Source organism: Onychostruthus taczanowskii, unplaced genomic scaffold, assembly GCF_017590055.1.
Source record: "Onychostruthus taczanowskii isolate IOZ18803 unplaced genomic scaffold, ASM1759005v1 scaffold14, whole genome shotgun sequence".
Lineage (NCBI taxonomy): Eukaryota > Metazoa > Chordata > Aves > Passeriformes > Passeridae > Onychostruthus > Onychostruthus taczanowskii.
Genome location: NW_024498573.1, coordinates 1,817,929 through 1,888,043, shown reverse-complemented (window position 1 = coordinate 1,888,043; position 70,115 = coordinate 1,817,929). Strand labels below are relative to the sequence as shown.

The 70,115-nt window shown below is 50.9% G+C and overlaps 1 protein-coding gene across 2 annotated transcripts; it reads left to right on the top strand.

The window, feature by feature from the left end:
* The first annotated feature begins 36,634 nt into the window (after positions 1-36,634).
* On the top strand, positions 36,635-60,611 carry ADRB2 (adrenoceptor beta 2). 2 transcript variants are annotated; one of them, XM_041397528.1, is made up of 2 exons: positions 36,635-37,987; positions 57,529-60,611. In XM_041397528.1, exons 1-2 carry the CDS (start codon positions 36,814-36,816, stop codon positions 57,561-57,563), a joined length of 1,209 nt encoding a protein of 402 aa, XP_041253462.1. In that variant the 5' UTR covers positions 36,635-36,813; the 3' UTR covers positions 57,564-60,611. The 2 variants fall into 2 exon arrangements, with proteins under 2 accessions (XP_041253462.1, XP_041253461.1); XM_041397527.1 differs by lacking the exon at positions 57,529-60,611 and adding an exon at positions 38,333-38,962.
* Positions 60,612-70,115: the final 9,504 nt, after the last annotated feature.

The following is a 70,115-nucleotide window of genomic DNA, read 5'->3' as shown; positions in this document are numbered from 1 at the left end:
AGGTTCCAGAACATGGAAGCCCTATCCTGGAGCAGTTTCCAGCAGGGACACCATGAACAAGTCAGCTTTAATCTTATTATCTCAATGATGCTCTTTATTAGCCTAAATCAGCCTGGCATCCTTTTGATGTCTGTCCAGGATGGGTTGGATCTCTCCCTGCTGGAAAGGCCATGGAGAACTCTGTTCCTGGGCTGCAAATAAGGAGGAAAAAAAAAATCCTCCTTATTGATGAAGTGTTTTAGAGCACAAGGGAGGGAGAAAATGGAATGATCAGGGAGAGGTCTGACCTCCTGAAAACAGGGTGACTTTTGGGGAACAAAGCCCCTGCACTCCAGGAGGAAATCCCAGGCACCAGCACAGGCTGGGATGGCCCTGCTGGAGCAGGGAGGTGACACCAGTGACCCACTGTGGTCCCCTCCAACCTGACCCATCCTGGGATTCTGGGATGTTCCCAGGAGCCCATACCTTCACACCTGATGATAACAGGAAGCAGCTTTTCTCTTCCTCGAGCCAAAAAGAGTTGAATGGAAGCCCTGTGTAATTCCAGGGCGTGGTGGGTGACAGCACCATGATATCACTGCCTGGCAGTGCCAGCACCCTGCTCCCATGGCACAGCCCAGTGCCTTTCCAGGTGTGGCAGCAGGAGATGGGATCTCACCTGCCTGAACATCCCAGCGTGGCACCGACTCCTCAGCCAGGGAGGAGAGGAGAATTCTTGGCTTCAGCCCCATGCTCCAGATTGATCTCAGCAGGGTGGTTGTATAAGCATTTTTAATTCTTTAAAAGCATTATCTCATAGGGTTATTTAATCAGCATTTTCACTGTTGGATTTGTTGTCCTCACAAAGCTTGAGCCAAAAATGGGATGGGCCAGAAATGAGGGTGAACCTGCCCAGTCTCCCTTCTCAGGCCACAGAACTGAAATTCAGCAGAGAAAAGAAACCCAGGAAGATCAATCCATGCCATGAGCATTGTTATTAGTGGACGCTGATAAGGGAAATAATCTGTTTTTAATAATCTGGATTGCTCTCTCAAGCACATCTCTCCAAAGTTCATTTTGTTATCCCCCTGCTCATCCTCTGGCTGAGGAAGACCCTTTGAGAAGGACTCAGTTCCCACGGGTTCCCAGCTCCCCAGCCCTAAACAGGGATTCAGAGAGTTGGGGCTGCACAGAGAGTTGGGGCTGCTCACATTCCTGGATCTGTTTCCATCCAGGAGAGTTCAGGGTGAGGAGAGGAGCCTGGCAGGAATGAAAAATATGCAGAGCAACCCAAGCTGCAGTGGGTAGAAAGTCCAGTTGGAATAAGCAAGGGAGATAAATTCCCAGGAATTTTAGGCTTTAGGGCAAGAGGATAATTCCTTGGTTTTCTCTAGACCTGTAGTTCTGAGCATCCTCTCTTTTCCAGTGCTGGCCTCTGCTCAGAGCTGTGCCTTTAGTTGTTGTAATTCACTCATAGAGAATGAGTTAATTACAACATATCATTGCTTCAGAGTCCACAGAGGGAAAAGGGACCCTGGGCACAGCCCATCCCACAGGACCAGATCCCTTTGTCCTCCATTATCAGCTTTCCCAGGGCACTGATTTGCCAGAAATTCCCCTCTGGACTCTGGGGTGAGAAAACTCCTTGGCCCCAGGGAATTTTTATAGCTCAAGTGTGAAATTGCAGCACAGGGGAAGTGGAGAAGGGATATTAATTCATGGGATGGCTTTAATGTGGGCAAATATTTCATATTTCCCTCATGCAAATGCTCCAGGAATATGAATGACCTCCAGCAGGAACTGCTCTCAGAGTTATGTTCTGTTGTTGGCATAAAAATTAGGGAATTAATTGACTCTGGACACAAGGTGGTGGGCAGCAACGGGATTGCCAGGAGCAGGAATTTGTCTCTGTTGTGACAAGAATCTTCTGAATATGACATTTCTCATCATTAATAAAAACCAATCATTTTAATTAAAAATATAAAAATTTTTAACAGCTGGAGATGATCACTTGCAATGCAGATTCACTCCAGTGCTTTTATTTGGGAAGAAAAGGGAAAATGAGCTGGTTCCAAAGGATTTTTTTCTTTTTTAACTTTCATAGAATCATGGAATCATACCATGATTTGGGTTGTAAATATTCGAGGCAAGGTTGGACAGCCTTGGGACAACCTGGCCTAGTGGAAGATGTTCCTGCCCATGGCAAAAGGTTGGAACAGGAAAACCTTTAAGGTCCTTTCCAGCCCAACCCAGTCTGGGATTCTGTGATTCCAAGAAGGAGAATGCACCATGGATATTTGTCCTCATAGCTCTGGATGTTTATTAAAGATAAAGGCTGGAAAGAAAAATTTTTTCAAAGCCAACTCAACCCCAACAGGTCTGGCAGAAAGGCAAAAACCTTCAGGGACCTGAAAAATGGTTGAGTAACATTAAATTGGTGATTTTTAGATGTGAGCAGTGAGTAGAATGAATAGATATCATATATTATAATACAGATATGTATGGCCTGAGTTATTTAAGGTCTTAGATTATACATGAGTTATTTTATATTTTATATATAGCGCGTGGCATTAAATAAACCCCTCAGCATCTGCCAAGAGAGCCCAAAAATTGTCTCTGGAAATAGCCCAGGTCTTTTCCAGTGCCTCTATAAAGAGCACCTGCATTCAGTGGTCAGCAAATGTTGCCCAACTGATGGCAACTGTTGTCAACATCAACAAAAATAGATGGAATAATAAAAGATTTCTGCTGATTCTGTATCTGTATTCTCAGATATAACGTGTGCAGCTGACCACAGATCCCTGACAAATTCCATTGGCTACAAGCTGAACAGATTTTTTAGGGAAAAATCCTCTGGGAGCTGCCAAAACTCACATTACTCTCTTGGTGACTTCATTATTGCATTGCTGGTATTGTTCAGGCTGCTTTTTAAAATGTTATCATGTTAATATGCTATTTAATAATATCATATTTTGTTCTAAAATATAAAAATAGATTTCAAAAGCTTCAGGGGCCAATACCACTTCTTCCACTGTAAATGTTCCCAAGCCTTAAAGAAATCCCAAGAGTCCCATCATAAATATATGACATTAAAAAGGGCTGGTCCTGGTGCATCTGAACTGAACTCAAAGCCCTGTGGAAGGAAGAGCCTCTTCCCTAAAATACTGATCCAAGTGCTGATGGAAAGGAAAGGAGACAGGTAATAAATCCTGGTTTTTCCAACAGTTTTACTCAATTTGCCTTTCTCCCATGGTGTTATTACCAGAGGTGTTTGATTTGAGCTGGATGAAATATTCCAAGATGCCAGGATTTCTCTCTTTATTCACCATGGGAATTTGATCTCTGTTGACAAGTTGGGAATCATCAGGATAAACAATCTCCTTAGGAAACCAACCCATCCTGGCCCTACATAATTGTTATGTAAGTTCTTGGTGTCCTGAAAAACAAATTAATTAAATAAATAAAGGGGGAGAAAAAGTCATTAAAATAATTGGCTTCCTAATTTGCTTGATCAGAAGCAGCAGCATGGATTTGATTCCCTAGGACAACGTGTCCTGCTTTGGAAAAGGAGGAAAAACTCCTTGTCCTGCTCCACTGGGAGCTCCAAGCAGCAGAACGGGCTCAGTTTGACTCCCATCCCACCCCAAAAGTGCTGGTTTTTGCCCAGAACAAATTCCAAGGCTTGAGGAACACGTGGATAATGTCAACAGCCATGGAGAACACTCATGGAGAAGCCTCTTGGCCTCATGGGTTTGAGAGGGAACTAAAGCTGGGCGTTTATTCTGGCTTTGGGATCCCCATTGGGAGCCCACGGTGTGGGAAGAGGGAAGAATATCTCCCTGTGTGCTGCACAAGGAGCTGCTCCACTTCATTTCCAGGGATGAGCCCTGAATGCTGCTCCACACTCAGCTCCCACCCTTGCCTGAGCTGCTTTTGCATCAGAAGCCTCAAATTCCCCATTCCCAACTCTCTTTTCCAGAGGTTTTTTTTGCCCAGGCTGGGTAAGCCTTGCTGCAGGGGAGGATACACACAATAAACAGCTTTTTGAGGTTGATTTAATGCCTCACCAGCTCTCCAGTTATTAATCTATCCACAGAGGAGGTTTATTGCTGTGTCTACCACAAACTGATAAAGATTATCACGGAATTAATTCCCAACAAGTGTGTTGTTAGGCTTGGAGCCAAATGCTCCGAGTTATCAGTGTGAATAAATACTTGAGCATAATTTCTCAATGAGCCTGTCTTAAATGGGCTTGTAAGGCCAAACCTCTGCAAATAAACTCCGGGGAAAGTGAAAAGAACAAACGTCACCGTGTTCTTGCATCACATCCCACAGACCTGACGCATTTGGTGCAGGGCTCTGGGTGTCTGTGATCCAGAAATACCTCCCAGATTCCCTGGAATGTGGCTGAGCTTCTCCTCTGCCCTCATCATCTTCATCCTCCTTGAAGAAGGAGCATGCAGGGAATGCTCATCCTTCTTGGTTCTTGACCTTCTGTCTTCCCACTTTCTGTCCTGCATTTCCCAGCAGAGCCCTGAGACTTTTATTTTCAGTGAAATTCTCCTGCACTTTCATTTTCAGTGAAATTCTCCTGCACTTTCATTTTCAGTGAAATTCTCCTGCACTTTCATTTTTATGAAATTCCCTCCTTTCCTGCTGCCTCTTTTGAAGGAGTCACCAGCTCAAAGAGACACCGAAGCTCCAGGGGCTGCTGATGAGCACAGAGTTCAAAAGCAGCCAGAAACGTTGGGCATTGGCCAGAATAATTTTCTGTTTGTGCAAGTGACAGAAGAGTTTCCATCATCTGTTGAAAAATGATCCTAAAAATAACTTTCCCTCGAGTGCTGCACAGCCAGAGACCTGTGCAGTGGACACGGGTGCTGGCAGCTCGGGGACCTTCACCTGGGGGAGGAAGGGGAAGGGATTCAAAAATAGGGAAAGGCCAGGACCTTTCAAATACTTCTTGGAATACTTCCAGCACTTCTTCTTTCCAGCTCATCTCTTCCCCGGGTTGCATCTCACAGTGTCAGGACCATATTCGTGCTGTCCTTATGGAATAATCTTGCATTTCCTTTGCTCTGGGTTCTGCATGAGTTTATCCAACGCTCCTCCTTCCAGGAAAAGTTAAACTGCTGTTGCTACAGGGGAGGTGTCCCAGGATGCGGCAGTGAGGCTGGAAGAAAACCTCTGGGAGCATTTTGGAGACTTGGAAGCACCTCCAGCTTCTGTCTGAGCTAAAGGCTTCATCTTCAAGGTGCTGGAGCAGCAGAGTGGGTGCTGTCCTGCCTGGGTGCAACAGGATCCCAAAAAACCATCTGCAGGTTCCTGGAGTGGCCGTGGCTTCAAAGAGGAGGGTGGAGGTGGTGGGAGAGAGAAAAGTCCCTGGGCTGATGGTTTTTTGCAGCAGGGTTTCACCAGCACTCTCACAAGTCAGCCTGTGATTTTGGAGGAGATGGGAACGGGGCCAGGCTGGGCCCAGTCCCACTGTGGAACTGGTTCCTACATCTTAAACGAACCAGTCAGAGAAAAGCATCTCATCTTTGTGTTGGAAGATATCCCAGGGCAAGGTCTGTTTGCCTGGCTGTGGAAGCTGTGCCTGAGGAGGACGTTGGGCAGGGGAGTGGCAAAAAAGTCAATGTTTTGGGGCAGGAGGGAGCCAGCTGACAGCTCCATCTGAGCAGCAGGGCAGGCCGTGGTGCCTTGGCCACTGTGTTGCTTCAGGGCTGGGGGGAAGTGGTGCTTGTCCCCAAAAAGGACACAAAGGGATGCTGGAGACACTCAGACACACATAAAGGGTGGGATGTGGTTCAAACCCTGGAGCTGGCAGCAGAGGGTGGATTTGGCCAGTCCTGGTGATCCCAGAGGGCAAATGTTGATGTTCCTCTGCTTCGAGGGGCAGAATTGTTTGTGGAGCCCACCGAGGCTCCCAGTGCAGCTTCCTTGGGGTTTGAAAGAGGATGAAGCTGTGACAGCACTGCCATTAACTGCAGGAGAAAAATTATTGTTCAGGTAATTAGGAAACACAGCAAAACCATAGCAAAATCCTGGTGGCATTGCCAAGGTAAGAAAGGAGCAAGGACAATGTAAAACTGGGCAAGAAGAAGGCTCTTCCCTGTGGGAATTCTGTGGGCAAGGAAAATGTAAAACTGGGCAAGCAGAGGGCTCTTCCCTGTGGGAATCTTGAGTCACATCAAGCAATTCACAGTGTGCTCTCAACAGGATTTTCTCACCAAGATTATCTCTCTTCTTCACTCATAAAATTGTAATTTAAAATAATTTTTAATACTTCAAAAAGTCCCTGACTGCCACAGAGGGTGGGGAGCATCCACACCTCGTTCCTCCTCCTGCCTCTGCCTGGAATGACCTCGGCATCCCTGGAAGCACCTCCCGCCCCAGGAGGAGCAGGGAACTTTTATGGCCTGTTTCAGGCAGCAATAAAATGTTTCACACCTGGTTTTGGGATGCCTGACTGCTGGAAAATGCTTGGGAAAGCCGCTGGTGAAGCCTTTAATGATGGCTATTTTGAGGCATCACTGAGTGCTCTCCAACAAACCTCAAAATAAAATAAAGCAGCAAAATATTTGTGATGTCATTACTGCCTTGAAGGGAGAACTCTCCAAGCTTTGCTGTGCAGAGAAGCTGAATTTTCTATATATATATATTTTTTTTTTTTTTCCTCTACAGCTTTGGTTATAATGTGAAATATAAACAAACTGAGTTACAGAAAAATCTTGATTAGTTTGAAGGGTATAAATCCTGGTATCAATTGTATTCCAAAAGGAGTCTAAAGGATAGTGTGTGTGTGTGTTAACATCTGGAAACTGGGAATTAATCCATTTTATAAATTTTTTCAGCTTAATTTTTGAAAGACTACCTTCAGAAAAAGTTGTTAGAAGATGGCATTTCTAGGATTAGTAAATATAAATCTCGCTCCTTCTGGGATGGTTTTAATGCACTAAGTGTCATCCCCACACTGCCGAGGGCACCTTGCAGAGGTTTCCAGGGGCTGAAGGTGGCTCCAGAGGTTTTCCAGGAGAGGAAGGTAGGCAGGTTTGGAGCTGAGCTCCGGCACAGCCCAGGTGGGGTTTGCCATCTCTGCCTGCGGCTCCTGCCAGCCTGCCTTTGTCCCCATCCTGCCATTCCCGGGCTGTCCCCGGCAGGAGCAGGGGGTAAATCACTAATTAATTGTAATCACCGCCTCCATCCCAGCTCATTTGAGCAGCTCAGAGATCCCGGAGAGGGATTCCCTAATCTGCCCCTAATCATCGAGGCTTCAAAACCCTTTAAAAGCTGTGCCTGGGACTCGTCCCTGAGCAAACATCAATCCTGTGATGCCTCAGCCCGGAATTCTGCAGCCTTTGGAGCACTGGTCCAGCATCCCTGACATCCAGCTGGTTTTCCTGGCAGTGCTGATGGTGTTTTAGGAATTCGCTGCCGTTTGGAGGGGATTTCAGGAGAAAACAGGGCACCAAGAGCAGCAGTTTTGGGTATTCAGTCAGGTTTAATGCTGCAAACACTCTGGATGTGAGTTAAGAGGTTTGGGAGAGCACAGCTGGGACCAGGGAGTTCAGCATCAATCAAAAATAGAAAAGGTGAAGTAAGAAACTCACTAAAGTTTTTTTAAGCCAACAAATTGATTCCCAAATAAACTCAAACCCCTCCCTGGTCAAACCCAAGGTGTTACAGCAGCCTTGAGACATTTCAAACTTTAATCTTAATATAAAAATTTACCATAAGCACTTATGGAAGTTGAGGCAGCAGCAAATTTCATTCCGGTTTAAACTCAACTTGGTGACACATTGCCATGGCACGGGACACATCCCACTGAGGATGAGCTGGGAGAAAATCACATTTTTAATTCCTCTTGGCATTGCAATGCTGCTGGATGCCAATGGAAAACCTGCTGGAAAATGGCATCACCAGTGGCCAGAGCACAATCCCAGTCTGTCAAACCAGTTTGCCAGCCTGTTACTGGGAGGAGGTTTCTATCTGTAAATTTATCTGTCTTTTCACCCTGAAATTTTTGGAACCACAACAAAAAATAATAATAAGTAGGCTCTAATTTGATGCCTGCAATCAGCTAGGAGCATAAATTTTCCCCAGCAGCATTTAAATTTCCATACACCCTGTATTTTACTGGCTAATTGAGAATAAAAATTTCTTCTCCAAAAGGGTTTTGATGAAGGCAGCCTGGCTGATTTCTTTAATTAGTGGCAATCATGCAGCATTGTATTTAAAATATACAAACAGCAAAGGCTGGGGGACTCATCTTCAGCCAGGGGCACCTTTGATGATTCCAAATGGGGAAGTTTCTTTGCTCACAGGTGAAATGGGGTTCTGGCTCAGTTCTGGGGACCAAATCCAGCCCTTTTTGAAAGGCTTGAAGGGCCCTGCCCAGGGCACCTCACTCCCTCTCAGAGAGGGGCTGCAGAGCCTGCACATCCCCAGGAGCATCCCAACCCAGGCCTAAAACTCCTTCCCTTTCATGAGAACCAGAGCAAATCTTTTCAAAGTTAGTTATCCTCCCCGGGAGATTCATTACCAGCCAAAAAAAGAGGTTTAAAAGCTGTTCCTGCTGCCAAAGTGAAGAGCTGTGTTTGTGTGGATGTTGTGCTGACACCTTAATGGGCTGCTCTCATCTCTGGGATCTGTGGGACTGGGAACACTCTGCTCTTCACATCCCAATTTAGGGGAATTAGTCCTTAATTTGCCTCCATAAATGATGTTTTTTCCTCTCGAGTTGCATCATTTTGGATGAGATCCTCCACAAGAGAGGAGGCAGGGACCTTGTTCAGCTGCTTCTACGAAGGAGCCTGGAGGAGTTTGGAAAACCAAACTGGCTGTTCCCAGCAGTGCTTTAGGGACAGAGCACAGCAACAGCTCTTCCTTCTCTCTCCCATCCCAGTGGGAACACTCAGCCCACCTCCTCCAAATCCCTGCTGAGCTCTGTTTGTTCCCTTTTTTCCATTTTTGGGGAAAAAAATTGCCCAATCCTGACCATCCCTCAATTTGGGCAGCTGATACCCAGCCATGCCTGTGCTGGAAGTTGGATTTTTGCAGTGTGGGAGGGTGTGGTGGTGTTGAAACTCTTTCTATTCCTTCAACAGCATTCAATTTATTTTAAAAATAAACAAAAAATCCCTGTGAGCCACAATAGCTTGTTTAATCAGCAGAGAGCTGGTTAGCAAAGGAAAATGGGTGGCTGAGCAAGGTGCAAAATTCTTGGAAATAATTCAGGGATTGCACTGGAAGGAAAATACCTCAGGGCAAATATGACCAGAGGGGGATGGAATTCAGATTCTGCTCAGTTCTCTGAATAAATGAGCAGTTTCTGGGTGGGTGCTCCAAAAAACAGAGAGGAGCTGTAAATAAAGGTACTGAGCCACCTTTCCCACAGGGAGCTGGCTTCCCTTGGGAGTATTTTATGGGATAAGCTGAGATGAGGGCTGTGTGTGTCAGAGGATAACTCACCCTCACTCCCCTGACACACCTGGATCTCTCATCTCCCAGCTGGTTATAGCCTGGATAACAAAATCCCAAAGGATCCAGGGGCACCTTTTCAAGCACAGATGCTGGAGGGAAGGGATCCAGCCCCAGATCTCTGGTGCATCCATGGGCAGCTGCTCCTGGTTTGTAAAATTTCTGTGGTTTCTCCTCAGATTTGGACGTGGTTTTTAAACCTTGAGCGTTTCTTTCAGAGACATGCACAGCCTCTGCACCCCTGGGGAGTTTGTTTGGCTTCAGGGAGTCCTGGAGCAGCCCAGGGATGCACGTGGACAACTCTGACATGGAATTCACCCTCAGCAGACCCAGGTGACAACACCAGGGACCACTGGGATTTCAGGAAATCGGTGCCAAATTGACTTTTGTGCCTGTTCATCATCACCATCCCTTCCACAGAGGGGTGTGAGCACGGGCAGGGATGAGTCTGGGACAGAAGGCCAGGGCTGGGATGGTTGGCAGAGCTCTGCAGGAGGATTTTGCACAGAAGCTGCACATTCTCCTCAGAGTTTGGCATGTTCAGCCCTCTCCAACACCTCTGGCACTCTGCAGAGCAAAGCACTAGGTGCCAGACTCCTGATGGCTCCTTTGGATGCCCAAGGAGAGCCAAGGAAAAGCAACCAGCCACAAAATTCCTTCATGAGGATCTTCTTTCTTGGCTGGGAGTGGAAACTGGGAGAAGCTTTGTGGGATGGGGCTGCCAGAACAAGCTGCATCCATCACCAGCTCCATCTTCCCTGGAGGAGGGGGCAGCTGTTAATTTATTTATTTGTCTCTGTTCCATGAATAGCATTAGGGAAAAAGCCTGGAAAAAGCAGGACAAAGTGCCCCTGCACATGGTGATGAACACAGAGATGGAGGATTTATGCTTGAAGCAGTGGAAGAATTCCAAACATGTTTTCATATTCTGCATCCTGCCTTTCATGTCTTCAGCAGTAAGAAAAATGGTGTCTTTACATTTCTGCCTGGAAAAACAATTAGGAATGTTGATTGCACTGCCCAGGAGGTGCAACAGGGGATGGCCAGGAAGGAATTTTCTTTGCTTGTAAACAGGAAGAACTCAACCTTTCCCGCCATTCTCCAGGAAGGTGGCAGGGGGATTCCAAGGAGCTGGAAAATGGGATTTCAGTGGGAAAAGCAGCATAAACAAGACATGAAAATAGGGAACAACAAAGCAAAGGCACCATCCAGGAGCAATCTCTGCTGAGGGGAAAAGAAGGGTGGAGGCACTTCAGCTGCTCTTTGGAAGGTCTCCAGATTTTCCCAACACCCAGGAGCATCCAACACCCTCTCCCCTCCCTGAATCAGAGTTTTAATGGGCAGAAATCTGAGTTATACCCAGAGCTCTGTGCCCAGCTCAACTCCATCATTACACACTGATGGGGATCCCATGGAAAGGGATATTTGGGGAGGAAACTCTTCATTGCTCAGGTCAAAACTCTGAGACCCAGTGTTTCTCCTCAGGTTTTGACAGGGTTGTTAAACCTTGAGCATTTCTTTCAGAATCATGGCTTTTATGGTAAAAATTGTGACAGATTTTCCTGATTTCAGGTCTCCACCTTCATCCCTCTGCTGAGTGCAGCATGATGCAGGGCACTGGCAATGTGAACTCTGCCCCTGCAGGCTCTCAAAGCACCTGAGTTTATTTAATTAATTAATTTTTTTTTCCTGCACAAGTTATGCAACCTGGCCCACAATTTTCCCTGCCAACAATTCCCTGTGGACATACAGGTATCAGATACAAGCTCTGGTTATCTCTGGTTAACTAGTGTGCAAAAACAAAAGGTGGAGTTGAAAGTTTTGAGTCTCCTTTTGTGCTGCTTTTCATGTCATTTCTCCTTGGCTCTTGCCAGGACATAGAGAACTAGGGCACGCCAACTGGATAACCCCAAGCAAGTCATTTCCCCTCGCTTTTCTTCAGTGTTCCCATCAGGAAAAGGGGAAAAAGGAATATTAAGTTCTCCTTGAGGGGATAATGAGCTGGCTGCAGGATCCTGAGCTGGCAGTGGCTGGACAGCCCATGTGTTATTATTTAATATTGGATAAACAAAGCCATTTCCCAGGGGTCTTTAGGATAACATCGCCTTTTAGTGAGCGTTAATTGACTTTCACCCAATTTGTGCCTTCGTTAAAACCCTAACCACACGGCCTAAACCTTCAGCAGACATCTGAAAAGCCAAGTTTCCGTTCTGTCCTGCTGGCCAGCAGTGGTGTTTTGTCCCTTTTTGCCGTGATTCAGAGCCCGTTCCTGTCCTGGCAGTGCCAGCCCGGTGACGCCCGCGATGTTCTGGGAGCAGCTCTGTCCTCCAGCCCCTGCCAAACAGGAACTGCTCCCGAGCTGTCCCGGCAACCTCAATCCCCTCCAGTGACCAGGCAGGGCAGGAGCAGAGGATGCTGTGCCACAGGCTGGGTTTGTGATGGAATCAGAGCTTGGAGAGGCAGATCCCAAAGGATCCCGGTGCCATCGCCCTCCTCTCATCGCCAGAGCCGCTGGGAATGGTTGGCAGGGAAAATTGTGGGTCAGGTCACAGAAATTCTGCAGGAAAAACAGATCAAAAGTCATTCAGTAGCCCCAACTCAGGTGCTTTGAGAGCCTAAGGGACAGAATTCACATTCCCAGCGTGTGCATCATGCTGCACTCAGCAGAGGGATGAAGGTGGAGACCCGAAATCAGGAAAATCTGTCACATTTTGGCTCTGTCACATGAGTCACTTTGGGCCATGGCCGTACTGGATGAAAACAGATGGATGAAAACAGATTTCCTGTAGGGATATTCGGCTGTTTCGACGTTTCCCCTCTTGCTTGGAGCAACCCCAAGGTTTTGGAGGATGTGCTGGAGCACCAGCCACGGGGATAACGTCCAACTGCAGGAGAAACCCCTGGAAAATGGCTCTTCATTCAGGGACATGCCCTCATTTGTAACTTTTGGTGTTTATTCAGGGACATGCCCTCGTTTGTAACTTTTGGGCAAGTTCAGGTTCCTCCAAGTCCTGGGATTCCAACCAGCACTTCCTGAATAGGGAACAGAGGAGTCCTGGCACCAAGGGGAGCTGCCTGGAAAGGAACATCCCTGTGGAGAAACTGAGACTCTTTGTGTGCTCCTGGCAGCCCCTGGCACAGCCTCTGGCACAGCCCTTGCACTTTTCATGGGGCTTTTTCTTCCCTTCCTGGCATTCTGAATTTTCTTTGCTCTGGGAAGAGCCTGGTGCCAGTGGTGCTTCTGCCAGCTTGAAGTAGGGCTGCACCCCAGGATTGCTGTGGGGGGAAAATGCATTTACACCAAATCCACACTCCCAGGAATTAAATAACTCATGCCTTGGGTGATCAGAAATGAGATTATGGTCTGAAGGCATTTCTGGGACATCCGTGATGGATTCAGGGGAGTCAGCAAGGGCTTGGCTCTTCAGGAAGTTTCTGGAACTACCAATGCACTTCTAAGGCTTTTGCTGAATCCTCTCAGCTTTGAAGGAAGTTAATTCAGTGCAGGAGGTAAAACTGTCAGGAAAGGCTCCTGAGGCTTTAATGAAAGCCTGAGTATTTAACTGGAGCTCGTGGTTTGTGCAGCTCCTGGAAGAACAAGGAAGGATTTAGGATAGGAAACACTGTGCAGGTACTTGGAGCTCAGTGTCAGAGCAGTTTCAGCAGGATAATTCCCTTCCTGCTCCCCTTCCCAGGCTTGCTTTAGACACATATATATTACAGTCTAATCCTCAGTATTCCTTTTTTTTTTCCCTGTCCCAGAAATACAAAGGTTCAGGATTTAGGACTGTGAGATTCAGTGGGCTTGAAAGGAGCTTGCCTGGAGAGTCAAACACACAGCAAAATGTCAAGGATTCACTTGAAATCCCATCTAATAAGGCCTCCTGCCAAGCCCATCCAAAGCAGCAGGAGCTTTTCTATCGACTCTAATGGGCTTTGGGAAATGCTCTGTGGCACAGCAGGGAGCTCTTGTCTGGCAGAACAAGCCCTCCTGAAGAATGAGTGGGTATGGGAGCAATCCAGGTGGCCCTTGGTGGCCTTTGTTTCCTGGTTGCCTTCTCCAGAGGGAGAGCAGAGGGGCTCTGCTGGGAAAAGGCTGCACAGGGACTGGGATGGGGCTGCTCTGGTGAGGAGGTGACGCCACAAAGGGGGGAGAAATTCTGGAAAACAGGCAGGAGATGGCTTCCCAATTATCCCTGCTGCTTCATTTGGATGAAATTCATTAGCTGTGCAAGGGAAAAGCCAAGGTATTTAATGCCAGGCTGGAGTGGATTTGGAGCTGGGCAGAGCTGGTGACTCCCCATGAAGGGCTGCAGGTCCAGTGCCAGGGCCACGTGGAATAACAACAATGGCAGACCCTGGAAAAGGGCTGTGCGTGCCTGGTTTGTACCCTTGGAATTATGATTCAGTCCTCTGCCACTTGCTGATGTCAAAGCATCATTTCCAGCAGTGTCACAGAGCTTTTGAAACATCCCCATTTCCCCAGGAAGAAGCACCACAGAACTCCTGTTCCTTTGTGCCTTCTCGTGGCTGAACTCACTCCGAGGTCAAGTGGAGCAGGAACTGTGGACACCTTCCCTGGATGTGGACATTCCTCCAGGAGTTCAGGGATATTTATAGCCCATGCCCAAATAGAGGAGAGGGCTTGTTTTAAAGGAAAATAGGCAGGGACAAGCAGAAATATTTGGGAGACTGCTTCCTTCAAATTCCAGAGGCTACCAAAGAGGAAAGCTTCTTTTTAAGGCCTCTATCCCACAAATATCCAAAAAAAAAAAATAAAAATGCAGGGAGGTGAAGCGGGGGAAATACATCCTGACAATTTGTTTGTGAAGTACCTTGGAGTGACACAAACTTCTCCCTGGAGCCCAATGTTCCCAGAGTTTTTATCAGCTGCCTGGCTATCAAATAATCAGGAGAGGCAAAGAGGAGAATTTTGGCTCCTGGCATGAGAACTGATGACCCAGTTGAGCATCCTATTTCCTGGGAGGAGGAGAGGCCCAATCCCTTGGGACAGAGGGAAAGGAGGGCTTCAGAAGTCATCCCAACAAATCCAGTTTGGATTTGTGGGGTTTTTTTTCCTACCCACACAAACTGAAGTGGCTGGGAGGACAGTCCTTGTGGGAAGCTGCTGGGGAAGGATTGGAAAGTGGAGGAAGAGGGAATATGTTGGTCAGCCTGAGGGAGAATTCTCCAGGAAAAGGACTATAAGGAACTGTAGGAAAGAAGGGAAAGATGAACCAGGATCAGATGAACAACGTGCTCAATGGAAGAGCCAAGGAAGGGACAGAGAAACAGAGGGAGAAATGAGGCACCTGACCCTGAATCCCCTTGGACAGTGCCACAAGCAGCAGGGATTTGGGAAGGGCAGGTCCCAAGGCTGTGGAGGGAGTTGGCTGAAGAGCAGCCCAGGGCTCCATCCCCTTCCCAGGGAATGCGGGCAGATCTCCAGCCCTGGGGCGAAGGGCACTGCACTCCCCTGGCAGACTCCAGGAACCCACCGAGAGCAGGAGAGGAAAGAAAACAAAGGAGAACACGAAAGGAAACAAAGGAGAACACGAAAGGAAAGAAAACAAAGGAGAACACCAAAGGAAAGAAAACAAAGCCACCGGGATTCGCTCCGGACTTCAAAGCCCCGTGCCACGCCCGGCCGGTTGTTGCTGCTCGGGCCGGGAGCCAGGGCTGGAATGGAGAGGGGAAAAGCTGCTTCATCGTGTCCTGCTCCAAACCTGGGGCAGCCCTGCCAGTCGAGCACCTCAGAGACGGGGAGAGAGGAGAAAGACTCAGAGCTGTGTCTCCAAACGCATCTCAAGGACATCAGACCTCGTTAAAAGCTGGCCCAGGTGATGTTTGTCTTCTACGGCACCTCCGTGTCAGCATTTAGCACCCAAACTCCTGAAAAGTCCAAGTTCCCAAGCTGCTGATGCATCCCAGAAAACTCCACCTCACAGCCAGCCTGTGGCGTGGCTGGAGCTGAATTTAGGGAAGAATTTTTTGGAGGGGAAGAGTTGGAAAGCTGCTCTTGAAGAAGGAGTTTGTTGACAGAGAAACTGGGAGTCCAGAGTTTGGTAAATATTAAAAAAAAAAAATTATAAAAGCCTGACTCATGTTCACAAATGAGTAAAATTAAACTGCTGACATTATTCTCAGAAGTCTCAAGGGGACTCACATGGAAAACTACAATGAAAAGTTTCTAAGTAGTGGCATCAATTATTAATTTTATTAAAATATGTGCCCGCAGAGCAGCACTCAGGAGCTGCTGCAGGGTTTTCAGGCAGGGCTTGGAGCAACCTGCTCCAGTGGAAGATACCCGTGATGGGGAGCTGGACGGAGCTGATCTTTAAGGACCCTTCCAACCCAAACCATCCTGGGATTCTGGGATTCCAGGAGCCAGGCAGCAGAGCAGCCAAGCAGTGAAGCCAGCACTGCAGCCACCCTGCAGTTGCCACACGTGGGATATCAACTGAGGAGCAGCTGGGATGCTGTGACTTGTCCCCTGGGGCTCCAAAATCCCCACTTTGGGCTGTGGGAGCAGCAGGAGATGGGGCTGTTGCCAGCTCCACGTCCACCTTTGTGTGCTTTGGGGCTGATGGAGCCTCCTCCCTGCTGCCATTCATCACCTGCAGCTGGGGTTGTGTCACCCCGTGCTGTGACAGCGTGGGGCTGGCTCTGTCTCCTGCTCTGTGCAGCTTTGGGCATCACAAAATAAATGTGTGTCAAGGCATTACTGCCCAAAAAAGGGTTGTACAGGTGCTGAAAGGCCACCCTGGAGTGCAGCATCCCCTGGCCAGCCCTGCCCAATTTGTCCCCAGAGCAGCAGGATGAGGAATTGGGGTCCAGGCTTTGAGTGCAGCTTCTCCAGGGGAGGTGGAAACTCCTGAAATCAGCCCTGAAATGAGCCCAGCTTGGATTGCTCGTGACTCAGAGGTGTGAGTAAATGTGAGAACACTCTGCAGCACGGCTCCTCTGATGGGAACACTCCCTCTTTCACACGCTTCAGAGGTGATTTTTTTAAAAAAATAAAATCTAAGGGTGCAGAATATGAGCAACAGCCAAGGAATTTATCTGCCCATGTGCTTCCCACCTCTCTCTCACACCTCTATTCTCCTGCAGCTTTGTCCATGGAGCAGATCTGGGTGGAGTGGAGGGAATAAAGGTAATTTTCTTCAGGGAAACTGTGGTTGTTCACATGGGGTGGCTGCACTTGGGCATTTTGCTCAGTGAGGGAGGAAGGCAGAGCTTGGGGGAGTGACAAGAAAAAAAAAAAAAAGCAGGTGAATGTTTCTGAAGCAGCATCTGCTCAGAGGAAAAGGCTGTAGAGATCTTAGCTAAATATTCCTGGACATGTGTCTGTAAATGGAACTGGACTTTAGAGGGAAATCATTATGGGATTGAGGGAGAACACGGCAAAACAGGAGTGGGGTGATGGAGAGAGCCTGGGAAAGGATGTCCCTGGGAAAACACTGCCTGTGGCACCTCATCAGGTGCCTCAGCCCTGGCTCAAAACCAGCTCCAAAAGGGAGTTTGGGTTCCTGATGTCCCCCAAGAGAGTTTGGGTGTGCCTGGTGCCAAGGCTGGCATCAGATTCATGTTTAAGCAAATCCCCCCAGCAGTGACACCTCTTTGCCAGCTGCCAGGGTGAAATTCTTGTGTTCTGAAGTCCTCACATGTGAAACATCAAAAGCAGGAGCAAGAAGTCTCCATCTAAGCTAAATCCAGCCTGGCAGAAACCAGTCCAGGTGTGAGCACAGAGGAAAAGGCTGTGCATTGGTATCTGGGTGGAGCTGGGTTTGGGGATTAGGTGAGATCAGCAGTGACTCCAGGGCAGCAGGAGCTGATTCTGTGACTGAGACCTGTGAGAACCAGCTGGGAGTGGCTCAGGCAGGCAGGATCCCTTTGGAAACCATCACAATTCACTTCCCTGCAACGCTGTGCTAAAGGCTGAAAGCAAAACTGTCCAGCTGAGGTGGCAGCCCCAGGCTCCTGGGACATCCCTGGCTGGCATCACCCAGACCAAGAGCTCTCATTTTTATCCAAAATAGAGCATGGGAATGGTCTTGGGAGCAGCTGTGGTGTCTTTATCCAAGGCTGTGGGAGAGCACAACAGCCTGGAGAAAAGGAGGAAGAGAGAAAAGGAGAAATGGAGGCTCAGGGGGGCCCTTGTGGCTCTGCACAACCCCTGCTAGGAGGGGACAGCCGGGGGGCATCCAGAAATGAGAGGGAACAGCCTCAGGCTGGGCCAGGGCAGGCTCAGGATGGGCACAGCAGGAATTTCCCCATGGAAAGGGTGCTCAGGCACTGGAACTGCCCAGGGAGGTTTGGAGAACTCATCCCTGGAGTGTCCCAGGAAGGTCTGGAGGTGGCACTCGGGGCTCTGGGCTGGGGACAGGGTGGGGATGGGGCACAGCTTGGATTTGATGGCCTTGGAGGTCATTTCCAACCTAAGTGGTTCTGGAATTCTGGAAAGTGCCACTTTTGGGTGTCACTGAGCCTGTGCTGACACTGGGATCAGAGACAGAGCAGGCACTGGAAGGTTCTGTGAGACCTTCGAGACACCAGTGAGAAGAAGGCCAGAGAAACACAATAATTGGAAGTAAATGGAAATAAATGGGAAGGCTCAAGCTGCTGACACATGAAAGGAAATGGAAGTGGCACAAATTAGGCAGTGACTAATAGGACACTGCAAACAGAAGGAGGGTCACACACCAACAAGGAAAGGAAAGCAATTAGGGGGATCGTTAAGAGAAATGGAATGACTAATTGAAGGAAAGTGTCAGCTGAATGTCAGGAAATAATTCCTAAGTGGGAGCAGCTCAGGACTGTGGAACAAGCTCGAAATGAGATTTCCTGAGCTGTTCAACCCTGAGTCAAACACTCAGAATCCACCACTGACCTGGCAAGAGCCCAGGCCTGAGCTGCTTCCATTGGAGCTCTGCTCTTGTCCCAGCTATTTTAAAAACAAAAGTGATGTTCAAGTCCATAAAACACAGCTAAATTTCTACTCAGCCGTCACCACAGGAATTCTTTATTCCTTGAAACTCCTGGTCAGGCACAGACCTTTGGTTGCACAAAACAACCGTGGAAAGATCTCCAACACTGATTGAACGTGTTTGCCTCGAACCCTTCCTTCTCCTGAAGTTCACAAAAAGCCAAACAACCTCAAATCCTGATTTTATCTTTATTGTCAGCCCTGAAAGGCGCAGTCATTTTCTGATTCATTTACTCCTGTGAGCAGTGCCAGCTTGGTCTAGGAAGCTGCTGCCTGCCTGGATGGGTGCTCTGATTTCCACTTGCCATTCCTTTCTCAAAGTCCCCTCTGCCATGGGGATAGGAAAAGTGATGAAGTCCCAACAAAACCTGTGGAATTCTGGAAATCACAGAGTTGGTTGTAAACTCCCAGCACAGGGAGTTTGTGTTGATCTGGAGTTTGATATCAAGAGATAAACAGCACTTCCAGATCTTTGCTTCCATCCCCGATGAACGCAGGACTGCTCTGAAAATCTGGGCTGGCTCCTGAAGTTTGCCAAGGTGTTGAGTGATGGAAACTGATAACCAGAGAGTTCCCCAGGGTGAACATCCCCCCATTCCTCAGGGAATAAACTAAAGCTGCCAGCATGGATCTGTGACAGCTCTGGGATGTGCAGTGGGAGGCTGTAAGGTCTCTAACCTCTTCAAACACCCCAAAATTGCATTTATTTCATGAAATTTTTGTCTTTTTTTTGGCTTGTCCTTACCCAGAAGTTACTTCAGGTGTCTGACGTTCCCTTGTGATGTGTCACTCACCGTGTCCCATCTGTGCCACCCTTACTGGGCAAGCACAGGGAGTTTGTGTTGATCTGGAGTTTGATATCAAGAGATAAACAGCACTTCCAGATCTTTGCTTCCATCCCCGATGAACGCAGGACTGCTCTGAAAATCTGGGCTGGCTCCTGAAGTTTGCCAAGGTGTTGAGTGATGGAAACTGATAACCAGAGAGTTCCCCAGGGTGAACATCCCCCCATTCCTCAGGGAATAAACTAAAGCTGCCAGCATGGATCTGTGACAGCTCTGGGATGTGCAGTGGGAGGCTGTAAGGTCTCTAACCTCTTCAAACACCCCAAAATTGCATTTATTTCATGAAATTTTTGTCTTTTTTTTGGCTTGTCCTTACCCAGAAGTTACTTCAGGTGTCTGACGTTCCCTTGTGATGTGTCACTCACCGTGTCCCATCTGTGCCACCCTTACAGGGCACAGCACAGCAGCTCAGGGGGTCCCTGGTCCTGATCCTGCAGCTCCCAGGGACGAGGGTCAAAATTCCACATGGGCTGCGGGTGCCCTCTGAATTCCTGAGTGTCCCAGCATCCCTGAACTTGCAGTGAAGCTCAGCCTGTGTTGAGCTCTGATTTATTCCTCAATTTTCACCCGGTTTCCCTCGGGAGAAGATAAAATTGGTGATAGCGACACTCATCTGTGAGATCCACACAAACCTTCAGCTGCTTTGCCTCTGTCCCTTGTCTAAAAATGAGTTGAAGCCCCAGTGATGAAGCTCCTTCACCAATCCTGGCCCCTGGACAGAACCTGAAAAAGTGGCTGCTCAGTTATTTTGGGCTTGGAATCCCCTGTCCTTTTCTGTCCTGCTTCCCCAGCCAAAACAGAGTTTCAGGAGCAAGAGAAACACAAAATGAAGTGGAACAGCTCTGCCTAATCCTGCCATCATGTGCTCACGGGAATGGCCTGGCATCTGATGCTTGCCCACGGTATTTTCTCCAAGCTGGGCTCCAGCTGCTGTTTGTCCCCTTGCCCAGGGGGACACACAGGGACATTCCCTGCTGGGGCCACCCCAGGACCTGTCTGCAGCCCTTCAGCTGCCTGGAGCAGCAGAACAGGATTTTTATCGATGAAAACGAGACCAGATTGTGTCCAAGATGTTCTAATAAAAAACAAGAGTCTGCCCTGGGAACAAAGAGCCTCGTGAGAGGTTTTTATGCAGCTCGTTCACAACGAGGAGCTGCAAACCAGGTGTGCTGCTGCCATGGAGGGGCTAACATTCTTCACACCCTTCACAGCTCCAAGAGGTTTTTATGCAGCTCGTTCACAACGAGGAGCTGCAAACCAGGGGTGCTGCTGCATGGAGGGGCTGACATTGTTCCCACCCTTCACAGCTCCAGCCCTACAGGAGCTTCCTGATCCTTTAGGGCTGGGGGTTCTGCTTGGAGATGAACTTGGGTGCTGATGGACTCAGTAAAAACCTTATGGAACACACAAGAGGGGCAGGATGTGGGTGAATAGTGAGGAAATGTGGATTTGCTGGCACTCAGGGCACTGCAAGAATAAAATGTCTGCAATTTCTATCTTTCTTCAGTGTTGGCAATGCCATTTTTTATTTTATTTTATTTTTTTTTTTTTATTTTTTTTTATTTTATTTTTTTTATTTTATTTTATTCTGGTGGTGCTGAGCCTGTGGGTGCTGGGAAAACACCCAGGAAATGATGGGGATTTGCAGGTTTGGAATGGGAATCCAGGTGTTTGTGCTGTGGGTGTCCAGCTCTGGTCAGGAATATCAGCCTGAGTGAGCCAGACATGGCTGGCAGCACACGTGTGGTGGCATGGCCTTGGTATCATTTAACGCCAACATACACAAATGTCATATTCTAATTCTAATTAATGAGTTCTAATTCAGATCTAATCCATAAAAACTCTGCCAGGATGAATTTTATTTGCATGGACTTTCTGTTCTTTCTCCTTTTAATGCCAAAACTCCCTGGATATTGCCCAAACCCATTTGAAATTTAAAAAAAAAAAAAAAAAAAAATTAAAAAAAATCTTCTTTTTCACTGCATTACTTGGTCTCCAGGATCTACAGAAATAATTCTAATTAATGAGTTCTAATTCAGATCTAATCCATAAAAACTCTGCCAGGGTGAATTTTATTTGCATGGACTTTCTGTTCGTTCTCCTTTTAATGCCAAAACCCCCTGGATGTTGCCCAAACTCATTTGAAATTAAAAAAAAAAAAAATTAAAAAAAAATTCTTCTTTATCACTGCATTACTTGGTCTCTAGGATCTACAGAAGTTTAAAGATGTGAAGGAATTTCTTCCTGACTTTTCCAAATCCACAGGCACAAAGCGGGGACGTGGCAGTGAAGTGCTCTGGTGCTGCTCCAGCAGCGACCCCGCTGTGAAACAATCCCTCCCAGCCTTTGCCCTGGTCACTGTCCCACCTGGGCAGGGTGTTGATAAGGCAGGAGGCCGGGATGATGAATTGCTGGAGGTTTCCCTGTGGGATCAGCCCATGATGGATTCCTGATGTCAGCAGGCTGAGGGCTGCAGGAGTGGCAGGACGGTCGGGACGGACGGAGACGAGAGATCTCTGCAGCCAGGTTTTGGAACTTGGGGTTTATTGCCAAGGAGCTGGGTGCAGGGCCCTGCTGGGAGCTGCCAGCTCAGAGCAAGCCCAAGAGAAGTAAAGAGAGTGACAAAGAGAGAAAAGGCAAGAGCGTGGTGAAGAGGATGAAGAGCGAGGATGAATTGCTGGAGGTTTCCCTGTGGGATCAGCCCATGATGGATTCCTGATGTCAGCAGGCTGTGGGCTGCAGGAGTGGCAGGACATTGCCATACTGGGTTACATTTTAAACCCTAAAAACTGCTCTTTGGGCCCCTTCTGCCAAGCTAGAAGGGTCTGCTCTGACCCTTGGACCTCTCTGCAAGCAGAGGGATTGTTCCATCAAAAGGGGATTACCTTCAGCAGCCATGACATTGTTTTCCAGTTGTTCAGTAACTAAGGCATCTCAAAACCTGCTTTCATTTCCATCTCACTTATAGTTTCCATATTCTCAAAATCTTTTGCCAGCAATCATATTTATAAGGCTTTCCTGTTTCATCTGACCCAACAGTGGACACACCTGGAATCCCAGACAACAAGGCCAGATCCTGCTGGCCTGCCCTGAGAGCAGCAAACAACCCCAAATGCCCGGGATAATGCCTGGAAAAGCTTCACCCTGGGCACAGAGCTGTGCTCCTGCTCCTTTCCTGCCGGGATTGGAGCTGTGCCCAGCTGGCAGCGCTTCCCTGCCTGCTCCAGAGCTTCAAAGGCTGCTGGTATTTCCTTTGAGTCATCTGGGTGAAGAGGCTGATAAGGCTGGGCTGGGGCTCAGCGAGGTGTCAGAGCTTCTCTGTGCTGGCCTGCAGCTGCAGAGCCCTCCAGGGACATTCCAGGGCTGGATTTGGGCTCTCCTGGGTACAAACTGTGACGGGTCCTGGCAGGAAAATCTCCCTAGAAAAGGTCAAGCCAACATGAACCCCTTGAAGAACAGATAGGATGTTCCAAACCTCCTTATCCCAAATTTTTGCAAACTTTCTCAAGTCCCTCTGTGATGTTTCCTGATTCCAGATCAGGACTGATGCACATTTCTGACCCTCTGAAGGTTTGGGAGCACTTAAAGGACTTTTAAAGACATTTTAGTTGTCCCTATCTGAGCAAGTCAAAGCGAGTGTATAAAACACACGGATAAACATTAGAGCTGCGTCCCTGTGCCTGGCTGCGCTCTGGTTTTGGTGGAATTCCATCATTTTTTCAGCAGGAAACACTCTGGGTGCTCTGATTAATGTAACAGGGATGGAGCCAGGCCTTTGCCTTTCAGGGTTTGTCCAGAGAGATCCAGGGAAGCTGGAGGAGTGACAGCTTCCACAGGGATGGTGCAGAAAGCTGGATGGGGTCATTTCCACCACTCACTTCCTTCCAACTTCCCCTGTGATTCCCCGAGGTTCTTCCAAGACAAACAAACCCTTCTTTGATGAGGCTTTCCCAATCCTCCCTCTGACACCAGAACTCTTTAGGGGAGACAGATTCCCTGAAGCTGTTTGCAGCAACTGCTCCTAATGACTCTCTGCTGCTGCTTCCTTCCAGGTGACTCCAAGGTGCCAGGAGATCCTTCCTGTCCCATCCTTCCTGTCCCATCCTGGCCTCACTCTGGATGAAGCTGGAGAAAATAAATGGAAACCCCAGCAAAGCCCTCGTGTACTGCTGAGGGAGCTCTGCTTGTCATTACAGGGCAGCTGCTGCCAGGCTGCTGCTGAATTCCAGAGCTTTATTTCCTGGGAAACCGAGTGAACCAACAGGGCAGAGCTGCAGCTGGGAGAGGTTGGAGTGGGATGGAATTTCCTCACTGCTCCAGGTCCTGTGGCAGTGGGAGAAAACCTTTCAGAGCACACAGGGAGAATCTGGGAAATGGGAATTGCTCTGCTGCTGATTTCCTGTGTGCCCCTGGGCATAACCATCCCATATTTCTTATTCTCTTGGATTTAAAAAATTGTATTGATTCTGTTCCTCTGCTTCTGCAGGGAGCAGAGAGGACCAGGACCTCGAGAGTTTTTTGGTCTTCTAAGTGCTGCAGATGGATAGAAATTTAAATTCATGTGTCAGACACTGAACCTGGTGCCAAGCAAAGGGATGGAGCTGGGAGAGGTCATCACAAAATTATGTCTCACTCTGGATTGTGCCAGAAATTCCCTTTGGTCTCCTTTCCGCGGTGAGAGGCTCTGTTTACGTCAGAAAGACTCTTCAGCCTTTCTGCACCAGGCTGGGGAGCTCCCAAAAACCCTGGGATGAGGCTGATGCTGTCCAGGGGCTCAGCCAAATGTGCTGTACAAACCCCGGAGCTTCCCGCACGTTCCAAGCATCTCCAGATGAATTTAAGATGTTCAGGATCGAGGAGACGTGGAAAAAAGGGGAATAAACCATGGATGATGTGCTGTAACATCAGAGGAACATCCATCCTGCACGAGGAGTTCCTAATTCCATTCCTATTCCCAGCTGGCACCGCCAAATGAGAGAGGAGAAAACTTCCAGGAGCTCCCTGTGGCTTGAGCTTTAATAACCCTGATCCCCACTCCCACCTTCCTCAGTCTGGAAAAGCAGGAATATGATGTGTAAAGCTCCTTGACACTGGACTGACATTTAAATTTATTTTTTTATCACCTGAAACGTTACCGAGTCTTGTCTTGCCTTCTTCTGATCAGCCTTCAGTTGGAAAGGAAAAGGAGAATTCCAGAAAACACCTCCCAGCAGAAAGAAGGGACATAAAGGAAGATATCAGGGAGGTTTTTGTAACCCTGACTAAACTTTTACCTCCATGGGCAGTGTGGAAACTTTTCCCAGGTGCTCTGCACACCTTGAACAGGAGGAAAAGTCTTTTTTTTTTTCTGTAGTGGTTTTTTTTTTTCCCCCAGAATTGTTTCCATCTCCTTTAAATTAAGTTTTGGACAGAGGAGGTCAGCACTAAAAATCTTTCTGTACTTGTCTGACTTATCATAACCAGGAATCAGCAAATGTCTTCTAAATCTTGCCTTTATATAGAAAGCAAAACTGGGTTTTTTTCCATAAAGATTTATCTTAGTGCTACAGTTTAAATTTTGTGTTTAAAGCCAGAAATCCCCAGGTTTTATGGATTTACCTTTGAGATTATGAAATATTCCTCCTGGCCCTTAGAAACCCATTGATTTTGCTTTTCCTGTGGCAAACAGGAAGAGATATCACCCCTGTCATAAAAGATTTTTTTTTTCTTTCCCATGAAGTGTTTTGTCTCCTTAGGAAAAGCAGAGACACATCCAAAAGGTCCTTCCCATACATTTTTAATGCATGATTTTCCTCATGACCTGTAAGTTCAGATCCCAGTTAGGATTTCCAGGAGTTCTCTGAGCTGTAACTCCGAAATGCTGGAGGATGCAAAATAAAAGGAGCAATTTCTCAGTGCACTGAGCAGCCCTGAGCTCTCCCCAGTGCTCACAAATGCAGACTCTCCCTGGATGCAGGACAAGGATTTCCCTTCCCTGGATGCAGGCTATGGATTTCACGTTGTTTTTCTGCTAAAACTCTTTGGGACTCTGGACCTTCGTTCCCTACATGGTCAGATATGAAGACAATTCCCTGCTCGGAGCCCTGCCAGCTGATGGCCAGGCATTCCCAGCTCTGTATTCCCTGCCCTGAGGATGGAGTGCGGGATGCAAATCCAAGAGGATGGGCTGGGTTTCTGCCCCACAGAATTGTCCTGAGCGCAGAGCCAAGCCCAGCCCCTCTGGATGGGGGATTTCAGGGATCCCTTGGAGGCTGCAAAGGCTCCTGCTGTGCTGCCTGACAGGAAGCTGTAACAGGAGCTGAGAGGAATCACCTTTCCCAGGCAGGGGAACACAGGGTTCATCCCCACGGAATACCAGGAACAGGAGCTCTGGAGCAGGCAAACAGAAGTTTCAATGTCCTGTCATTCTAGGTGCTGCCTAAATTAATTATTAGCTAGTCCTGGCTTGTCAATACTGCAAAAAAATCCCTCTAATTGCACATTGCTTCTTCCTCTCATTCCACCTTTTCCCCTGCCTGCATCCATGGGAACATTTATCCTCACAATTCCCTCTCTGTGAGCTCCCACATCCCATCCTGGTGTGCTGGAAAACGAACCTTTAATCTGAGAGGGAGAAATTCCTTCCAAAACAATAAGGAAAGAGCTGCTCCTCTCTTGGAAGCAGGTGAAAACATTTTTGCAGCAGCCATTTCATCTCTTTGCCCTTTGTTTTTTCTACCTCATTAACATGGTTTAAAGTTAATTACAATGCTCCAGAGCCAGTTGTCAGCAGAGCTCTAACAGGGACTCAGTGCAGTCTCTGATCCTTTCTAAGGCAAATTTTCCTTTCTCTCCTGAAGCACTGCAGGAATAATAAAAAAAATCTTCTACAGTGCATCCAAATTTCCCTTCCCACCAGCAGCTCTGAGTCACGTCCAGGCTCAGAGGTTTTCCCAGGGGAATAGAGGAGGTTCATTAGTGCTGCTCAGCACCCTCGGTCATCCCATTTGTCCCCTCACATCCAACCCCTGCAGCTCTACAACAATAAAACAAATGTTCACCCTTTGGTGGATTCCTGATTTTCTTAGATCTCGTGTCTTCTTCCAGGAAAGGCCCTTTAGACTGCCCTTTTTTAGCCCTCTGCTCTCCTGAGCTACAGGAACAAAAGGGGTTTTAATCAATATCTCCCAACTCTTCTGAGCAGAAAGAAGTGCAGGGACCGGGTGCAAAGGTGTTGTTTGTGAATCTGGGTGCAGGCAGGCACAGATTTGCTGACATTGGGGAACTAAAATGTGCCAAAGTGGATGAATGAACCAGGAAAGCCCAGAGCATTCAGGAATGCTCTGCCTAGGAGGGAGAGCCCCAGGATTTCCCATTCCTCAGCTGCAGAAAGGATGGCAGTGGTGCCTTCCAGGCTTTTCCCTGCCCTGGCTGTGCATCCACAACATCTCTGATGGCTCTGCTGGTGGCTCAGGAGCAGGAATCCAGGGATTAAAGGGACATTTCCTGTGAAAGGGATACCAGGTGCACAGGGCATGGATCTCAGATCCCTCCTGCACTCCAGAGCTGCTCCCTGTGGTTGCTGGAGGGCTCAGAACCAAGTTCCTGCCCCATTTTGATGGTGTCTCACAGAAGGCTCCAGGCAGGAATATTTTATTTCTTGCCCTCTCTTGTGGCACTGACAGCATTTGAATCTCCCAGCTCCAGGCCCTGCACAAATTTGGAAAGATTTTATCTCCAGAGAAACATCAAACAGCTAAGGGCTGGGTCTGCCAGACGCTGGAATTCCTCCCCCCACAGCGAAATTCCTGTGAACTGGGGTCTCCCACATCTCCCACAAAAGCTGCTGGCTTCATTTATAACAACAACAGCAACCCAGACTGTGAGGATTGGGTAATTAATGAGCTTTAAATCCTTGGGGGGAAGGAAAGCGTGGTGGTGACAGTGCTGGGGCCAGCCCCACGACCTCCTGGTGCCACTCTTGCTCTGCAGGAGGAGGCTGTTACCCTTGGCACCAGATTCCAGAGAGATGCAGCCCCTCCAAACTCCTTTACCTGCTCCAAGAAACCATCCACATCCATGGCTGGGAATGCTGGGCTCAGGCTGCCAGCAGGTGAAGGAGAGGGGTGCTGTTTATTTTAGTTTAGCTTATTTAAAGCCTTATAATTATTTTTCATATGGCTGTATCCATAATTATTTATTCTGGGCTTGGAGCAGGATTTTCCCTTTTAAAACTGCACCCACTTGAACTCGGCAGCTGCCTTAACTCATGCAATAGGAATGAGCAGAGATTTCCAGGGAAAGGGAATGCAAACCTTCCTACAAAATGTTCCTTACCAGGGTCTGTCAGCCACAGCCACCCTGGAAGCCTCGGTCTGGACAGGGACAAGGCTCTTTTCCACATGAAAATCTGGGATGCACTGCCTGGCATCAGACACTGGATCTGCCCCTCCTGTGCCTGTAAAATCCCTGTAAATCTTCACCTCAGCCAGGCCCTCAGGAAGTAATTTAAGATGTTGTGGAAACTAAAGGAGTGAGTTGCTCTCAAATGACAGGGACAAGAGATCCTTCCCTGCAGTCACCTCTTGTTTTTGTGGGACAAAGCCTGGTGCTCCCATCAGCTCTTGGTGGTGACAGCTCCTGCCCTGCCTTGGGCCAAACAAGCAGGATGGGAGTGCAGGGGCTGAGCTGGAATTGGACACTGAACTGCAATGTGCACATGGAGCAGAGCTGATCCCAGGGAGAGACCCCGGGAGCGCTCGTGCATTTTGGGACCATTTGGGTTCATCTTGGGTGCAGCCCTGGCTGGGCTCTTGTGCTGCCCAAGGTGCATCCGTGGAGAAGATCCTTTGAATAAATCCCTGCTCTATTCTTTACCTCTGTCTGGTCTCTGTTCCAGCTCAGCCTTCCCAAGGCATCACAGTGGCATTTCTGCCTTTTCCCCTCCTAAAATCCCACCCAGATCCACATTTCCACCCAGCCCCGCATTTGGGCAATGCAGCATCTCCCTCCCTGCTCCTCCAGGACACCTTTCCCAACCTCCCTCTTGCACCAGAGGGTTACACAAGTGATTATGAAACCAAATGGCTTTGACCTTTGAAGTGGGGAATCAATGGCTAGGCAGGGCTCAGTTCCCTGCAGGAATATTTAAGGGGCACAGCAGGAAGGTTGCACGAATTTTTTTCACTTTGGGGAGAGGGCAGGGAGCCAGCACGGTGTTGTGCTCCCCTCAACCACTCAAATCTTCATTATTATCTTGGTTTACCTGGCCTGGCCTTCTGCCCTGCCCTGGGGAGCAGCTCAGATGCAGGAGGGAAGCCAAGAGATATTTTTGGGGGGGGTGAAAAATACTCCTAGAACTGGAAATGTAATGGAGAAAACTTCTCTCAGGGATTTCTTGCACTCAGAGATGGACACAGGTGACTGTGGGAGAAAATTGCAGGCACAAGGGTTGGTTCCTGGAGAATTTCTCCTCTGCAGCAGCATCTCCAGGGATGCAACCAAAAAGTTCTCAGACAGTCACAAGGGTGCAGTTTTAAGGAAAAAGCAGAGCCTTTGATACTTTCTGGTGAACCGAGGGAGAAAATTCCTGTTCTCCGGGGAATGGGGAGGAATTGTGGAGGATACAAAGCTCTAAAAACGCTGAGTCTGTGCCTCCGTGGGAAAGAGTAATAGTGGGGGTAGGAGAGGTAGGAATTGCAGGTTCTCTGGTCAGACTCGGAGCCGCTTTTTATCCCAAATATTCTGCCGGGAGCTGGCGGAAGGGGCGAATTTGAGCTTGCCAGGGCTAATTTTAGCACGAGACAGCCTTACACCATTTCCCTCAGGGCTGGCAACATCCAGAAAAAATTAAAATAAAATCAAGCCCAGATTAAAATCGTCGCTCAGCAAATTACCGTCGCGCAGCAAATAAAAACACTCGTCAGAGATGTAATCTGGCAGTGCTATTAAATCCCGGTACCACACAAAGCCCTCTCCCAGATACCATCTCCGAGGTGGGTGCCGCACACAATAGCCCATCTAAAAGCAATTACTGGCATTGTTTAAGGAGTTAAATAAGGTTTGTTTAAGGAGTTCAACAGGGTTTGTTGAAGGAGTTAAATAAGGTTTGTTTAAGGAGTTAAACAGGGTTTGTTTAAGGAATTAAACTGGGTTTGTCTCACATTCCAGAGGGGCTGAGGTGGGGAAAGAGCCCGGGCGGTGCTGGAATCCGAAATTCAGGGAACTCTCAGAACTCTGGGCCTGGAAGCCAAAGCTTAGAATTAAACACAGGATTTGATCTGAGACCTTAGAAAAAGCCTCCAAACTGAGGTGCTAGCAGCGAGAATGTGGATTATAGTTTAAAGCAGAGACACATAAGCCAAGCAGAAGAAATATTCGAGCTTTAGAGTACAATATTGTAAGTTTTGTGTGTCATAACATGATTAACTAAGAAAGCTCACACTGCAGCATGAGTCCATGACATGAAATATTTAAAGATTGAACCAAAAGCATAAATATCCTTGTTAGCAGTGTTTTATTAGTGAATAGATACTTTAAAAATCTTGTCACGAGAGGTCTTGCGACCTTCTGAGCCGTGCGGTGAAGACGTGAGCCGAGCTCACCCTTCCTGCCTGTGCAGAAGAGCAGAAAAATAAATGGCATCTGTAATTCCTTCCAAATTCCTCACAGGATGGTGCCCTTTGCTTCCAGGGGCTGCTCTGCCTTCAGCGCCAGCTCCTGAGTGACAAAAGAATGGAATAGAAAAGGTGGGATGTGAGAGGCGAATGGGAATGGGATTGCCCCGGAGCAAGGGAATGGCTTCAATTGGATTCACATCATGGCCAGGATGAGAGGGGCGAGTGGAGGCAATGCCAAGAGGGAATTCTGCCTGTTCTCCACCTCAGAGGAGGAATTCTGCCTGTCCTTCATCTCAGAGAGGGAATTCTGCCTGTTCTTCACCTCAGAGGGGGAATTCTGCCTGTTCTTCACCTCAGAGGGGGAATTCTGCCTGTTCTTCACCTCAGAGGTGGAATTCTCCCTGTTCTTCACCTCAGAGAGGAAATTCTGCCTGTTCTTCACCTCAGAGAGGAAATTCTGCCTTGTCCTTCACCTCAGAGGAGGAATTCTGCCTGTCCTTCACCTCAGAGGAGGAATTCTGCCTGTCCTTCTCCTCAGAGAGGGAATTCTGCCTGTCCTTCACCTCAGCTTCGTGCTTCCCACCCTTCTTGCCACCAGCCTCGGCCCCCAGTTAAGCAGATTAGTTGATGGTAGCCAATTAAACAACTGCGGGTGGTTTCCTCCAGGATTCTCAGTGTGTTTTTTCTCAAGCCCAGTCACTTTATTAAGGATTCTCCACTCCCCAAATCTTGCAGAATAGTGACTTCCTTTTAGGGCATCCATTCACTTCCGTGCTCAGAGCAGAATCCCCAGGACAATTCCTGCTGGAACTGTCCAGGGTCTGTGTGAATGAGTGATGGAACAGCCTGAGGCTTTACAAAGAGTCCCAACAATTAACCTAAGCCACTTTTGAATGATTTTCTTTTTCCAGCAAGGTTTTTAGGGAAAAGATGGAACCCTTTATGCTGTAGCCACAGAGAAACCCAAATTTTTGAAACCCAAACATTTTAGGACTATCTTTTGAAGTTGCTCCAAAAGAACAGACCCCAGTGAATCTTAATACTCCTGGAGAAATAAGGAATTGTTGATTGTGTTTCATTGAAGGAAAACAGAAAACTGTGGGCACAATGACTGCAAAGGTCCATGGGATCCAGGAGGAAAAGGTGATTAAACCAAATTAAAGCCTCTTGGGTGTGCCCCAGATGAAGAACATCCCACCCTGCTGCAATTCCTCCTCAATCCATCCCCTCAGAGCTGAGGCAAAGCTCAGCAGCCACTCAGCTATTTTAGGTTTGATACGAGGCAGATTTGATAAGAAAACTCTCAGGAAAAACCAAATTTCCTCTTGGACTCTGCACATATTCCAGCACATGGAGTTCCTTTTCCTAGCAGCTCATGCAGCAGCCTTCTAAAATTAGGAGGGTGGAGGTCTGTCCTCCCTGCACACAGGGACCTGTGTCCTCAGCTCCAGGGCTCACCTGGGGGCACAGCAGCCTCTCCTGGATGGAGAGGGGGAGAGGTCAGAGGTCCCTGTGCTGTTTTCATGGAATAGCTCCTGTATCCATGGCCATTATTTATGGCAGTGAGAGCTTTACACCAGGGGAGGTGCCACATCATTTGCCTCCTGCTTAATGACACTGAGAATTGTCTGAGCAGCTCAGAAAGTCAGGGAAAAGTTTTAAATCACAAGGCACCTTGAATTCAGCCAAAATTTGTTGCATTTGTCTTGGAATCAGCCTTGGCCTCACACCAGGCGTGTGCAACTCCAGCTCAGGCTGCTGGGAATTTATGGCTGCGTTAAGGTGCCCCCCTGCCCCTGGCTGGTGTCCCCTCCGAGCTGCTGGGTGGGGTGATGGAGCAGAAACCCCAAAACCCCCCACGTGTGGCAGATCCCACTTGTGCAGCCTGCCAGGAAACCAGACCTGGGGACAGCACAAGGGACACTGCTGGCACCAGCACGGGCTCAGGGGACACTGGCAGGGACAAACCCAGAGGGAGGGGTGGCTCAGAGACAGCGATCTCCTGTGCTTGTGGAGACCAAGCCCAATGGTGGGAAAAACAGCAAGGGGAAGAAAAAAAGCAGTGATAAGCATCTTTTATCTGCGGCTGTTGCTGCCTTGCTCTCCTCCCCGGTTTCCTCTGCTGCCCTGGTGTTGTGTCACTCTGTCACCTGCATCCCCAGCAGTGCTGGCTGATGGATGAGCAGCTCAGGCTCTGGCCCAGAGACAATGAATCCCCGGTGCTGTTCCAGCCGTGTCGTGCTCCACACTGCCTCACTTTGCCCTGTCCAGCAGTTTCCTGTCCCTTGGTCTGCTCTGGCACATAGCAATTGCTTCCCTGGGAGCGCAGGGGTTAAAAGCTGGGTGTCCACACTCGGGGAGGAGCAGAGCATCCCAGCCCCGGGTGCACGAGGTGCTGCTTTGCTCCATTTCTCTTCCCACCTTCAAATATTTTAAAAGTGGGGTGAGGTGGGGACGGTGGCACCTGTGACAGTTTTAGGGCAGCTCCAGGGTGAGGCAGGAGCTGTCCCAGGCACTTCACAGCATCCTGCAGCCCCCAGAGTGGAGCAGAACCCCCCCCACTGCCCCTTCCCCTGCAGGGCACAGGGTGGGCACCATCCCTGGGGGCAGAGGTGGCAGCATCGCCCCCTTGCAAGGAGGCAGGAGTGTCTCTGTCCCTTCCACTGTCCCTCCTGACACAGGGGAGTGCAAAGGGAACCCTGGGCTTTCCTCTCTGCTCCTGCAGCAAGGAGACAGCCCAGAGCTCCCTCCTGGCCACACAGGGAGATCCAGAGGGAAACGAGCAAACAAAACCTCCACTTTATCACTCAAACCCTCGTTCTCATTGCACCGCTCTTCCCTACAAGGATAAAGGAGAGATTAATGAGGAGCTGTGAGCCAGGGGTGGCTCCCTCTCATGGCTTGGAGGGACAGAGAGGAAAAGAAGCCAGGAGGCTGCACTCTGATCCCCCCAAAAACCTGCCCAGAGCACCCTGACCCTGCCGGGCTGCTCTGAAGCAGCAGCTTGAGGGAGCCTAAAGAATCCTGGAACGGGTTGGGTGGAAGGGACCTTAAAGATCATTGAATTCCATCCCCTGCCATGGCAGGGACACCTTCCACCATCTCAGGCTGCTCCAAGCCCCCCTCAGCCTGGCCTTGGGCACTGCCAGGGATCCAGGGACAGCCACAGCTGCTCTGGGCACCTCCCCACTCTCACAGGGAAGGATTTCTCCCCAAAACCCCACCTAAATCTGCTCTCTGGCAGTTTGAAGCCATTCCCTGTGTCCCATCTGTCCTATCTCTTGTAAACAGTGCCTCTCCATTTTCCTGCAGGTCCCCTCAGGTCCTGGAAGCTGCAATTCCACCCCCAGGGGAAGGCACAGGAGGTGCCCTGTCCCTCCCAGCAGGCACAAACGGCACATCCAGAGGAATGCAGCAGCAAGGAGAGGGAAAGCAGAGTGAATCCCCTCTGAGTGGGCACTGCCAGGGTCACAGGGTGCCTCTGGGTGGGCAGCAGGGCAGCCAGAGGGGGAGCGATCCCTCCCTGCCCTCTGCATCCTGCTGCTGCCTCCTCACGCCCCTCCCTGCAAGGAATTTCACCAGTTCCCCTCCCTGCAGCCAAGCACTGCTTTTGTTGAGGATTGTCACTTCCAAGCTCTTGCCAAGAGCCTGATCTGGCCAGGCCACTTAATTCCAGTTTGTGATTAACATCTGGGCAGGCACAGAACGGCCAGCATGAAGCTCCTCACAGTACTCAGGAAACTCTTCCATGCCCAAAGCCTGGCTGTTCATTCCAATTATGTCTGTTGGGCTGATAAAAGTGATTATTTCCCTCTGCCAGCCCAGCTTTCTCATTGATCCCACAGGCTGCTCTTCAAATGTCACTCAGCGAGGAGGGAGAGCACATCCAATTATGAAAAGGGAAAAGATCAGCGTGATGACAAAGCACCAGGGCCAGTGGGCCATGGAACAAGTGAGATCTGTCTGCTTTTGATACCCTAAAGTGAAAGTAATCCAAAAGGAGGCATTTTGGGGCTCTGCCCTCCAAAAAATTCAAACTGAACCCTGTTCACAACATCTCCAAGGTTTGGTGTTGTATTTGTTCCAATACGAAGCCTTGAACCTGATGGAAATCTAATAATTACTCAAAGCACAGGTAAAGTCATGCAAACCTCAAAAGCCAGCGAGACTTGGGGTGATGGAATTAATTTTTATGTCAGGCAAATTCCTGACATAAAAATTAATTCCAGGGAACAGGGAGCTGAGGATGAGGTCTAGCTCCCACGACTTGGGGTGATGGAATTAATTTTTATGTCAGGCAAATTCCTGCCTTGTTTCTGAACCTGTGTCCAACTCACTGAGGGTCAGAGCTGTGGAGTCCAAGACAAAAATCATCTCAAGCCCTGGGCCCACCCTAAAAGGTGAACAAAGATTGCCAAAGAGGAAACCAAGGGAGAAAACCAAGGAACAAAATCCAGCCATGCCCTGCTTCCTCCAGCACAGCCTCTTGACCAAAGCCTGGGCTGAGATTTCTTTGAACAGAGTACAACAAACTCAAAAAGTCAGTCTGGAGATGGGGCTGGCTGATCCCTGCACCCTGGGCAGGGATTCACAGAGCCCTGGAGCTGCCTCTGGAGGGGATTGAGAGACACAGGGCTGCCTTGGGTAGCACACTTGTGTTTGTTGAAGCCTTTGTCTCTCTCTCCCACCACATCCCCAAATCTGCTTCTGCTCCTGCCAGGGCCCAGTGCTGCCTGCAAGGCTGAACATCTGTAGGATGAACATCTGTATGTTTATTAGGATAAGGGACTTATTTCTTTAGGAATGCTTGGATTTGGTGTCAGAATACTCAGGAACAGCCCAGCAAACTCACCTGGTCACTGCCTGACACCTCAGTGCTTCCTAGAGCTGCCACATCAGCTCTTACCAAAAAAGGGGGAACAGGGAGCTGAGGATGAGGTGCAGCTCCCATAATTTCTGCTTTTCCTTCTGTTTTTTTCTGTCCCACTACTGCATGTCCTCCACATCCCTCCTTTCCCAGGAGCTTTTGGCCGTGTTTTCCCTGCAAGGTGAGCGCTGCTGGCCTGGGGCAGAGGGTGGAAATGGACATTGCAGCCAGCTGGGGCTCCCTGAGCCCCTGTGGGGCACAGCCCTGCTGGGGTGAGCTCTGACAAAGCCTCGGTGCCACAAACTGAACCCAGCAGGTCCCAGCTCTGCCTGGTGTGAGTGTAGGGAGGGATGGCCCCTTTTTTTACCTCATTTTTCTTACAGCAGGGGAAGCTCCAGGTGATCAGCTCAGGTCATGAGCTCCTCCCAGCGCCCCTGTTTTCCCAAATGTCTGCAGTGTAGGGGGGTGACTTCTGGGTCTTCTGTTCCTTTTTAAACCTCTGAAGTGTGTGGATGCAGAGGTGGAGAGTGGGAAGAGCAGGGAAGCCGCCGGTTCAGGGCAAGGCAGACACTTCCTAACTGCCTTTAATCTCATTTCCTGATTGCAGTACCTCATCTGCCCTCTGCTTTAAACCACAAAACTTCCTCCCTTCCCTATAAATAAATATCCCCAGCACAGCTGGGGCATGGCATGGACACCCAGCAGGCTGTGGTGTGGGGCAGTGGGGCAAAGACAGCAAAGAGTGGGGAACCTGGCCCTGGCACCCCAGCACTGCAGGAAAAATGAGGCAGAATCATGAAAACGCATCAGAGCCCAAGAGCTGATGAGTTTCAAGTAAGATTCACCATTGAAAAGTGTTTAATTGCTACACAGGCAGGAGTCTGGCACTGCCTGTGCCGTGGGAGGGCCACAAAGCTGCATCCAACCAGGACTGACCTGCAGCTGCTGCTGGTGGCTTTGGGGTAATCTGGGTGAAAAGAATTCTTTATTTTCTCCCTTTCTGTGGAACAGGGCAGTTTCAGAACCACAGCTTTCAGCTGTCACCTCTAAAGCAGCCAGGGCCAGCAGGGTGAGATGTGCCTCTGGAGAGCAGTGCTGCTTCAGAGGGATGGCAGAAATGAAACTCCAGAGGCAGCCTTATCTGCTCTCAGGCTAAAAGGAAGTTTTCAGGATTCCTCAGCCCTTATTTAGACAATTTGTTTGTTTTGGAGGGGAATGCTTGTGATAGTGTCTAGCTCTGAGCACATGCCTGGCTGCAGCGTGGCCGGCCACAGTGTCCAGTGGTCACCCCCTGCCTGGCCAGTGCCCCCAGCACAGTTAAGGGGTGTCTCTACCCTTGACCAGCTCTGGGATTTCTGTGGCTGCTCCACTTGGATGTCCCTCACAACTGGGGTGCAGCAAGAGCGCTGAGCTGGGGACTGGCAGGGATGGGGACCTGGGTGACATCCTGACACGGGGTGCCGCCAACAACAACGGGGTGCCAGGAGCCCCAGAATCCTCGGGATTTTCCCGGTGCTGTGCGTGCTGGTGAGCACACGGGGGGCACGGGTGCGCTGGGGACACTTCCGGGCGGGGAGCGTGGGGACATCAGTGACGCAGGGATCGCGCTGCGGGCAGAAGGCACGGGGACACGGCAGCGAGCACAGGGTCACCCTGGGGCGGGGGACAGGCGGACAGGGCGAGGAAGGGGAGCGCGCACGGAGCGGGCGGCGGGGACACGGCGGGGATGCTGCGCACGGGGCGGGGACGCGCGTGGGGCAGGCGGGGGTGGCCGCGGGGTGCGGGGGGGGCTCGGGGTGCGGTGCCGGCTGCCATTGGCTGCGGCGGGCTGATGTCACGGGCTGCTGTCACTTAAAAAGCTCCGCGGCGCCTAACGGGCTGGGACACGGGCTGGGACACGGGCGGGACGGGAGCGGAGCGGTGCCAGGCGCCCCAGCCCAGCGGCCCCGCACCTGTCCCGCACCTGTCCCGTATGCGCGGCTCCCGGAGCGCCGCCGCGGCTGCGGAGCCCTGAGCGGAGCCGAGCCCTCCCCGCCGCCCCGGGGTTGTCGCCGGGCCATGGCCGCGGCGGGGACAGAGCTGCCCGGCGGCAACGCCAGCGCCAACCAGAGCGCCGCCGACCCCACGGTGTCGCGGGACGTGTGGGTGGTGGGCATGGGCATCCTGATGTCCCTCATCGTGCTGGCCATCGTCTTCGGCAACGTGCTGGTGATCACGGCCATCGCCCGCTTCCAGCGCCTGCAGACTGTCACCAACTACTTCATCACCTCGCTGGCCTGTGCCGACCTGGTCATGGGGCTGGCCGTGGTGCCTTTCGGCGCCTGCCACATCATCATGGAGATGTGGAAGTTTGGGAACTTCTGGTGCGAGTTCTGGACCTCTCTGGACGTGCTGTGCGTCACGGCCAGCATCGAGACCCTGTGCGTCATCGCCGTGGACCGGTACTTCGCCATCACCTCCCCGTTCAAGTACCAGAGCCTGCTGACCAAGGGCAAGGCGCGCGTGGTCATCCTGGTGGTGTGGGTGGTGTCGGGCCTGACCTCCTTCCTGCCCATCCAGATGCACTGGTACCGGGCAGACCACGAGGACGCCATCCGCTGCTACCAGGACGAGATGTGCTGCGACTTCTTCACCAACCAAGCCTACGCCATCGCCTCCTCCATCATCTCCTTCTACCTGCCCCTTGTCGTCATGGTCTTCGTGTACGCCAGGGTCTTCCAGGTGGCCAAGAAGCAGCTGCAGAAGATAGACAGGAGCGAGGGGAGGTTTCACACCCAGAACAAGGAGCAGGAGCAGAAAGGAGGAGCCGGGCACCGCCGCTCCTCCAAGTTCTTCTTGAAGGAGCACAAAGCCCTCAAAACCCTGGGCATCATCATGGGCACCTTCACGCTGTGCTGGCTGCCCTTCTTCATCGTCAACATCGTGCACGTCATCCAGGACAACATCATTCCCAAGTACCTGTACATCCTCCTGAACTGGCTGGGCTACGTCAACTCTGCCTTCAACCCCCTGATCTACTGCCGCAGCCCCGACTTCAGGTACGCCTTCCAGGAGCTGCTGTGCCTGCGCAGGTCCGCCCTGAAGATGTACGCCAACGGCTACTCCAACAGCAACGGCAGGAGCGACTACAACGAGGAGGACAACGGCTACCCCCTGGCCCCGGATAAAACCTGCGACTTGCTCTGCGAGGAGGGCTCCTTCCCTCGCCCCGAGGACTTTTTGCACGGCAAAGGTACTGTGCCCGGCGGGGAGGGTGCTGGGGGCTCGGGCGGGGGTTGCACAGAGGAGCCTTTGCAAGGAAAATCGACCTCCTTTCATAACAACAGTGATTCTTTTTTAGAGAGTGCCTAAAAACTAAAAGCTGCGAGAAATCCCAAACTCAGACTCTGCAAAGCAAGGCTGGCCCCTGGCAGGGTGGAGGGGCTGCTGGCAGCCCCCCTGGTTCGGGGCACCAGCCGGGGGTCTCTTAGCGGGGTGGGGGATGCCAGGCTGTGCAGAATGCTCGTCCTCGGAGGGCCTTTCTGGCCGTGGCCGGGACTGAACTGGCCTGGGACTGAGCTACCTCATGACCTTGCAGGGAGCTGGGAGCGGGGCTGGACCCCCCTGCACCGTGGGACTGCTGCCGGTCCCCTTCTCACAACCCCGCCGGTGGCTGTGGGAGCCCTCCAGGCCAGGAGGGCACCTGGGGCGGGGGTGGAAGGATTGTCCAGCCCGGGGCACTTTGCAGAGGTGGCGAAACTCCTGAATTTGATCTGCGACAAACCGGCGGGGAAGGGATGCAGGCAGCGGGGCGGGCTCGGGGCTGCCGGCTCTGGGACTGTTTGATCACCGCCCAGAAACTGCGAATGCTCTCTGGGGTTTTGTTTTACCAAGACTTTCTGTAGGGGAAAACCCCCAAAAGCAGTGATAGAAATAAACGGAGCGTTTGCCTAGAATGTGAGCCTGTGACTGTGGCACTCAGGAATGTGGCACTGGGAAGTCGGGTGACACGCGGCTACAATCACAGCCCAGCCAAAAGCTCGTAAAGCGCCCGGTTTGTTTAGCTGCAAGGCTCAAATGACAGCGAGCCCGGGGAGGTGGGGCAGGAGAACATTTGGATTTTCCGTGGCACCGTGGCTCCGACCGCGGGACGGCTGCAGGTCGCTTGGGTTTGGTGTGGAGGGGTTTTGTCCCGTGTGCCAGGCTCTGTCAGGTGTCCCCGGGCAGGGTGGGCTGCGGGACAGGACAGGACAGGACAGGACAGGACAGGACAAGACAGGACAGGACAGGACAGGACAGGACAGGACAGGACAGTCCCTGGCTGGAGGGGAGCAGCGATTTGTGTTGGGGGTGCACCCCGGTGTGACACGCTGGACCCGCGGCCGGGAGGGTGTGCAGTGCGGGGTTCTTTCAGGAATACTCGGGAAAAGGGCAGGAAAAACTCCCGGGACCTCTCGGGCCGCCGTGTCCCGGGGGATGCTCGGGGGATGCTCGGGTGTGCGGACCCCCCGCATTTCCACGCACCGCGGGGGTGTTGGTGGCGTTGTCGCTGTCGTTGTGGTCAGTTTGGGGGTGAGGGGACACCTGGGTGCAAGGAGCACGCTGGGGACATTGCTGCTGCGAGGTGTGGGGACAAACTGCCCGAGCTCTCACACCCCTCAGGGCAAAAAGGGCTCTGGGAACTCCTGCTGCTCCTTATTCTGTTTCCCAAAGTGCTGCTGATCCTGCCTGGGAAGGAGGAGAAGCTCTAAGAGCCCCGTCCTCCCCAGGCGCTGTAACTGACCCGGCTCCTCTTGTCCCCTGCCCAGCTCAGCACTGCAGCAGGGACAGGGAATGTGGCTTTTAACCCAGTCAGGTTTGTCCCAGTGAAGGATGGACCCATCCAAGTTAAAGGAATTCAGTTCCTCCAGGAGAATGCTGTGGGAAACGGTGTCAAAGCTTAATTAAATCCAGGCTGGCATCACCCACAGCCTTTTCCTCATCCATGGAGTGCCCACCCTGTCACAGGAGATCAGGTCCCTATTTTCCAGCTCAGGGGGTACCTGCAGGACAGCTGGTTTTACTGTTAAACACTGAGACCAGGAAGGCATTGGGAAGCTCAGCCTCTCCCTCATCCTCCCGCAGGGGTGCCAGCAGTGCCCCAGGTGCTGGGAGGGTGCGGCCAAGGAAGGGTGCGGTGACACGGTGACATTTGTGGCCTGAGAGGCCGCAGGGCAGCCCCGGGATAAACACGAGCAGGCGAAGGGCAGGAGCGGGGCTGGCAGGCAGCGCTGCTTGCTCCGTGCTGCACGGGCACCGAGAGCCCCGAGGCTGCGGGGTGCTGGGGAGGAACACTCGGTGCAGGTACACACTCGGTGTAGGAACACACTCAGTGTAGGTACACACCTGGTGTAGGAACACATTTGGTGTAGGAAAACACTCAGTGTAGGTGCACACTCGCTATAGGAACACAGTGTAGGAGCACTACTCAGTGTAGGTACACACCTGGTATAGAAACACTACTCAATGTAGGTACACACTCGGTGTAGGAACACAGTGTAGGAACACACTGGGTGTAGGAAAACACTCAGTGTAGGAGCACACTTGGTGTAGGAACACTGCTCAGTGTAGGTACACACTTGGTGTAGGAAAACACTCAGTGTAGGAGCACACTCGGTGTAGGAACACTACTCAGTGTAGGTACACACTTGGTGTAGGTGCACACAGTGTAGGAACACAGTGTAGGAACGCATTCAGTGTAGGAACACACTTGGTGCAGGTACACAGTGTAAGAACACACTCGGTCTAGGAACACACGTGGTGTAGGTGCACAGTGTAGGAGCACACTTGGTGTAGGTGCAGTATAGGAACACTACTCAGTGTAGGTACACATCTGGTGTAGGAACACACTTGGTGTAGGAAAACACAGTGTAGGTGCACCCAGTGTAGGAACACTACTCAGTCTAGGTGCACACTTGGTGTAGGTGCACACAGTGTAGGAACACAGTGTAGGAACGCATTCAGTGTAGGAACACACTTGGTGTAGGAAAACACTCAGTATAGGTGCACCCAGTGTAGATGTTTGGGGTTTATTTTCACAAACAGGATGGGACTGCTGGGGTACATTCTTTGAGCTTTCATTGCAGCATCAGCCTCATTGCATGGCTGAGACAATGAAAGATGGTAAAAGCTCGTGTACAGTCAGCTTACCTTTATTAATTCCCACAGACCCCACCCTGGGGCTCAGGGGAGGGTGAGGCCCCAGCACAGCAGAGAGGGAGGGCAGAGATTTCAGTTCCCAAATGCCCCCAAATGTTTGAAAATAGGTCAGGGATTAGGAGTGTGGAAAGGAGAGGCTGCAGAGGGAGTGGATGTGTGAGCAGCACATGGCTCTGCCCCCTCTCTCCCAGCTGCTGGGCTTTGCAGAGCTTATTTCAGGTTTATTTACTACAAGGGCTGTGTTTGTGCCACTCCAGGAGGGCATGGCCAGGCAGCCTTCACTCACCAGCATCTCTAGCCCTTGTGGTGTAGAATCACAGACCCTTCTAGGCTGGAAAAGGCCTTGAAGGTCAAGTCCAGGAATAACCCAGCATTCCCATTGATGCAGATCCCTCTGCAGAGCTGTCCTGCCCTCCAGCAAGTCAACATTCCCCTGCAGTTTATGAACTGAGTGAGGATGTACTCAATCCCCTCATCCAGATCATTAATGAAGATATTAAACAAGACTGGCCCCAAACTGAGCCCTGGGGACACCTCTGGTGACTGAGCACCAGCTGGATTTATTCCATTCCCACACTCTGGGTTTTGTAACCCAGTCAGGTTTGTCCCAGTGAAGGATGGACCCATTCAAGTTAAAGGATTTCAGTTTCTCCAAGAGAATGCTGTGGGAAACGGTGTCAAAGCTTAATTAAATCCAGGCTGGCATCACCCACAGCCTTTTCCTCATCCATGGAGTGCCCACCCTGTCACAGGAGATCAGGTCCCTATTTTCCAGCTCAGGGGGTACCTTCCTGAATTCCAGACAAACCCTCTGTCCTGCCAGCCTTGTTTTCTCCCCTGCTGCCTCATCCAGCACACGAGCACAGGCTTCTCCTGCACCTTTAATTCCATCCCCAGACCCCACAGACCAAGGCAAGGCTTTGTCCCTCCCTCTGCCAGCCCTCTGCCTCCCGGTGTTTATTTTCCCTGGGTGATGAATCCATTTCCCAGGGAGATGGCTTTATGAGCACGTTCATTCCTCTGGCAGGAGGGAGCACAGCCCTGCTCTCTGCTCTCTGCTCTCTGTCAAAGTGCCACCCTGAGAGCAGCAGGGCAGGTTTCCTCACCAGGCAGTGTCCCTGGGCTGTGGGGATGGAAGGAGCACCTGGGGAAGGTGCTGCTGCTCTTGTCACAGCGTTCCCCCCGTGTCCCCCTCCCCAGCTGCACTGAGGCAGCCCCTTGGCTGACCCTACTCTTTGGTAACTCCTGCAATGGGAACAGGACCCAGAGAGTTCTGCAGCTTCAGGGGAGCACAGAGGGACGGGCAGTGGCACTCCAGGCTCCCTGAGATCCGTGTTCTGCAGGGTGAGGGATCCTTTCATCTCTGTTTTCGCACTTTGCAGGGTTTTTCTGCTCCGTGGCCACCTTGGCATCTCCTCCCTGTGCAAAAACCTGCTCCAGTGTGAAAGCTTGGCTCTCTCTGAGACTTCAACCCAGCAGCCCCAGCATTTCTGCCCCTTGTTCTACTTTTATTGGAGCTCTTCTGAAAGCAAACACCAGCACTAATCTCTCTTGCTGGGGGCAGAGAGAGCAGAGTAGAGGACACAGTCTCAAGCTACGTCAGGGAAGGTATAGGTTGGATATTAGGGAAAATAATTTTCACTGAAAAAATAATAAAGCACTGGAATTGTCTTCCCAGGGAGGTGGTGGAATCTCCATCTCTGGTTGTGTTTAAAAAAGGCTGGACATGGCACTTAGAGCTATAGTCTAGTTGAGGTGTTAGGGCTTAGGTTGGACTCGATCTTAGAGGTCTCTTCCAACCTCATTATTCTGGGATTCTGGGATTCTGGAATTCTGGGATTCTGGGATTCTGTGATTTTACAGTGAGCACAGAGCCCGGGCTGTGAGGATGCTGGGGCTTGGCTACACCCTCACATCAACACATTTCTGTGGGGCACCAGCTGCACCCACAGCCACCTGGAGGTGCTTTTTGTCATTTTCCAGAGCGGGGCAGGAATATTCCAGCAGCACTGGCTCCTGGGAGATGCTGTCCCCACAGCAGACCTTGTGGCACAGCCCTTCCCTGTTGTACCCTGGTGTTTGCCTGGCACAAACAAAGTCTCTCGGGGTTTTAGGGACACAGCCCAGCTCTAGACAGAGCTGGAAATGCAGTTTGCACAGCTTGGAAGGAGATTCTCTCTCCAGGACAACCTCCATCCCCCTGGATTTGGCAGCAGGAATTGCTGTGTGTAAAGGTGCTGAATCAAGGACAGTATTTAAGGGGGCACTAAGATTTTTTTTTTTTAACTTTCTCCATCATTAAAAAAAGTGGATTGGCTGCTTCTCCATGCATGCAATTTCAGTTTTGCCATTTTCCCTATGGCAGGAGCATCCAGCTGAATTTCTGTGCAATATTGCCAGTGCCAGGGAGAGTGGATTGGGAAATATTCACTTGTTTCCTGTCCTTGGTAAAGACATTTTTGCACAAGTGCACATATAAATACATCTGCATGTATATATCTATTATCTACATACAGCAATACACAGAGCTGTACATAAACAAGGAAATGTAAAGGGTTTGCTGTGCCAGGTAAGTACAGAGATGAAGATCTGTATGTTCAAAACTCCGAGTATTTATTGCAGGTCCTATTGACTGACGTGTTGAAATAAAGAGGATTTATGGGACTTATGCTGTAGTCAAGTGTCCTTGCTTAAAGCCATTTCTGCCATATTTCCCAACATCTTCCCTGTGAATCCTTCAGGGCTCATTAAAGAAAACCAACACCTCAAGGAGCAGGGAGGAAACACAGTGTGGACAAAAACTTTATTATTATTATTATTATTATTATTATTATTATTATTAATGTTATTAATAGTATTAATAGTATTTAATGTTACAATTGTTTTATTTTATTTTATTTTATTTTATTTATTATTCCAGTGCTTTCAGCCCTGGCAGGAGAGGGGGCTGTGGGTGCTCAGCACTCTCTGGTTTTCCCCTCTCCCATCAGGATCTGCAGACAGGGATTCAAAACCCACCTGCTTCTCTGTTTGGGCTGGCAGCAGTGGGTTGCTCCCGTGCCCCCGTGGCAGCTCTCCCAGCAGCTGGCAGGGTTTAATCCTCTGCTGCTGCCACCAGTGCCAGCATTCCCTGGGGCTGGGAGAGAGCTGCAGCTTCCCCAGCTGTGCGGGTTTGGAATTTGGGCTGGGAGAGGGTGAGGAGGTGACTTGTCCTGCAGGAACGGGGTGGCAGCAGCAGGTTGCTTCATCTTGGAAAAGCTCCTGGAGGTGTTTCTTTGGAGAGGCACCAACCTCCTGGCCTGTCCTCGGGTGTCCTGATGTCCCTCCTGCTTCAGGTGGGGGTGAGGAAAGAACAGGAGTGATGCAAAGCAGGATGCCAGCCCAGAATGTGGCAATGACAAGGATTTTGTGCCCTTTGTGCCGCTTAAGCCCAGGATGAAGCCTTGGCAGCTGAGGACACTGTGCCCTGCACATTTTTGAGGTTTCTCCTTTCCAGAAACAACAGCAGGGAATTGTGTAGCCGGGACAGGGAGGTTGCACCAGGCATTTCCTGCCAAATTATAACAATTTGTGCTTTCAAGGGATGGAGAGCCCCAGCCATGGCTGACTGCAGGAGGAAAAAATCAGCCAGGCCTTCAGCATCCGTGGGGCAGCAGCTGCTGCCACCCACCTTTCCCCATTCCTGTTAAAACTGGACATTCCTGACAGGGAATATTTCACCTGGAAAGCTGGTTGGGTTTAAGAGGTGCTCAGAGCCAGGCCTGATTGCCCCTGAGGGTGCCAGCAGCCCCTCCTGGCTCTGATCCTCCAGGAATGCCAAGGAAAGGCCTCAGGGAGCCGGAGGCCAGAGCTGCCAGCAGCCCCTCCTGGCTCTGATCCTCCAGGAATGCCAAGGAGGGCAGAGACTGAGGGCTCACGGACACAATCCACAGCAAGGGGATGTCCCAGCCCTCAAAACAGTCCCACAGTGGCTCTGCAGCCTCAGCACAAACAGCAAATGGCCTCTGGGGAGGCCCTGCCAAGTCCTTTCCCCCTCATGTAAATATTTTTTCCTCTTAAGTGTATGTGAGTGTGAAAAACCTCTCTTTCATCTTTGTTTTTTTTTTTTTTTCTCCCTGGCTGAAGGAAATGCTTGTTCATCCCTGGGTGGGAACAGCTTCATCTTGATACTTTGCAGCTGAAGCAAGAAGCACGCTGCTGAAAACATTTCTTATCACCCCCAAAGCCACACTGCCGTCAGATTAAATGGTGCCTGTCAGGACATGACCTCCTTGGTGGCTGTCGCATGGAGGTCCCATGGGACAGCACATTGTGAGGCAGCCTTGGAGAAGACTTCAGAAGCAGTGCAAAATATCCCTGGGGTTTCAGGATTCCAAAGCCTGAAAGTCCCACCCTTGTATTGGACACATGAGTGGAAATGCGTGGCTTTTTTTTTCTGAGAAAAACTGGAGACCTAAATAAGTTTCTTGCAGTCTGGCCTTGAAATCAAAGGTCTCGGTGGGAGCTGTGTGTGTTTTCTGATGGTGGTGGGGAGAGGAAGTGTGTCTGCACACAGCAGAGCTGGTGGCACCCCCAAAATATCTGTAGGGGACTAGGCTGGGGGAACTGGGTCAGTTCATGGGGGAATCTGTTCTCACTGCCCAGAGCTTTCCCCCCTCTCCATTCCCCTCACCTGCCTGGGAAAGGCTGGGATCAGGCTGTCACCCCTCTGCTCCAGCCCTCGAGCTGAGCTCTGCCTCATGAGAATCAGGAGCTGCTGCTGGTGGTGGTTTTTGAGAGGAACAGTGTCAGCAGCACGGCCAGCCCTGCAGGAGAGAACGATGCTGAGATAAACCTGAACCAGCCTGGCCTGGGGCTGGGGCCTCAGCAGAACCCAAATCCTGCTCTGAGCTCTGCCTTGACACCAGAGTGTGTGCTTGTGTGCAGGATCTGTGTTTGTGTGCAGGATCTATGTTTGTGTGCCGGATCTGTGTTTGTGTGCAGGATCTGTATTTAAGGACAGGATCCGTGTTTCCATTCAGGATCTGTGTTTCTGTTCAGGATCCACATTTCAGTGCAGGATCTGTGTTTCTGTGTAGGATCTGTGTTTCAGGGCAGGATCTGTGTTTCTGTTCAGGTTATACATTTCAGTGCAGGATCTGCATTTCTGTGCAGGATCTGTGTTTCTGTTCAGGAACCACATTTCAGTGCAGGATCTACATTTCTGTTCAGGGTCTCTGTTTCTGTTCAGGATCTGTGTTTCTGTTCAGGATCCACATTTCAGTGCAGGATCTGCATTTCTGTTCAGGATCTGTGTTTCAGGGCAGGATCTGTATTTAAGGATAGGATCCGTGTTTCTGTTCAGGATCTGTGTTTCTGTTCAGGATCCACATTTCAGTGCAGGATCTGCCTTTCAGGGCAGGCAGCCTGGCTGGTGCCTCTGCCCTCCCACGTTGGCCATTCCCCCGTCTGCTCCCGGAGGTTTGGGAGATGATGGTTGCCTCTGGAATGAGCAGTAGCTTTGCTTCCTTCTTGCTGCCTGCCAAGGCATGGCTGGGAGGGCGTGGGGCAGGCGTTCCTGTCATTCTGGAGCCAGGGATGCCTTTGGGGTGAGTGTGTGACAGGTATGGAGACAAACCAGGACAGCCGCCCTGTCCCCTGCCTGGCCTCGGAGATAAGGAGGTGGGAATGGGGAATCACAGAGCCACTGAGGTTGGGAAAGACCTCTCAGAGAATCCAGCCCAACCTCTGCCCACTTTGCCAGCCAGAAGAGCTGAAGGGGAAATGGGGTTTTCCCAGTTGGAAGGGTTGTGGGAAGGGGTTGGGTCCCTGGGGTGCTGCTGAGCTTTGGCATCAGCGTCGCTCCCAGGGGTTTTGCTGGTCTTAATTTGCTCTTTATTTGTCATCCTGGGGTCTCCACAATGCCAGGCAGGAGCTGTGGTGTGTTTGGAAGGGACAGGTCAGCGTTGTCACCTCTGCTGGCGTGTGACCAGGGCTGTGGCCCTGCTATTCCCAGTGCCCCTGGGAACATGAGCTGTCACTATCACTGTCACTTTGCTGAGGTGGCTGATCCATGGGCAGCCCCAGAGGATGAGTGGAGAGGCCCACAGCTCACTGTGCCCCAGGGAATTCCAGACCTCCCACGGGATGGGGGCCTGGGAGGGACCCTGGCTGAATTAGGGCTGTAAACCATGGTCCAAATGTCCATTTTTCAATGGGACGCTTCTGAAATAGATCCTTTGTTAATAATGGAATAGGTTTTTCTTCCCCTGAAGAAAGACTACCTTGATTAGGCATTGCAAAATTCAGATGATTTTCAACATGCATTGTTACATTTTTCAGGTGTTTGTTCTATTCATTACCCAGCCCACAAATTATTGCAAGAAAAATCAAGTTTTAGAGAAAAAACACATGCTAAGTGAGGAACCCTTGAGTGTCATAATTAACAGGAGCACTTGGAGATGGGGATGTCTGTCCTGTGTCTGTGTGCAGCCCTGGAAAGCAGCTGCCTGGGCAGGAATTGTGCTGCTGCTGCCACACACGGGACTCAGAAAGACCAAAATGTCCCTCCAGGCTTTCTGTGTGACTCCTCAAAACCTCAGTCCTGTCTGAGGCTTGTCAGTGGCAGGAAGAGAGAAAGGCAGCGTGAAGGTGTCACCCTACTCCGTGCTGACAAACAGCAGGGCCCAGATTAGAAACAGCCCTGTGCCCTGGTGACTCACAGCCCAGCCCGTGCCACCTGCCACGGCCCCTGCCAGGACCTGCCACTGCCTCCTGCCCCTGCCACTGCCCCTGCCAGGACCTGACACTGCCCCTGTCACTCCCCCTGCCAGGACCTGCCACGGCCCCTGCCAGGACCTGACACTGCCCCCTGCCAGGACCTGCCACTGCCTCCTGCCCCTGCCCCCTGCCAGGACCTTTGCTGCTTTTGGGGGTGGCTGTGAGACACGAGATCTTCCAGGTCACAGAGCTGCATCCCCAAAATCCTTCACTCCCAAAGTGCAATCCTTGACTGGCAATAGCAGAAAACCATTTTGTGCTGTATTTCTTTAGGATGAAACCCTTCTCTTCCTTTGCCACTTTTGGGGGTGGCTGTGAGACAGCTGCCACCAGATCTTCCAGATCACAGAGGGGATGAGACTCAGAGCTGCACCCCCAAAGGATCAGACACAATTCTTCACTCCAGAGTGCAATCCTTGCCTGGCACTATCCGAAAACCATTTTATGTTGTATTTTTCTAGGATGAAACCTTCTCTTCCTTTGCCACTTTTGGGGGGGGCTGTGAGACAGCTGCCACCAGATCTTCCAGATCACAGAGGGGATGAGACTCAGAGCTGCACCCCCAAAGGATCAGACACAATTCTTCACTCCAGAGTGCAATCCTTGCCTGGCAGTATCCGAAAACCATTTTATGTTGTATTTTTCTAGGATGAAACCTTCTCTTCCTTTGCCACTTTTGGGGGTGGCTGTGAGACAACGAGATCTTCCAGATCACAGAGGGGATGAGATTCAGAGCTGCACCCCAAAATCCTTCACTCCCAAAGTGCAATCCATGCCTGGCAGTAGCAGAAAACCATTTTATGTTGTATTTTTTTAGGATGAAACCCTTCTCTTCCTTTGCTGTGTTTGAAGGTGGCTGTGAGACACAGCCACCAGATCTTCCAGATCACAGAGGGGATGAGACTCAGAGCTGCACCCCCAAAGGATCAGACACAATCCTTCACTCCCAACATGCTATCCATGCCTGGCAGCAGTAGAAAATCACTTTATGTTGTATTTTTTCGGTCTTGAGTAATCCTAACCTAGAAGTGACTGCAGACCCTGCCAGCTTGCTGCATTAACCTCGAGCACCTGCTGAATTCTCTTCCTCCTCCTGCCCTGATGGAACAGGTTGTGTTTGCAGCAGCTTTCCTCCTTCCCTGGGGTGATTCATCCGAGGGTGCCTCAGTTCTGGGGAGTGGAGAAAGGATTGCATCAATGCAAATGGGGCTGGACAGTGCAGGCTGAGAATGGCAATTCCTGCACAAATGTTAAATCTAGGAACAGCCAAGCCAGGTCCACAGGCTGAGAATGGCAATTCCTGCACAAATGTTAATTCTAGGAACAGCCAAGCCAGGTCCACAGGCTGAGAATGGCAATTCCTGCACAAATGTTAATTCTAGGAACAGCCAAGCCAGGTCCATGCTGGGGCTTTGCTCGAGGAAATAAATCCCCCGTGGGTTTAGCCAGGAGTTCCAATTCCTTTTTGTTACAATTAATAAGAGAAATTTATTAATTTCTGAAGGGATTCTCTGCTCTAGTGCAGACCCAGGGATGGTTTATCCTGCTCAGAAGTGGCCTGGAAATTTTTCAGGCTGTGTCTTTGCAGAAGGAAGGGGTTTCCACTTCTTCCTTGGATAGAAGAGTCTGGGACAAGGCAGAGGAACATCACCTCCTAAATCTGTGTCTCCTGCCCCACCCCGCTTCCCCCCACAGGAATCCTCACCCCATCCACGGCTCCTTCAAAGGATGGTGATGGGAATAATGAGCACTTTGTTGTTAATAATAGAGGCAATCTCCAGATGAGCTGCTGAGGGATTAAAGGGTTGCCGGACTGGTTTTGGAGGTGAGAATAATGGAGCTGAATAAATGTGTGGAGCTGAATAAATCCCACCCGCTCCTCCTTTCATCTTCCTTACATGGAAGTCATTGAAGTTTGGCTTCCAGTAATTTATGGGAAACTCAGTTATCATTCCCACAGCCCTCTTACTGATTTCTGTGCACAAAAACCACTCTCTCATTGCACAGCACAGGGGTTTCGGGCATTTTATGTGATCCTGAGCCCTGCTCTGTCCTCCTGCCTTTGCAGTGAACCCTGGAACCACAGGGCCAGGTGTGGAGGAACCAGACAATGTCACCCAGCTCTGGAAAAAGCGGGGGTCCTTCAGATTTCAGTGCTGTCATAACTGTGAAGCTGATTTAAAATAAAACATGCCTGAAAATCTCCCATATCAGACCCTCAGAGGGATGTAGTGAGCTCCTTGGACACTCCTCCCATTCCTACAAGTCTTGGGACCACCCATTTCCAAATGAGGTTTCAGGTGACAGCTGAGCTTCTCAACCTTCCTAAAGAGGGAAATTACAGTAAATGAGCGACCAAAAGGAAACCCTTGTGTCACCTTAGCATCCTCCCCTTGCCATTTTGGCACATCCCTGCACTTTTCCTTTGCAAGGAGTGTGTGTCTGGTTTCCAGCCCCATCTCTGGGGGTCAGGAGGACAGGCTGGGCTGGCTGCTGTGCTGTGAGCTGGGATTTGCCCTGGAAAGGGTGGGAAAGGCCACCCCAGTGCTGCTGCTGGCAGGGGCAGGGAAGAAGGGCTGCATCCATCAAGTGCAGCAGGTCACCGTGACTTGGAACCATGAGATCAGCACCAGCCCAGCTCCATCCCGCAGAGAAAGCTTTTTATATCTCCCTGGGAGATGCCAACCATTTGCTCAGGCCCTGCAGAAGGGGCTTGCCAGGGAGCAGAGCAGGAGACCCCAGCCCTGGTGCTGTCACAGGAAATAATACCATGTGGACAGGCTGCTCTCTCGAGGTAAAAAAGGCACTTTTAATTGCTGACTCCAACATTTACAGATTTCCAAAAGTGACTCAGTGGACTGGCAGGTGACAGTGCCACCTCTCCAATGACACTGGACAAACCAGCAGTCCATCAAACCTCTCCTCCTCCACAAAAGAACACAAAGCAATAAGTGATTTACATAAAGCGTGTGAGAAAGTTCGCTACAAGGACGTAAACATCAGAAGGCTTAGAAAAACTTAAAAAATCAGGGCGACAGGAGCTGGGCTCTGGGAAAACAGGCTGTGTTTGCCCAGGTGTGATGGGTAAACAGCCCTGGGAGCCTGGCCCTGCCTGGCTGCTGGGTGTTGTGTCTGCCTGCGATAGCATCAGCACCCTGCTGCCAGCCCAGCTGGGCTTTGCTGAGCCAAACTTGGTGTGAGCCCAACCGTGCTGGAGCCTTTTCCTCACCGGTTCAGCCCTGGGAGTGTTTACCAGGCCCTGGCACAGCTCCTGTGCTCCACCCTTTGATGTGGGTGAGAAGAATCAGGGGAAAAAAAAAAAAATAATCGGGATTTACTCTCACTGAGTAGCAGCTAGTGCTGAGTGAGCGATTGCCCGAGGCGATTTTGGGGATGAGGTTTAAGCTCTGGAGCGGCTTTGGAAGTAGTTAGTGGGGATGTGTTGCACAAGAGGCCGGCTGGGGCTCTGTCCCTCTCCCTGCCCTCTGTAATTGTGCATTTCTGACCTGCTGGTCACTGACTGAATGGATGGAAGATCCATGAAACTCCCCAGGAGCAGCATCCTCCAAAATCCAGCGATTTAACCACGAGTGCAAGAATTGCCATTCCTCCAGGCTGAAATAAATGTGTTTGCTCTGGGGTTACTCCAGTGGGAAGGGAGAAACAGGGACAGCTTGAATCCATGGAGTTTGAATCCATGGAGTTCTGTGAGGAGGGGATGGGAAGGAGAGATGATGGATGCTCCACCTTGAGAAGAGAATTTCTGAGGGGCAGAACACATTGCTCAGGCTTCAAGAGAAGATTTTCTTCTCGTCTTCAGGTGGGAGACAGCAGCACGAGCAGATGGAGAGGATATCCCTGGTTTTTGTGCTAGGAAGCAAAGCCCTGGCTGAGCACTCATTTTCCAGGCTCTGTTGGACTTCCTAGAACACAAATCCTTCTGCATTTCCCCCTGACGCTGAGATATTTTGCATAAAACAATCAAACTGACCACCCCAAATCCATTTACAAGTTTTCCAAGAAATCCTTGGAGCAGTCAGAGGAAATCAGAGCTCAGGGCTGAATTCCACAAGCGATGACGCCGAGTCTGGGGAAGGATTTTCACTGCTGGAATCCAAATGTCCACAAACGCTGCTTTCTTAAAATGTGGGATGTTTTTGGTGTGGATCCCCTCCAGGCATTCACAGGCACCTGCTGATAATCCCACTTCTGTCAGATCCCTGGCTCTTTCCCATCTGGAGGATCATTGCTGGCTCTTTTCTTGGGAGGATTTGGTGGTGTCTCCAAGTTTTTGACTTCCATGGCCTCCTGAGCTTGGCACACAGCAGTGCTCCTGCCTCTGGGTTTCACAGAGCTGCAGGAACTGGGAGGGAACCCTGGAGATCATCCCAACATCCCAGCAGAATCCCCTGCTCACAGCAGGGCCAGGGAGAGCAGCTTGCTCAGAGCTTTGGGCTTGGATTGTGGCAGGAGGGAGCTGAAATCCCATCCCAGATCTTCCTTTGTGTGGAGTCAAAGCAGGTGGAGGACAGATTCCAAAATTCCATCTCAGATCTTCCCTTGTGTGGAACCCAAAGGCAGGTGGAGAATTCAAAATTCCATCCCAGATCTCCCTTTGTGTGGAGTCAAAGCAGGTGGAGAAGAGAATTCAAAATTCCATCTCAGATCTTCCTTTGTGAGAAGCCCAAAGACAGGTGGAGAATTCCAAAATTCCATCTCAGATCTTCCTTGTGTGGAGTCAAAGCAGGTGGAGGAGAGATTCCAAAATTCAATCTCAGATCTTCCCTTGTGTGCAGACCAAAGGCAGGTGGAAAATTCAAAATTCCATCCCAGATCTTCCTTTGGGTGCAGCCCAAAGGCAGGTGGAGGAGGGGATCTGTTCCTGCATGGAGAAGGTTGTTTTGCCCATTGTTAACTTGTTTGGCTTGGGTTTAAGCCCTGTGTTAGTTGGAATATCTGCAGAGGAAATTGGGTGTAAGCCAGGCTTAGGGACAAGTCTACACTCTGCTGGCATCACTCCAAGAAAAGGAAATTACAGTGCCACAAAGCAAGGGGAAAGCATTGCCTGCATTGGTTTAGATGGGATTTTGGGATTAAATCCTTCCCTGAGAGGGCTGGCCCATCCCTGGCAGTGCCCAAGGCCAGGTTGGACAGGGTTTGGAGCAGCCTGGGACAGTGCAGGCTGTCCCTGCCATTGCAGGGGTGGCACTGGGTGATTTTAAGGTCCCTTCCAGCCCCAGTCATTCCATGATTCTACCCCTGCTCCCTGCTCCCTCTGTTGGGAGCAACATTCAGTCTGTTCAGTGATTCAAAAACCCCACAAGACCCAAAGCAATCAGTGTCCTTCCACTTCCCCAAAACTGAACAGAAGGAAAAAACCCTCAAAAAGCTGGGACAAGGGAAATGGGATGACAGATGTTGCTTTGCAGCTGTTCCCAACCTGACTGCTTTCCAGAGGTACTTGGAAAAAAAGAAGTCCTTCAAACCCATCACTTGACGGGGACATTATTTCTCAGCAAAGGAGATGAAAATCCAGGTTTGGTGTTTAGGAATGGGACTGCAGCAGTGTGGGAGCCAGGGATCTTCACTCAGGGAGGTTTGAGTGATATCCCAGTGCTGGGAGCTCCTGCAGTGGGGGTTAAGGGCACAGAGCACTTGGATCTTCAGAGAAGTTTGATACCACAGCCAGCATTAGAGATGTGGAGTTAATTTGGTGCCTGGCTCCTGGGGAAAGCTGGACACGTGCTAAGAAATAACTGGGAATTTGTGTCCCAGTTTGGCTTTGTGGCTGCTGGACCAAAAGCCCAGCTGGGCTTGGCACAGCAAACTGGAAGGGGTGAGCTGGAATTTTTCCTTTCCTAGATAAAAGGGATCATAAACCAGACTAGATTCTGGGATTGGGACACTCTAGAGTTGTTTTTTATGCTACACTTTGGCTTCTTGTGAGGCATTCACAGGTTTTTCTTTTCCCTTGAGCTGTGCAGGAGCACCTGATGGTTCCTCTCCTGTTGCTGAGCCCCGGGATTCCTCTCACACCCTGCACTTGGAGCAGATGCTGTTTAAATGTTCCAGGAGGAGCTGTTGGCAAATGGGGGATGACAGGTTGCAGAAACAGGATAAAATAGCAGGAGTTTCCAAGGAAAGCTTGGAGAGGCAGGAAAGGAAAGGGGGACAGTCTGGAGAGGAGCTGTGCCAGGCTTGACTGGGTTGTGAGACCCCCGTGGAGGTGTAGATTGTGCAGGGCAAGGCTGGCAGATTTTCCTGGTTTCTGGAGGGCTGGAGCAGGAAATTCTGTCTTGCTCTGCCCTCATTCCACCCTGAATCCTTGGATTGCTTGGGGAGGAGCTGCTCAGCTGCCTTGCAGAGAGCTCCATGTCCATGGACATCCATCTCCCATGGAGATTTCCCAGGGTACAGCATTCAAATGGAGTGAAGCAAATATAAAATTTATGGAATCAGAGACTCCCAGAATGGTCTGGCTTGAAAGGGACCTTAAAAATCATCTCATTCCCCCCCTGCCATGGGCGGGGGCAGCTACAACTATCCCAGGTTGTTCCAAGCCCCAACCATCCTGGCCTTGGGCGCTGCCAGGGATCCAGGCGCAGCCACAGCTGCTCCGGGCACCCTGTGCCAGGGCCTGCCCCCCCTCCCAGGGAAGGATTTCTTCCCAACATCCCATCTAACCCTACTCCCTCTCAGTCTGAAGCCATTCCCCCTGTCCTGTCACTGCTGTTCCTGCTGATTTGCAAAACCACTTAGTGCAAAGCACTAAGACAATCCACAGGGAATTTGTTTTCCTCTTCATCCTCTCCTTGACCCTTTAGGAAATGTCCCCTGGGAGCCATTTCAAGCTCCTGCCGTGACTCTGTGGCAGCAATCCATTCCCATTGACTGGAAAGGGAATTCTGACTTTCTCATCAGCTCTCCACCCGGTGCAATGGCTGTCCTTGAGCCTGGGATTAATTAGGACTAATGACCAAAAACATCATCATCAGGCTTCCACCTCTCTGAGGACTGTCCTGAACCAAAAGAAGGGAACATAAAGGAGAGGATTCCCTCTGGGAAGTTGTTAATAGGGCTGTGCATCCCTGGCTTTGTGGGATGTGGCTGATCCATCCTGCTGAATCCAAGATTCCCACAGGTGACCAGGCGCCGCTCAGGACCAGAGGCTGCAAGGTTTCCTCAGCCAACTTCTGTTTTCAGTATTAAGCTTTGCCTTGTGAACCTTGAGGAATTCAGCTCCCAGGGCAGAGGAAATGTTGGAAGGGGTCAGGCGAGCTGTGCTCCGTCCGTGTCACTGGGAGCAGCCAGCAGCATTCCAGGACAACATCTGATTTTGTGCTTTTACGAGGCAGATGTTTGGGAGAAGGGCTGTGCTGTTTATTCCAGCTGCCATCTCCCAGCCCCGCTCCCTCCGCGCGCGCTCCCGCCCGGAGCCCATAAATAAAGATTCTTGGGATTATGCCGCCGTTTGGGCTGCCCTGCCTCCCATCAGGGCCTGGACAAGCTGCAAACCCCGCTCCCCCTGCACCTCGCTTTTACAGGGGAATAAATCAGGGAGGGCTAAATCCTCTCTCAGTGACACGAGGATAAACGCGGGATGGCCGCGCTGACGTCGGCGCCGCGCTGGAATTGAGAAGGGGAGTTTGATTCCTTCATTTCGGAGTCGTGCTGCTGATTTACTGCAAAGGAGCTCGGGCTCAGCGTGTCCTGGGACTGAGCAGCAAGGCAGGGCTTGCTCTGGGATGCCGGGCTGATGGCAGAGCAATTCCATGGATTTTGCTGGAACTGATTCACAGAATTCACAGAATCACACGCAATCACAGAATTCACAGAATCACACACATTCACAGAATTCACAGAATCACTGGGTTGGAAGAGACCTTCAAAACCATGGAGTCGAGCCCAGCCCCAACAGCTCAACTAAACCCTGGCACCCAGAGCCACATCCAGGCTTTGTTAAACACACCCAGGAATGGTGACTGCACCACCTCCTCAGGCAGCCATTCCAGAACTTTATCACTCTTTCCACAATAGGTGATGGAAATGAGTTGCAGCTTCAGCACAGTTTGGGCCTCAAAGAGGTCCTCAATGAAAGGAAGGATAAATCCTGTGTAAAGTGATTATTCCCGTTGGCTGACCCTCTTCCAGGAGAGCCCCAGAGGGATAAATCCCACCCTTTGGCTCAGAAGCAGTGGGTGACCTGGGTGACCTGAGGGTGACCTCAGGCTGGACCTGGGACCTTCTGAGAGTCACCTGGAGGAGCCTCTCTCAGCTGGAAGGTGCCCATGGAGGTGCAGTGAGAGGCAACAGGACATGGTCCCAATTTTCCCACCCGTTTGGTTCTCACTGAATGACTGCTCATGGTGGAGTTTGCCAGGAGGGGAACCAAACTGGGATTATTGCCATGGAAGCTGGAGATTGGGTGGGAAGCTGATCCAACGGGGCAGCAGGATGAGGGCTTTGCACTTCTGTGTCCTGTCAGACTGTGTGGCTTGGATGTGGAACACCACAAAGTCATTATTGTGGTCATCTTGTGTAAGATATCCAGAAACATCGACTTCCTTTGTTTTCCTGGGAAAAGCCAAACCAGGATCTCAGCCCTGGAGGGATGGGGGTGATGAGCAGCACCACCATAATGAGCAAAACTCTCTAATTACAACAGCAGCAATCAAACCCCAGTGGTGAGGGATGCAGAGCTGGACACGGAGCCTTGCTGAGCTCTGTGGCTCCATTTTCTGAACAAAAAAATGGAATTATTTTGGAGTATCCACTTTTCCTTCCCACTTGAACCCCACAGGTGGCTCTGCTCTGGGAGCTCTGGGAAGGGTTCAGGTTTCCTTGGAAGCTGACAAGCACCATCTATAGGATTGCTGCAGAAGAGGCCTCGGGCTCCCAGCTGATCAAAAAGGGCAGAGGAGCTTCACTCCGAGTTTCCAGATTTGTTCTGGAAAAACTCCAGCGTGCTCAGCATTCCACAGTGCTCAAAGTCACAGCTTCCCTCATCCATCCCTCATGGCTGGGGGGATTGTCCACCCTGGACAAACTGCTGCTCCTTGGTCCCCTGGGGGATTGCTGCCTGTGGAAATTGCTGGAATTGCAGAGCTGGGATTATTTCACACAGTCATTTTCTAAAGAGCTCATAATCTGCAAGATTTCCACTTTTCCTCGGGAATTGTAGGGACAGGACAAGGGGGAATGGCTTCAAATCAACACAGGTGGAATATTGGGGAAGAAATTCTTCTCTGAGAGGGTGGAGAGGCCCTGGCGCAGATTGGGAATGAAGAAAGAAGGGAAGAAGGGAGCAAGGAAGGAAGGAGGGAGGGATAAACACACCTTGCAGGGCAGATGGAGTACAAATAATGTTTTTGAAGAGATGCTGGCAAGGGACTCTGGTGCAAATCATCCCTGTCACATTGGAACTTCATCCTTGATTTGCACAAGAAATCCAACTCCAGTTTGGATACCCAGAATTATTCTGAGAGAGGCATTGTGTTCCCAAAGAACAGATATGGGGTTTTTTTCCCTCTGTGCAGATCCTTTTTGGCTTTAAAACTGTTTTCTTCTCCTACACACACAGATGATAATCTTTTACATGCCCTTATTAAAAAATATCACTTCCAGAAAATAAAAACACTGGCATATTCTGTACTTGTTCCTTTCTCTATCTCTGAATTAATTTCCCATTTTTTCATCTGACCTGTCAGTCATTTCATATCTCCACAATCAAGGAAAGAGGTTTAATCTCTCTCCTGGCTTTGACATCCGAATCCCTCCTCTATCCCAACCTCTCCGTGCTAAATTAACGCTCTTTTCCTTTCTCTATGTTCCCCACAGAGATCCCTGGATGTCCAGGAATGGTGGAGAGCTGAATGAGCCAGCCTCTGTTCCTCACCACCCTGAGCTCGTGAGGGCTCTGCAGAGATGGAGTGGGAGCACGGCCTCGCTTCCCTGAGCCGGGGCACGCTGTGGGAAGTGACTGCCCTGGCTAAGGTCCTCATCCCAACCCATCACCCACCACGCAGCACCTCCAGGAGAAGCCGGGCAAGGACAACCAAGGGACCAGGAGAGGCTCTGAGAGCCTTGGAGGACACCAGGAAGCCACAGGAACTGAAGGAGGGGATGTCCAAAGCATGACAAATGGCGCCAAGGGTTTTTTTCCCTTGGAAAAGCCTTTCCAAAAGGGAGCAGCAGGGTCTCCAGCTGGTTTGGAAGAGGCACAGCCACGTCAGGAGCCCAGCAGGACGTGCTGATGGCAGCCTGTCCACCTGCTGGGTGGGGATCCAGGGGAAACAAGAATCTGTCCAAGACCAAGAGAGAGGAGCGTGGAAGATTCCTCTGATTTATTCTGTGCTTGTTTCTCCTTCTGGTGTCTTCTCTGTCTACCTCTTCTCCTCTAGAGAGCACGGGGGCCCTGACTGTCACCAAGGAGCAGAAGGATTGGCACAGGGCAGGAATGGGGCCTTTGTTCTCTCCTTGCTCCAAAAAAATCTCCAACTGTCCTGCCTTGGAAAGGCTGGGACCTGGCAATCCTTTTCCTTGCAGGAAGTCACATTTCAGCAGGACCAGCCACCCTTGGGAGCCAAGATTTCCCACCTGAGGCTCAGAACATGGCAGGACATCCATCCCTCTCCTGCAGCTGTGGGAAGGAGCACACCGAGCTCCTGACTTTGGAAAACTCACTGAGCAGAGAAAGAGATGGAGGGACTTGTGGCCTCAGGCAGAAAACAGCAGGAAAAAACTGGCTGAAAATCATAAAAAACCTTGAAGTGGCAGGTGCTGGCCCAGCTGCAGCTCTGTGGTCACTGAGCTGCTCCCAGACCTGGGCAGGACATGCTGGTACTGAACTGTGGGAGCCCCATCTCAGACCTTCCCTCTCGGGCTTCCAGCTGCAAAACCTTTTCCCTCCAGTGCAATCCTATTTATTTATTTATTATCTCGCTGCTTGATGTGAAGCTGCTAAAGGAGCCCTCTCCCCACAAACAGCCAGCCTGTGTGAGGGCACTGAGCAGAGGGGCAGCTCACAGGGACAACTCCTGGTGCAGGTGTCCTGCTGTGCTGGGGGGGTCGGACTTGGTGGTCTTTGAGGTTCTTTCCAAGCAAACCCACCCTGTGGTTCTCTAAGATCTGAAAAGGATGTCCCATCCCTGGAGGTGTCCAAGGATGGGTGGATGGAGCTCTGAGCACCCTGGGGTGGTGGAAGGTGTCCCTGCCCATGGCAAGGGGTGGAGCTGGGTGAGCTTTAAGGTCCTTCCACTCTAGGATTCAATGGACAGGGGTTGGGCACACGAGGGAAGAGGAAAACTGAGACCAGGAATGCTGGTCTCAATGCAATTTGGATCTTTCAAGGACTAAAAGCATTTCATTCCCACCCCAGCTGGGAATAAATCTTCAGCTGGGCAGAGCTTTGCTGGGAAGGACAGAGGCTGCAGGAGCTCAGCAGTGCCCCTCTATCCTGACTTTCTTTGTGCAGGGCCATGAGAATTGCTCATCTGGGGGGCTCTCAGGTGCCCTGCTGCTCTCCCACAGCTTTCAGGATACCCTGAAATCCCTTGGCACAGCTCCCAGCTGCCCTAGGAGAACCTGATTTGTCCCTTCCCTCTGAAGAGCCCTGCCAAGTCTTAGTCCAAACCTTCTGAAGGGAGATATTTCCCACCAAAAACCTGTTCCTCAGAAGATTCCTGGCTGGCTCCAGTCCCTTATTCTGTACTGGAAACACAGTTCTTGGGGTTGTTTGCAGGTTAGGGGCATGGCTGGGGTTGTGGCATTTCTCTTTCTCCCCAGTCCCTGATGTGCCAGAGCAGGTACAGGAGAGGAAGGGAAGAACTTCAATCATTTGCCAGCCCAAAGGCAGGGACCTGCCTTGCAGAGCTGTCCAAATCCATCTGCCTGCCCCTTCAGGCTTGCTCCAGGGATTCCATCCTCTGCTGGATCTATTTCTGAGTGCCCTGACCCCGGGGTTATTGTGCTGTCCCCTGGGAGGTGGCTCCGTGCTCCACAGCAGGAGCTGCTGGGAGTTTCCCACCTGCGTTTGCTCCTGGAAACTTCATTCCATTTCCCCTCGTGCTGCTCCTCAAGCACCTGCTGTTCATGTTCTCCTGCCACCTCACCAGGGCTCCTCTTCCCCTCCCAAGACCCTTCCTGGCTCCCTGATTGCTGCTGTTCCCTGTGCTGAGCTGGTCATTAATGAGAATCCAAACCCAGCCCCTGGCAGCCCCTGGCAGTGCCCAGCTGCTGTGCCAGGTCATTAATGAGAATCCAAACCCTGGCAGTGCCCAGCTGCTGCTCCCTCCCTCGTTTGGGGTGCAGGGAAGGGGCAAACGGAGCCAAAAGGGATCAGTGTTGGCACTGAGCACTCGTATCCCAAAATATCAGGAAGAAATCCTTCCCTGTGAGGGTGGGGAGGCCCTGGAATGGATTTCCCAGAAAAGCTGTGGCTGCCCCATCCCTGGAAGTGCCCAAGGCCAGGTTGAACAGGGCTTGGAGCCACCTGGGATAGTGGAAAGTGTCCCTGCCCATGGCAGGGGTGGGAATTAAATGATCTTTAATGAATTAAACGATCTTTAATGAATTAAATTATCTTTAATGTCCCTCCCAACCCAAACCATTCCAGGACTCTGTGATCCCGTGGGGAGCAATCCCTGGTAGGGACAAGTGCAGGGCCAAGGCCCAGCTGAGCAGAGCCTGAGCTCTGGCAGTGGGGATGCTCCAGTTTTCCCCCTGGGAATGGGAACTGTGCTCTGCCCTGCCTGGGAATGCCCTCCACAGGCTGGAGCTGCAGCCCTGCATGGCAGGAGAGCTGCAGGGGGCTGGGGGCACACGGGGGGCTGCCCTGGGGAGCTCTGGGTGCAGCTGGAGGGTCCCAGCTCTGCTCCTGTCACCGAACAAACTGTTCCCACTAATAAAGAATGGAAAGTGCTGCTCTTCCCACTCTTCTTTTTCCCAGCTGGCACCAGAGGGAGGGGCTGCCCCTGGCTGGTGGGAACACAGAAATGCCAGGGCACTTTGGGAGGGGCTGTGGCAGCCGAGGGAGAGGCTGGATGCAGTCAGGAAAACCGGGGGGACTCAAACACAGAGTGCAGGGGCAGGGATTGCTGCTGCTGGGGGGTGATGGGTGCCAAAAACTCCAGCTGGGAATGGGCTGTGGGACCAGGCTGGAGTGGAGCTGGGCGCTGGGTGTGGGGCTGCAGGAGGAGGAGGCACCAAACACACCGAGGAGGAGGAGGAGGAGAAAAGAGGGTGAAGGGCGATGAAGAAGGTGCTGAGCATCCCAAGGGTTTCACAGGGTGACAGCAGAGGAGTCTGGAGTCTGCTGTGGCACTGTGCTGTCCCCTGGGCTGGTTCTTCACCCACATCTCAGATCAGCTCCTTAATTCCTGCTCCCCACCCCTGCTGTTCTCCCCGCTGACCCGGGGCAGGGTGGCAGTGACAGCATTGCAGCTTCTCAGGAGCGTTTGGCAGGGGGAAAAATCGGTCCCCAAACAAGGAAAGAATCAAAATGACACATTTCCAGCTGAATTAATGACGAGACAATTAATCATCCCCATTAAAACCAGTGGAGAACCCGGAGAGCCCTAATCCATAAAGATGCTCCAGGCAGCAGCACCCTGGGGCTTCACACTGCTCTGGCAGGAGCTGCAGGCAGCACTGCCAGGAGAATTTGGGAATTTTATCATGGGTTAGCCTGAAAAGGAGAATTTGGGAATTTTATCACAGGCCAGCCTGAAAAGGAGAATTTGGGAATTTTATCACAGGCCAGCCTGAAAAGGAGAATTTGGGAATTTTATCACAGGCCAGCCTGAAAAGGAGAATTTGGGAATTTTATCACAGGCCAGCCTGAAAAACTGCACAGATCCCTGTGGAGTCACCTCCTGCTTTTCAGTGCCACTGAGCACTGAAATGCTCATCCCTGCTGTCTGTGGGCATTCCCAAAGTCGCCTTGTGTGCCACCCACCCACCTCAGAGCCTTGCCCACCTTCTGCAGGCATGGATGGATTTTCCTCCAGGATGGATTTTCTCCATCTCCCAACCTTTCCATCTGGATTTGCAGAGCCCTGGGCTCAGCCCTGGCTTTTTGGAGAAGTGTGAGCCTTGTTTGCCAGGATCCCACACAACTCCAGAGAGCCCAGCAAGCATCCAGGCATCTTCCTAAAGTTCCTAAAGCTTGAGAGCAAAGGGCTGTGAGGAGACGATTGCAGCCCATCGCTGCTATAAACCCTCTCTTCATCCTTTCATGGTCCGAGGTATGGACGTGAATTATGGCAGCTTTAAACCTCCTGAGAGCAGCTTTCTTAAGCGGCTGCTAAAGAGCATTGTTAAGCCGAGATGTCAGCGCCAGCTGCCTGAATGAGGCTGTTTTACGAGGCACTTTAATCCTTCCAGGAATCCAGGGACCCCTTTTCCACCCACAGATCCACTCCTGGCTCTTGTTCTCTGTCCTGTTCGTTCCTCGAGGCTCTGGCGCCGTCACCCCTGGCAGCCCCATCGTTTCTAGATGCAAACAGATTCCTAAAAACCCCACATCTGGCTGGATTTGGGGCTGCCTGGCAAGCTGCAGAGAAAGCAGGGGCTTCTCTTGTGACTGCTGCAATTTTTGAGGTTATTTTGTCAGCAGGGCTGCCAGCCCCAGCAATCCCTGTGCGATGCCTTCCTGGGGTGCCCTGTGGCTTCTTGGGGGTGGATTTTGCTGGAGGATGGAGGGGCTGTGCCCTCAAAGAGCCACGGCCACCCCAGGCACAGCCACATCCCTTTGGCATGGCCCTTCATGGCTCAGCATCCTTTTAAAATCCTGCTTTAAAATAAGCAGCAGGTGCTTTCCTTGCCTTCCTTATTTCCCTTCTGGATGTTTTATCCCTTTCTCTGCTTTCCTTATTTCCCTTCTGGATATTTTATCCCTTTCCCTGCCTTCCTTATTTCCCTTCTGGGTGTTTTATCCCTTTCCCTGCCTTCCTTATTTCCCTTCTGGATGTTTTATCCCTTTCCCTGCTTTCTCTATTTCCCTTCTGGATGTTTTATCCTTTTCCCTGCCTTCCTTATTTCCCTTCTGCATATTTTATCCCTTTCCCTGCCTTCCTTATTTCCCTTCTGGGTGTTTTATCCCTTTCCCTGCCTTCCTTATTTCCCTTCTGGATGTTTTATCACTTTCCCTGCCTTCCTTATTTCCCTTCTGGGTGTTTTATCCCTTTCCCTGCTTTCCTTATTTCCCTTCTGTAGGTTGTGTCCCTTTCCCTGCCTTCCTTATTTCCCCAATACCATTCCTGAGGCTTTTCCTTCCTGGGGCAGAAGTTGGATTCACATTTCTTTCCATTCAAAAGGCACAAATCCCAGCAAATAATGGATTCAACCATTCCAAGGTGGTGATTTTCCATTATTTTGATTGCTGTAGGAGAATGTTGAGTTCCCAGATGCTCTGGACTGGTCTCCATGGAAATGGGTAGGAACCTTTGGATTGCACAGTCCCGAGGCTGAGGTTTTGCTTTGCTTTCTGTGCCAGTGAAATTCCTGATGAAAACAGGAATGAGCCCAGCCCAGACTGTCACCTGACAACAGGAAATGAAAAACAGGAAGAAGGAGCGTTACAAAAATGGAAATGATGGTCATTAAAGCACAAAAATTCCCATCAAAATAAATCTGGACATTGTAAACACCCAGCTGCTTCATCCATGCTGCATCCAGAGCTGCTTGTGGCTGGAAAGTGGAAAAGCAGGGAATTACCCAGTGCTGTTAACCTTTAACTGCTTCCTGCAAGTTCTGGCTGCAGCCTGCACCTGGTTTTAGGGTTGATCTTCCTGCCAGGGCTACCCAAGCCAATGGAAAGGCTGGATGGGCATCCAGGGATGCAGGTGGCCACGAGCTGTGTTTGCAATGGCAACCAGGCAACAGAGCAGGGAGCTCCAGGTGGCCCCAGGTGGCCCCAGGTGACTCCAGGTGGCTCCAGGTGGCTCCAGGTGTCACAGGTGGCCCCAGGTGGCTCCAGGTGGCTCCAGGTGTCACAGGAGCCACGTGGGAAAGAGGCTGGTCCTGGGAGCTCAGGGTGTAAATGGTCAAGAAGGGATGAGCAGGAGGATAAAAGCAGGCAGAGGGGACATCCCAGAGGCAGCAACAGCACCCAGAGGGATCCCTGGCTCAGCAGAGGTCAGGAAATGAGGAGCAAAGGAAAGGATGGTTCTTCATCAGGGACAGACAAACAGGGATGGGCAAGAGAAAGAGGGGAAATTGAGGCTGGATATTGGGCAGGAATTCTTCCCTGGGAGGTGCCCAGAGAAGATGGGGCTGCCCCTGGATCCCTGGCAGTGCCCAAGGCCAGGTTGGACATCGGGGCTTGGAGCCTTGCAAGAAACATCAGAAAGAATTGTGGAGCCACAAAGGAATTGCACACCCAGCAGACTTGGGGGAAGGGTCCCCAAAATCTGGGGTGTTTTTTTTTGTCAGCTTTGAAAAGACATTTCAGATTTTCTTTCTAGAAAAGGAAGTCCCAGCACCATGGTTGCTTTGTTCCCCTTTGCAGAGGAGAGGACACTGACCCCGGGGTTGCTCCACTTCCTTCCTCCCTCCCTCAGCTGGAGAAGTTTTGTGATTTTGATGGGTTTTAGACAGCAAAGGAAGGGGGTGGGGGAGAAATGAGAACACCCTGGGCATCATCTCGACAAGTGCATTCCAGGACAGAGCAAACAAAGAGGAAATTAAATTTTCCACTTTTCTTTTATCATCCAAAGCAAAGCGAAATGAATGCGTCAATCCAAAATGAAATTTTCTATGTTTAAGAAGCCTCCCCCAAAAGTGTAATCAGAATTTTTTTTTCTTTTTTGAGAAAAAAAAAAAAAAAAGATGGATTTGATGGAATCAGGCTCTTTGATCCCCAAATTGTGGCTAAGCAGGGTGGAGTGGCACTTCCATGCTGTGGCTGCAGTTGGGTATTTCCTGCTGGTCCTTGTGCAAACTTTGATGGTTTTGGTAAAAAGGTGGAGAACCTCAGCTGGGGTGGAGCCACAGACATCCCACATCCCATGGAAAGCTGGGAACAGGGCAGATTTTGGCAGGATTTTGGCAGGATTTGGACAAGATTTTGACAGGATTTTGGCAGAATTTTGGCAGGATTTGGACAAGATTTTAGCAGAATTTTGGCAGGATTTGGACAAAATTTTGACAAGACTTTGGCAGGATTTTGACAAGATTTTGGCAGGATTTGGACAAGATTTTGGCAGGATTTTGGCAGGACAGGAGGGAGAGGGGGAACCCCTCCTTGCTCTCCCATCCTGCCACCTCCAGCCAAGCTCTGCTGCATCCCAGGTGCTCCTGCCGGGATAACAGCACAGAAATTCCAGTGGGCTCCAAGCAGCCCCTCCGGGGCATCACCTGTTGTTGAGGCTGCCCTTGGAGGGAGCTCAGAGCTATTTTTGGAGCTGCTCGAGGGCAGGGAGGATTAAGGAGCCCCAAATGCACAAGAGAGGGCTTGGATTTTCTCAGCCACAAACTCTGCCCCAGCTGGGGAAATGAAGAGCCAAGCTGGAGCCCTTGGGGAATTTAGGTTAAGTGTTAGGGAAAAAAATCCTTCCCTGTGAGGGTGGGCAGGCCCTGGCACAGTGCCCAGAGCAGCTGTGGCACCCCTGGATCCCTGGCAGTGCCCAAGGCCAGGATGGGATGGAGCAGGTCCAGAGCAAGGTGCTCACAGCTGGCAGCACTGGGGACAATAATGACATTTATCCTTCATGGCTTTTCCCAGTATTTATTGCCTGGCTTTTCTTCTGGAGCAGAAAGAACTCTGAGGTGGGGGTCTTGTGCCTGGAAAATGTCCCTTCTGCCTGTTTTTTGGGAGGTGTTTCTTGAATCCAAACTGGCTCTCCCTTCTCATTGAAATGTTGTAAATCTCACCTCGCTCCAGCCCCTGCAGGGCTCACACACAGCCAGGCCCTGCAGAGATCCCAAAGCTCTGCTTTTCCCTGGAAACCTCTCCCCAGACCTCACATGGCCCCATCCAGGGCCCCTTCTCAGGGGATTGTTAGAGGGCAGACAAAGAGCCTGGCTCACCGTGCCCTGCACCTGCAGCTGGAATTCCCTCCAGACCCATGGCAGGGCTGGTTTTCCATCTGCTTTTCAGGATTAACCCTCCCAGGGCAGTGTCCTGACTCCCTGCTGCCCTGGCCAGGTGTCTCTGTGGTGACAGAAGTGTCCCTCACTGCCCCTGACCTTCACCTGGGCAGCTCCACCCACACTGACACCCCTGTTCTCCCCATCCCCTCCATCCTCGGGGGTTTTTAACCAAAACCATGGAAAATCACCAGGAGTTCTGAGTGGGAAGTTTCCTTCCAGAGAGCTGTCTGCATTCCCTGCCCAGGCACAGGGATAAATCCCAGTGGGAGATGGATTCCTGTATTTTAGTGATTAATGCAGCCTTCAGCAGCATCAAATACTTCTGCTGATGCAGAGAATTTACAAGCAAGAGGATAATTTACTGCATTTAGGACTGAATAACAGTTCTTTCACAATGGAAGTGATCATTCCCCCCATGCCAGGGAATCCCTGGGTGCCCAAGGCCAGGTTGGGCTTGGAACAATCTGGGATAGTGAAAGGTGAAGAGAAAGATGTCCCTGCCCATGGAATGAGATGATTTTTAAAGTCCCTTCCAACCCAAACCATCCCATAATTCTGTGATTCCTGAAGAGAAAGTTTTACTCTGATGAAGTCTTGTAGGGAGAGAGCAAACAATAAAGAAGCTCTGACATTAAATCACATTAATTGCAACATAATCCTGCAAACGTGCTCCTGGCTGCCAGATTTGCTCACTGCAGCAGCAGCACACCCACATCCCTTCCCCAGGAGCTCAGTGCTCACAGAAATCACAGCAGGCTCCTTCTGCAGCTCGAGGATTCCTCCTGCTGCTGCCTTTTCTGTGGTGGTTTCTGGTTTAGAGCACGCTCTGTCCCTCTGCTGGGTGCTTTTCCCGTGTTTTCCTGAGCGTGATCCAAGCAAACCCCTGCTCTGCGTGGAGCCAAAGCCCAGCTGCAAGGTGCCTGTGGTCAGTTTAGGTGCTGCCACTCAAAAATCTGGGGAATTGTGACCTGATTAAGGAGATTAAAAAATGAGTTTGTTCCAAAAATAGCTGTTGTGGGTGAGCAGCCCCTGTCCTGGGGCAGGGGGCAGAGCCATGGACCCCCCAGGCCATGCAACTTCAGGGGTTTCAGCCTCTCTGCGGGTTTGACACCAAAGCCACCCCTGAAATTCAAATGGTCAGGTGGGAATTTTGTGGGAATGTTCTGCCTTGCCCAGCACTAAAACCCCCCAGCATCCCAGGAGCTGTTCAGTGTGTGGGGGCAGGCTCCACGTGCAGATGTTGAGCTCCTTTCCCTTCCCAGCCTGGCAGATCCCTGGGAAAAGCCCTCTCCCTGTCCCTGGGGCTGGGCAGAGCTCCAGATGAGCCCACAGTGGTGGAAGTTGCACAGAAGAGGCCAAACCCCAACGCACAGAGCCCAAGCTGGCCCTGTGTGTGCCACGGGGCTCAGAAGCCACTTTCTCACCCTGGCTTCCCACTAAACCACAGCTTCTCCTGAGCCCTGCTCCAGCAGACCTCATTTGACATGGAATTCTGTGCACAGGGGCAGCAGGCAGGAGCCTCTGTTTCTCAAAATATCCCTGACAGGTGCCCTTAAAATCCTGGCAGCAGAGTGGCACCACTGAGAGAGATCCCAAAATGGATTTCATCTCTTTGAGCCCAACCAGATGCAACCCTGGACCTGCAGGTCGCTTTTATTTGTCCAGCTTCTCTCAGGCACAGGGACTGGAGAGCAGGAACATCTCCATATCCAGAGCTCCCAGCTGGCTGCCTGGTCACAGAGCTCAGGGCTGGGGCAGGCTCTGGGTCCCCACTGCCAAAATGTGGTCATTAAAATGATTACATGTTTCTCTGCCCTAATTAAGGTGCAAACAACCCCAAAGTCAGTAGTAGAGATTTTTATTTAACAGTAAATGTGAGGTGCAGAGGGATGAGAGTGTTTGGATGGATGGATGGATGGATGGATGGATGGATGATGGATGGATGAAGGATGGATGGATGGATGGATGGATGGATGGATTTCCAATGGGAATGTGGAAGGCAGAGCACTGCATTGCATTGGGTTTTTTGGGATTTCTTCCCAGCGCTCCCAAGAGGAAATCTGAAACATCAACTCCATCTCCTCCTGCATTTTGTCATCTGAATTCCCCTGTAAAGGCAGGAAGTTCTCTTCAGGACAAACACCACACTGTCCAACTGTTACTGTCCCTAGGGATGCCAGCCACAGGCAGGGAGGGATTTTGAGATCCTCTGCCCAGGAGCTGCAGGAGTGCAGGGGGCACAGAAGCGGCAGGTGCTGCAGGAGCTGCAGGGGGTGCAGGAGCTGCAGGATCTGCAGGAACTGCAGGAGCTGCAGGAGCTGCAGGAGCTGCAGGATCTGCTCTGCCCGTGGTGGCTGTGGGGACCCTGGAGGTGACAGTGGCACAGGTGGAGTCTCAGCTGTGCAGTCACACAGGGTGTGAGTCCTTCAGAGCTGCAGGGCTCCATGCAAAGGCCACAGGGGAATTCCTCACTTGGAAAACCACACACTGTTCCACAGGCAAAAAGGAAAATATCCCCAGCAAGGTAACTGAAACCAAGCCAATCTCCAGCTGCAAATCCAATCAAGTTTTCCTGTTAAGCACAGGTTTGGAGAACATTGGATTGAGTAATTTTACAGGGCTGGATCGATGGGAATCATCTGGAGTGACTCCCAGCAGCAGTTTGTGCTTGAAGAGAGATGAATACTGGTGCAGTGCCCACTCCTGCCATGTCACCACATGGAGGGTGACACAGGACGTGGGCCACCAGGGAAGGGTCCCCACAGCTGTGGAAAAATGCCCTGGAAATACGAAGGAGGCTGTTCTGGGTAGGTGTGGGGCCCTGTGGTGGCACAGGGCACATCCCACAGGTTCAGGGCTGCTGATAACAAAAACCACAGCACCAGAGGGTCCCTGCCTGGGATGGGCTGGGAGGGACCTTAAAGATCACCCAGTGCCACCCCTGCCATGGACAGGGACACCTTCCACTGTCCCAGTTGGCTCCAAGGCCCATCCTTGGGCACTTCCAGGGATGGGGCAGCCGCAGCTTCTCTGGGAATTCCATCCCAGCCCATCCCCACCCTCACAGGGAGGAATTCTTCCCAACATCCCACCTTCCCCTGCCCTCTGGCAGTGGGAGCCATTCCCGGTGTCCTGTCCCTGCATCCCTTGTAAATCCTCTCTCTCCATCCTTCCTGCAGCTCCTTCAGGCACGGTGAGGCCACAGCTGTGTCCTCAAAGCTCCTCCTGCCCAGGTGAACAATCCCAGCTCTGCCAGCAGAGCTGCTCCACCCCTCTGCTCCCTGGTGCCTCCTCACCCAGGACCAAGGGATGCTCTCCCCATCCCTCCGCCCTCTCCATTCCCAGGCTCAGGCTCAGCCCCCTCCCCTGGACCCCTGCCCACCCCACTCCAGAGCTCTGAGCTCTCCCGGAGCCACACAACGAGCAGCACGACCTCACTTTTACATTTCCCGTTGCATTTGCAGCTTTAGAGCAGCCCAGCTGCCTTCTCGCCTTTTTTCCAGCGCCAAGAGGAAGGTCCCAGGGAACTGGAGTGATGCAATCCTTGAATCATCCTCTAAAGAGCAGCGGTGGGCGAGCGCGGGGTGTGAATCACACAGCTCCTAATTGCAGCCCCCGCTGGCAGCCAACTGCCCAAGTCGTTTTTTTGCTGCCCTATTTTTTCCTTTTATTTGGCCATTTGACAGAGTTGTTCATTACAGGACTTTTTGAGATGCCTGTTGCCGTCGGCTCAGGGCTGCCAGTAATTTTTTAATGAATTTCCCCCTCAGATAGAGATGAACAAAAGAGCTGGAGGAGAGGGTTTGATTTTCAGCCTCTGGCTGCACTTTATAAACAGCTCAGATGATTAAAAAGACAAGGGTGCTCTTTTAATAACAGGTTTTGTCAGGGTTCAGCTAATTAATTTCAGAGAAAAATGGAGCATTTTGGTAAAGCAGCCACTTGAGTTCCTTTTTCTGTTCAGCTTCTCTTTGGCTTCATAATAATAACAATTTCCCCGTCTCTCTTGAAGGGTGGTGGAAGTTTAGGATGGTTTAGGTCCCTTCCAGCCTGGCCAAACCTCACCCTGCTGCCCATCCCTCTGGAAAACGTGGGCAGGGTGGGAATGAGGAGCTCTCCAAGCTGCAGCCTTGGCATCCTTCAGGATAACACAGGGGCACCCAAAAAACCCCAAAAAATACAAAACAAAAAAACCAAAAACCACCACAAAACAACAAAAAAAAAAAAAAACCAAAAAAAAAAAAAAAAAAAACAAAAAAACCAAAAACCCCCCCAAAAAAAAAAAAAAAAACAACAAAACAAAACAAAAAAAAAAGGAAAAAAACAAAAACAAA

What these genes read in the sequence shown, in the direction of transcription:
- ADRB2 (XM_041397527.1), top strand. Translation starts at nt 36,814, where the DNA reads ATGGCCGCGGCGGGGACAGAGCTGCCCGGCGGCAACGCCAGCGCCAAC. An exon ending in GGACTTTTTGCACGGCAAAG is followed by an intron (nt 37,988 to 38,332) that starts GTACTGTGCCCG and finishes ATGACCTTGCAG; the next exon opens with GGAGCTGGGAGCGGGGCTGG.